Source organism: Aythya fuligula, chromosome 11 (assembly GCF_009819795.1).
Source record: "Aythya fuligula isolate bAytFul2 chromosome 11, bAytFul2.pri, whole genome shotgun sequence".
Classification (NCBI taxonomy): Eukaryota; Metazoa; Chordata; class Aves; order Anseriformes; family Anatidae; genus Aythya; species Aythya fuligula.
In genome coordinates this window covers 7,342,106-7,403,820 of record NC_045569.1, presented here as the reverse complement: position 1 = coordinate 7,403,820, position 61,715 = coordinate 7,342,106, and the positions used below count along the sequence as shown (strand labels likewise).

At 41.1% G+C, this 61,715-nt stretch overlaps 4 protein-coding genes across 21 annotated transcripts in view; 1 reads left to right on the top strand and 3 right to left on the bottom strand.

Annotated features, from left to right (window-relative positions):
• Positions 1 to 6,157, bottom strand: part of RAB8B (RAB8B, member RAS oncogene family) — a 23,859-nt gene extending 17,702 nt beyond the window's left edge. Inside the window, exon 1 of the mRNA XM_032194939.1 lies at positions 5,979 to 6,157. Within this exon, the coding sequence (XP_032050830.1) occupies positions 5,979 to 6,102 (124 nt within the window). The 5' untranslated portion in view covers positions 6,103 to 6,157. The remainder of the gene's footprint in view (positions 1 to 5,978) is intronic.
• Positions 6,158 to 12,286: 6,129 nt separating this feature from the next.
• RPS27L (ribosomal protein S27 like) lies at positions 12,287 to 15,556 on the top strand. Its single transcript, XM_032195113.1, has 4 exons — positions 12,287 to 12,336; positions 12,464 to 12,572; positions 14,177 to 14,287; positions 15,368 to 15,556. Exons 1-4 carry the CDS (start codon positions 12,331 to 12,333, stop codon positions 15,394 to 15,396), a joined length of 255 nt encoding a protein of 84 aa, XP_032051004.1. The 5' UTR covers positions 12,287 to 12,330; the 3' UTR covers positions 15,397 to 15,556.
• A 3,767-nt stretch (positions 15,557 to 19,323) lies between these two features.
• On the bottom strand, positions 19,324 to 26,909 carry LACTB (lactamase beta). The gene is made up of 6 exons (XM_032195183.1): positions 26,655 to 26,909; positions 26,056 to 26,122; positions 23,590 to 23,780; positions 22,904 to 23,249; positions 21,169 to 21,334; positions 19,324 to 19,886 (listed from the first exon to the last, which is right to left on the bottom strand). Exons 1-6 carry the CDS (start codon positions 26,907 to 26,909, stop codon positions 19,343 to 19,345), a joined length of 1,569 nt encoding a protein of 522 aa, XP_032051074.1. The 3' UTR covers positions 19,324 to 19,342.
• Positions 26,910 to 38,791: 11,882 nt separating this feature from the next.
• TPM1 (tropomyosin 1) lies at positions 38,792 to 59,023 on the bottom strand. Of its 18 annotated transcripts, none has more exons than XM_032194508.1 (10): positions 58,768 to 59,013; positions 58,019 to 58,144; positions 57,714 to 57,839; positions 51,778 to 51,911; positions 50,515 to 50,632; positions 49,958 to 50,028; positions 49,058 to 49,133; positions 48,305 to 48,367; positions 47,967 to 48,036; positions 38,792 to 40,228 (listed from the first exon to the last, which is right to left on the bottom strand). In XM_032194508.1, the coding sequence occupies exons 1-10, from the start codon at positions 58,879 to 58,881 to the stop codon at positions 40,146 to 40,148; spliced, it is 981 nt and encodes a 326-aa protein (XP_032050399.1). In that variant the 5' UTR covers positions 58,882 to 59,013; the 3' UTR covers positions 38,792 to 40,145. The 18 variants fall into 18 exon arrangements, with proteins under 18 accessions (XP_032050399.1, XP_032050390.1, XP_032050387.1 ...); XM_032194493.1 differs by lacking the exons at positions 38,792 to 40,228; positions 58,019 to 58,144 and adding exons at positions 44,970 to 45,180; positions 46,612 to 46,690 and having other exon boundaries at positions 58,768 to 59,009; XM_032194499.1 differs by lacking the exons at positions 49,058 to 49,133; positions 57,714 to 57,839 and adding an exon at positions 49,627 to 49,702 and having other exon boundaries at positions 58,768 to 59,019.
• Between the last annotated feature and the right edge of the window lie 2,692 nt (positions 59,024 to 61,715).

Here is a 61,715-nt window from a genome sequence, read left to right as displayed (position 1 = left end):
ATACATACATGAGAATGCAACTAACATTCTGCATCAGTTTTGTTTGTTTGTTTTTTCCCTGCGGTGCCCGAAAGAGTAGGGTTTGTACAACAGCAGGCCAAGTAATACAGATCATCTTAAGCTTGCTTGACTGTTTGTTCTCCTGAGCAGAGGATAAGTCTTCTAAGCATGCAGTACTTCAGTTTTATTAGACTGTACATAGTTTAAAAGCGAAGTGTCACAGCTTACATGTCAGAGGAAAGCTCACTATAAACCACAAGATTAAACTGATATTAGATGCAATTGCTGGTCAAAAAATGTTAAAGAGGTACTAAATTACCTCCCACTGCAACACCAGCTGGAACAGGAAGTTGCTATCTCAAGTTTTGAGTTGCAAGTCAGGCAACTAAAAGCCTCTGGATCAACCCTGCTCATACAAAATCTTTATACAGAACAACTCTATTGAAGGCAGTATTATTCACAGTTCATTCACATTAGAAAAGGATCAGATCCATTTTATAGATCTACAGTCACCTTGATGAATCGGACATTCAAGATACCACAACATCTTATTAAAGGTGAAAAAACAGAATATTACTGGAAATCACGCTTGTTTGCAATTCAATCATAAAACATGAAATAAAGCATCATTACAAAAACTGCCTGTATTCTTCATCATGTTAGGAATTTCCATTAAATTCTGAAAGAAGTCAGAATTACTTCTAGTAAAGGATGCCCTCTTGCAGAAGGACTAGGAAGTCCCTGAAAAAACATTTCCCAAACAAAAGCTATGTGCCTTCAATACCTCTCTCGAAGCCTGTATCAAACAATACATTTGTTCCTATATTCCTTCCATGTTAGTCTGTATGCTTAACTTTGCATTCAAACCAAGTCACAAAAGCAGCTCTAAGTTGCCCTCCTGTCACTCGAATAACCAGATAACACATAACCAAGACAGAGCTCCATCTGCCCGGTAAGTACAGGCAGAGAACAGTTAGACATCTGCCACACTGTTTCACAGTAACATGCAGCAAGAACGCTGCAACAGTGTTTTTAATAAAAGCAAAATGATTCCACTCATATTGGCCTGTTGCAGAATACAAAAGGGCAAGCAGGGCAATCTCACTGGCAGATGAAAATAAAAGTCTAAGATGCTTTTTGTTACCAACTCGTTACTATCAGATTTACAGTCAGAAGAGACACAAATTTTAAGGTTTTTAACCTGTGGTATCTCTGACTGCAATGTTGTCTGCTCAACATCAGGCTAACATCTTGCTGATCACCCATCACCTACCTTGCAAACTGAATCATACTTTCAGTTTCACATTTACCTCCACAACGCTGTCTGCCCATATTCCACTACAAGCGCTTGACCTCCTCCTCACACGGTGTTGCAAGGATACCCAGCTATCAAGTCCTGGACATGCACTTCCATTTTGTAGAGCTAAATCACAGCACCAGCTGAGACGCACTAGTCTCACTCACTTCGATTCCCTTATTATAATTACTATTAATAAAGTACCACTGACAACTCCTTCCTGACTTATCCTTCTCTTTGCTTGTCTATCACTGATGTTTGTTTTCTTCCAGAGCTCCTACCATCTGAAGAAGCCTAAAAAGATATGGAGTGAAGATGGGAATACTGAAGCCTAATGGGGGTGAAGGGCACCACCACACACACAAACAAAAAAAAATAAACAAACAACAACAACAACAACAAAAATCACACCACCATGACCTCTCTCTTTTCAGTTACTTTTTGTCTATCACACATGTAACTGCAGGGAAGAGTAGAAATACTCAGAGACATAATTTGACTTGAGTACACTAGAACAATTTCCATTACACATTACAGACATGGAAATTTCATTGCAAAAGGGAAGTTGATAATTGTGCTTGTCAAAGGATTTTCATCAAAGTGTTATAAGGTCAGCATACACGTGCTTGATTGCTGGAGTAGTGTCCTATTTTGCAAGATGAAGGCTATGGAAAAGTTACTTCTGTAAAATCAACAAGTTGTTTCAACTCTCAGATACAGTACTATCTTGTGTGGGCAACTTCCTGTCAAATGCTCGTATTATCTTGGATTAAAAAATAAATACAACAAGTTTTGTTTCAGTGTCAGCAAGGCTTTGTACTAGTCAGAACAACTATCAGCTGAAGGTACAACTTCACGCTTAGAGAAAACTGCTCAAACAAGAAGTTGAAAGGAATGCAAACAATAAACCTTATTATTTAGAGTGATAAACCCAATTCAGATAGTACTACTTAAGTGGCAAGTTAAGATGCACAAAGACTTCCAAATCAATGCTTCTTTTTGTCATACACCCCACTGAAAATACTAACAAAATGCACGTGAGATACTTCAAGATAGATTTTCTGCTTTAGGAGCTGTTAAGTATGAAAATTAGCTGACACAATTGCATTTTACTTTCCATGTAGAACTGTGCAAAAGCAGAAGTTTCCACTCAGGAAGCAAGCTAAATAACATAACCTTACATAGCATATTTCCACTTTTTAAGTTTTATCCAGGGATTTGGCCAAACTCTTTTCAGTGGTTTGTGGGGACAAGACAAGGGACAATGGCCACAAAATAGAGCACAGGAAGTTCTGCACCAACATGCGAAAGAACTTCTTCATGGTAAGGGTGACAGCACTGGCACAGGCTGCCCAGGTAGGTTGTGGAGTCTACTTCTCTGGAGATATTCAAGACCCCTCTGGACACCTACCTGGGCAACCTGCTCTGGCATAGGAGGGTTGGACCCGATGACCTCTTGAGGTCCCTTCCAACCCCTACAATTCTATGATTCTGTGATCCCATGTTAACAGTGAAAAGCTGATCCCCACTAGGGAGCACAGCAGTGTCATGACTTGTCAACCATAACAGAAGTTTTCCTAATAATGTATATGAAAATTGTGAAGTTATTGAAGGCCAAGGACCTGCAAACCACAGACTTAAAGCAGATCTTTTAGAATAACCAAAAGGATCACCTAAGAGAGAGAGATAGCTGGTTCACTTCTCTTACTGGATGGCAAAGTTTGCTGATGACACCAGCTATTCCAGGTACTCAAAACAAAGACAGACACTCTTGAGCCATAAGGAACCTCAAAAGAAAGCAACCAGTAAATTATAGGTATATGTACATAGCTCTTATGTCCTATTCTTCATGCGACTGTTAGCCACAGGATAGGAGTATGGATTCCTTACTGTCTAAAGCAGTGCGGCCATCATTATAGCATAAACAGCCTTGAGCAGAGTAGCCTAGAGACCCTTTGAAAGGCTCCAAGCAACCTACAAGGACTGAGCCTTAAAATTGTGTGTACATGACACCAGAAGAGAAGGGAATCTGCAGAACACATTGTTCAGCACAACACAAGTATGCCATGCAACAAGACAGCAACCACAGTTCATTTCTACAGTATGAACACTGAGCCTAAGTAATTTGAGTATTCTACAGTAAGCCAATATTACTTTATTTCTATCCAGATGGAAAGAGGTTCCATTGCTCTGGTAACTGAAACTAACAAACAACAATAAGAGTGGGAAACAGTAAGAAAGGTATTTGGTGCTTAGACATTTTGCAGGCCCTTTTATCATGGCAATAAAGTTTGCTTTATTTTCTAGACAAACTTGCTTCAATATTCTTTCTCACATTTTATCACCATATAGTTAAGAAAAGCCTCTAAATGCTTCACCTTACCTCACCCACAAATACTATTTCAACAGATGATTAAACAAACAAACAAACAAACAATTGTCATCAGCCCACCTCACACATATGCTTTCTCAGGACTCTAGAGTTAAAGCAACTTCAGTCCTGTTAGGAGCAAGACAGGCACCTCTAAGAGCATATAATATAGTGGGTACTAATTAAAATCACCATGACTGAATACGCATCTTTACAGGAAGCATCATCATATTGTAGAACCCACTTCTGGGATTACTTATAGAAATAATGGCCTAGCAGTTTATACTTCAGGAAGATTCAGCATACCCAGTTCAGAACGCTAATGTGGAGACCTTAAAGCTTCAACTGGCAGGGGCACAATTGGGAAAAGCATCATATCCCTCTCTCCCCTGCACCACAGCTGCCAGTGCTTTACCCACCAAGGAATAAATTCAGAACTGTTAAAAACGGAATTCCCCTAAGCACAGCAGTTGTATTAGTTATGACTGTACAACTGACTAGCATGGACCAGCCAGCACGCACTCACTCTTTAAAAAGAAAAAGAGAAAGAGCATTTACAAGAACATACAAAGGAGATCTACATGACTGACCTGAAAGTAATACAACCAACATGGGGAACACTGAAAAAAATGAGTGCTTTTATTTAAGCATGTCAGCACTTTGTATGAGCAGTTTCACTGTTTCCTGCCTTGTCAACTTTCCTCTTTGTAGGTCCTTTGCTAAAAAGGAAAGGGATTGAAAGAAACACATTATAAGGATAGGAAAACACAACTGAAATTAAATCACAATCACTACCTATGGAATCATAAGTACACCTCAATTATCAACATCTTTCTTAAAATGAACAGTGTTGATAATAGGACCCTCGTAAAAGCAAACATAAAGGAAGGAAACAAGAGAACAAACCCCATATTACTGAATAAGTTAAAAAAAAAAACAAAAAAAAAAACAAAAACAAAACAAAACAAAACAAAACAAAACAGAATCATATTTGCAGTCCTTGAGACTTGAAAGTGAATCAAGTGAGACAGAAAAAGAAACATCAAGAGGCTAAGCAGTTCAAGTAATGACAAGATCACTGAAAGCAAGAGGCAGCCATTTATGCTAGCCATCTCTTTCTAAGTAAGAGTCATTTTATACTTTGTACAGAACCACTGCAGGCTTTTTTTGAAAACTATATTGCATTTATTAAGGTTTAAGCCTTTTAATCGACCACACGTACAGCAAAGTACCTTTTTTTTCAGTAAACTGCTACTCAGGCCCTGATTAGCTGGAATTATTAATACAGCACTTTGAAGATGGTTGCAAAGAGAAGGCAGAGAGAAAAGTAATTTTTTTGTTTGTTTGTTTTGGAAATGTAGAACTTCTGTTCTTGAAGCACTAGAAATGCCAGCCATATCTCACGTAGCCAGTCACATCTGCCTGAATGAAAGTTCACTTCTTCCCCACGCATCAGGTGCTCAGCGGAGTCAGACAGCGAGGATACAGCAGCACTCGGAACATGAACCAAGTGACACGTTGCTCTATCTCATCTTTAAATCAATTTCCTTATGACAAAGTCTACTCCTTCTCTTCGTGCTATTCTTCCAAGCCAGCCTGACTTTTGCTCTCTTAAATACCAGCAACCTCCCCTGCATTTTACCGCTTCATCCCCAAAACACCATACTTTGTTTTAAAGAGCAAACTGAACTACATTTGGTTACCCGGACACCTCAAGTTTTCCCGAACTGCAATTTCAACTGAGGACTGGCTCCGAAAACCCTTTTTAAATCGCGCCTCCGTGGAGCAGCAGGAAGAGCGCCGAGCCCCCCAGGAACACGCCGCGGCGGCCCGCTTTAGAAGCGCTCGGTGTCGCCGAAAGAAACCAGACAGCTTCTGACCGCTCTTCCCCACCGAACGCGAAACCCGACTCCATTTTTGGCGAGGAGGTGCCCCCCACGCAGCGGTCGAGGAGGCTGCGGGCCGGCGGCACCCCCGCGGCGCTGAGCGGGGCCGGCGCGGCCCCGGCCGTGTCCCCCCCCCCCCCCTCCCCCGTGCCCGCTCAGCCCGCCCGCGGCTCGGCCCCGCAGCAACAGTTCCTCACCCGCGGCCCGGCTGCTGCCATTTTCTGGCCGCCCGCACGGAAGCGCCGAGCGCAGGCCCTGCGAGGAGGGCGGCGGGACCGCGACGGAACGGGCACGGGCACGGCCCCGGCTCCCCGCAACGGCCGCCCCGGCCCCGCCGCCATCCCCATCCCCATCCCCGTCCCCGTCCCCATCCCCATCCCCATCCCCATCCCCATCCCACCGCCGCCGTGCGGGGGCCCCTCACCGATGGTGGAGATGAAGGTGGTGTTGAAGGCGTCCTCGGAGAAGCGGAAGAGCAGGCACGTCTTGCCCACGCCCGAGTCGCCGATGAGCAGCAGCTTGAACAGATAGTCGTACGTCTTCGCCATCTTCCCGCGGCGCCGCTCCGCTCCGCTCCGCTTCCCTCGGCTGGGCTGGGCTGGGCTGCGCTGGGCTGGGCTCGGCGCGGCTCGGCCGGGGCAGCCTCGGGAGGGGCGGGCAGCGCAGCGCGGCCCCGCCCCGCCCGGCGCCCGTGCAGGGCGGGCGGCGCCGGCGGCGCCGCGGGGGCCGGCGGGAGATGGAGTCCGGGCGCGGGGCGCTGCTGAGGCGCTGAGGCGGGGGAGCGCCGGGCGGCCTCATCCCGCAGGGCGCTGAGCTCTCTGCGAAACCATCCCGAGCTGTACATGGGGCCAGCGCGTCTGTGCAAGTGGCACAGCGGGTCCTGGCGTAACGCTGCGCTTCGCTCAAATGCCTCGACTATTTAGGTGTATTTGCGTCCTCTGCTTTAGCAAGTGAGGAAGAAGCTCGTTCAGATAAAAGGAAAAGTATTTTCACAAAGCCTCGCGTAGCACTGGAAGCGTGGCACCCTTTCTAGATGTGACTACAGCATTTGAATAAGCGCTTTTCCCCATTTTTTTTTTCCACTGACAGTTCTCTCAGTGTGAGGCAGCCTCATTATGTATTTATTACAATGTGTTTCTCACAGGGTGTCACAAGGCACTATAAAAATAAATAACATCACTGAAATGCTTTAAAATAGCAGCAAAGAGCTATTGCTTTAATTTAATTCAAAAACCGCAGCCTCCAGACAAGCTCTAAACACAAACACCTAACACTATAAATCCCCGTAACAGTTCTCACATCCCTGCCAGGGGCACCAAGGCAGAAGGGCAGTTTGCCCCACACCATTCCCTGCACGACTGGCACCATGGAGGCCCGATGTGCCAGTGCTCCAGCCCTGCTTCCAGGAGGCTCGGCCTCCCCCACACAGGCGGCTCGGCAGAGGCTGGGGAGCCAGGCCGGAGTGAGGTGTAAAATATCTCTGACTTTTTCATTAATTTGGCAAACGTATATGCTGAGTCTAGAAGCAAGCAGAATTAGCTTTAAATATTAAAATTCTCTCATACACACTCAGGTAGCCTCCATATTCCAAGCACCCAACCTAGAATTTGATGGGGTAAAGTAGGGCGGGCTATCCTAACAGCTGGCCATTGCTGTACTTACGCAAAGTGTTCTGAAGAGTCACTCCAAATAAATTACGTCAGTCATAATAAAACTTGGAAAAGCAAAAGCTAATAAATTCCTAATTATGAACCATTCAAAATCTTCCTTATTAAGTGCCTCAGTTTGGTGATGTTCCTGGCCCATATGTTTGTGATAACAAACCTTAAAAAATAATAATCCCATGACAGATCTGATGTAAAACTCTGTACAAGGTGAATTCAATTACAGCTTGGCATAACTGCTAATGTAACTTCCAGTTAACTGTATTGAAATCTAACTTTATAACAGAGATTCCATGTTGCAATTCAAGTAAAAATGTCACTCCTTGTTTAAGACCACTGGGAGACACAGATATCATCTGATAGGGCAGAACCAAGGCAGCAATACGAGAACTTTTTTTTACTGCATGATTTGGAGTTGGGCTGTTTACATGTTACGGTGGGCTGTTACTATACTTAACCCAAGATTTAAGTTTATAAATGATAATGACAACCTGGCACAGAGGCAGTCAAATCAAATTTATCAATTGTTTCAGACTAGCATGAATAATCAGATTATAGGAAACTGCAAATGAAAACCTAATCTCTGACACATTTCCATATATCTATATTTCCAGAGACGAATTGCTCATGAGTACTGTAATTAGGGCCATACTGGAGATTACTACATCGTATTTCAGCAATGAAGAGAGTAATTTTGGGGTTAATATTCGCTCCTGAGTTTTGTGGAACAAATAGGTTTCCATATGTCTCTGAAGCAATATGTTTGTGATCACCATCTGTTACTCAAGAGTAGTTTTATAGAAAAATAATGCAAATTACTTCCCTCTTTAATTACACTGGTGCTTTGCAATATTGTGTTCTGTTGTGATTTGGAAAAGTGCCAGTTTGCCAGATTCAAGGGACAGATGTTTATTTAACCATGAACTTTAAAATTGCATTAAAAAATGAGATATAAAATCTGAAAGTTTTTTTTTTTTGATTTGATAAGATGCACAAAAAAAATTTAACTGTACAATTGTACACCTTCCAGTACATGTATCTAAGCTTTTAGGCTCAATAGCCAATGCACTATACCTGTCCATGAAAATACTTTGAAATCTAATCTTTGTTAGAGCACTAAACTAGAAAAGACAACATTTGTATTATGCTGTATTGAAGTCAAATAGATCAGCTACAATTAAACTTTTTTTTTTTTTTTAATGACATGGAACAACCACTATGGGGAACACTGAGCATGTAGTAAGTAGAAAAAGGTTGACATTATACTTTAGCTTTTGGCACTATGAAAAAGTGTAAAACACCATAACAATGTTGACTAGATGTCGATGATAATGTTGATTTCGAGATTTCAAAAAAGCAAGATTTTAAAAACTTTTACAAGCACTAAGTAACAGCCATAACAGTTTTGCCAGAACATCACTATTGAAACTCATCCAGAAAACACCCACCAAGTCCCAACCAAGGAATGGCAGAATGCCATTAGTCACTGACGTGTATGTAAAGTGCATCTAGTAAAGCACTCAGTTTAAGAAAGGCATCAAAATGAATAGCAAAATATATTTACTCCTGCTATTCATATACAATAAATACAATCTTTACCTATACCTTAAAAAAAAAAAAAAAAGCAAACAAACAAAAAGCAAAACAGAAAATACTTGTATCTATTTAACCAACACACACATTTTAGGAGAGTGCCAGATTACAAACTTGCTCCTTCATTCCTACTCTCATTTTACTGTCTCAAATGATACACTAACTTTCAAAAATCATTTTTCCTCTCTGCTTAAAGGTGAGACCAGCTAGGTACAAAGAGAACTGGATGAAAATTTTCCTCTATTCAATCTCTTCTGTTCAATGCATATAAAATTATAGGAAATTCTAGATCTTAATTGTGTAAGTACAAGGTTTCAAAAAACAAAAGTTTGAAACATCGGTAGAACTAAGATCCTGGCACTAATTAGAATCTACAGGTTCAAGTCCTACAAAAGATAAGCTTATGAGGCAGTCCTTCCCAGAATGCCACGTAACTACAAATCATTAACATGAACTTTGCTCCTTAGCTATGGGACTCTGATAGTTAATATGATAATATTTTTGAAATATACTTTTAACAACCGTGGTTTTGGCAGATGTCCCTGCAATTTATTACCATTCGATGACTATCACATGACATTCCTTTACAAAAATGTCACTTATTCCCCAGTTACAGTAAATATGCCTCTCTCTGCAGGTAGATACTTCTGTGCTCATCCTACACTTTGCTTAGTGCATTTGACATGTTGTTATGTTCCACTTTTAAGATGTGGTTTTAACAAGGTTGGTTTAATTTTGGGGGTCTTCAGAAAGAACAGTACTTTACACTAGTGATCTAAATGTTTGACTTTTCCACATTTATATGTTGCAGAACTGTAGATAGCAGAGGTTAAATCAAGTCATTACCTAGAGTATGCTCTGTAAGACTCTTATCTGTAAGTTCCATCAATTTTAATGTTTGCCATTAAGATAATGCTAAACGTGGACCTTCTTCAAATTCCAACTACCACAGCATAAGCATATTTAAACCGACTATGTACACCATGGATTATAACATTAATTTATAACTAATTAAAAGTTATTATACTTAATTCTGCAGTACAGGCAAAACTGCAGGCAGTCTGCATTCCAAATCAAACATACCACTTGAAGTGAACCTTGTTTTGGGTGCAACTTAGACCTGGTTAGTGTGTGGAAATCTAAATGGTCTTAACGATACTACTACAGAGAGAGCAATCCACATTTTATTACACTAGACAAACCACTAGAAGCATTATTCAAGTGATTATTTTTTTTCACAAATCCATCAATATTCACTTCCTCAGTGACCACAGCCAGTTTAAAAAATGTTTTGTAGTAAAAACACAAAAAAGCTTGTATTTTTGCAGCATCAGAGGGCAAATCACAATGAACCACAAGATGCCGCTGCAGAAGGCCACAAATAGAACAGAACAGGGTGGCATGGGTGCGAACAGGTGCTCCAGTGCTACCTCCCTGACACAAGGAAGGCCTCTAGGCACAGCCCAGCAGAAGAACACCACAAGGCACGTCATCAGAGTCATTCCCTTGGACCTGAATCTCTCTCTATCTATGTAGGCCATGCCATTGTGGTACAAACCCACCAGAGATGGACTGCATTACTCTCCTGGTTAACTTGCAACCTAAACTTAGTGCTGTGTTTCTGTTTTCCAAACAGTATACTTTAATAGTACTTATATATATATACATATATATATAAAGCTTTTTATCATAACACCCAAGGTAATGTGTTATAACTGAGTCATTTAGCAGGTCACTCTGAACTACAAACAGCTATGAAAAGGAAATGAATCTCCCAGTAAAACCAAAATAGAGAACCAAACAGAGGGATGTGTCCAAAACACATCCTGTTTTCAGATCATCCTGTGTGCCCCTCCTTCCACAGAAACCAACCTTTCATGTGAACTGTGAATCTAAAGTTGTCCTCAAGCACTACAGGGTCCTTGCATGACAGACATTTAAGGAGGGAGAGCTAGGAGGAAGAGGTGCAGGAGAACCACACTTCAGAAGTTCTACTTTTTTTTGTTGGTGGTGCTTTATATGTGGTGAAGTTATTTTGTTAACCAAAGAAAATTGTAATTCTCCTTCAGACTCTAACTCAACCTCCCTTCTCCGGCTGTGCTGTTAACTGGGTTAGGCTCCTAGCTTCACAGGACAGCGTGCACAGGACAGCATGAGTCACAGCCTTTCATATTGAAGTCCCCATGATAAAGCAAAACAGTCTTGTGAAATACTTACCTGTGTCATCATCACTCAGGAGCGTAACAAGAAAACGCTAACGTAACATTAGTGTTACAAGACCATAGTTGTGATGGTGACACTGGGAGCCAATGAAATGTATTGAAGCGCTACAACGCATGGCTCTATTCTTGCAGAATAACGCAGGGCTTGGAGCATGGAAGGAGGTACTCTGAAAGTGTACAGCAGCAGCACTGGAGAGGCCATGCCAGCTTTGAGAATACTGTTGTGAGAAAGGTATGCCTCCACGAAATTCACAGCTTCACTTGTTCACATGGCAAACTTTTAAAACAAATTTTGTTAAATGTGTGAGTTCTCTTCAAAAGGGATGTGGCTCTACATGCTGCCTGTTGTATGTTTTCAGAAGACTTTTCACACCAAGCAATTTTTACAAGGTCTATTTCTGCCACTTACTGGGCTTCTAATGAATTACAATTTTAAATGTTCAGGATTTGATTCAATTAAGTCCAGCAGTCTTTACAGATTATATCTATGATTGTTTTTACTGACACGTGGGAAAAAAAATGACTCAACCTTTTAGTAACAGAATTTATGAAAAAATGTTTCTGCATTCCCACTGTGATTTATTCATTTCTCATATGTTCTCCAAATGCAGTTAGCACAGAAATTCCTCTGTATTTTTCTTTTTGACTGGGGTGGGAAACTGCAAAAGAATATGCAGGTTCAAGTAACACATCATTTAGCACACTAAATGACAATTTAGCATCACAGTGCATTTAGTCAACATCTAAAATAAAAGCATATGGGACTTCTGGATTTTATTTATTACCTAAAAAGTAGAATTAAGAGCTTTATCTCTTCACCAACAAAGGTATGAATATGCCTTGCAAAAAGAGAACTACCTGAACGCTGATGTTGTTTCTAGCACCTATATTCGACTATATAAAAACCCTCTTTCAGAATTTCTAGCAACTACACGTGACTACATAAGAATGCTATTTTAGAAGTATGTTTTCCCTCTGAGCCACAGTCATCTGTAAAAGGGAAAATGAGCAGGTTTGTCGATGAGACCCGGCACCGTATTGCGGCTTTTGCCTTCCTCCCTGCTTCCTCGGGTTCCAGCTGAATCCCAAGGCGCTGCTGCCTGGGGGAAAGCAGCACACCCGTCCCCGGGAGCCCGTGGGAGCCCCTCGCCCGGAGCTCCCTTTTCAGCGCCTCCCGGGCCGGCGGCGGCCCACCCCCGTCACGGCGGCCGCCCCGCGCCCCGCCCGCCGCCGCCAACCACCGACCAGGGGCCAAGAGCGCCCGGAGGAAGCGCGGCGGGGAAGGGGCGGCGCGGCCATGCCCGTGAGTGGTGCCCCAGGCCCGGGGAGCGGGGGGTGGTCGGGTCCCGGTCCCCGCGCTCGGGCCCCCGCTAAGGGCGGCGGGGAGCGGGGACTGACCGCAGGTGCGTTTCTGCCCTTGCCCTCCGCAGCTGGCCAAGGACCTGGTGCATCCCTCCTTGGAGGACGAGAAGAGGAAGCACAAGAAGAAGCGGCTGGTGCAGAGCCCCAACTCCTACTTCATGGACGTCAAGTGCCCAGGTAAAGGGCTGCGTGGCGGGCAGGAGGACGGACACGCATTTTCTTGGGGCACTGTGCCACCGCAGAGGGGAGGCTTGTTCTCTAAACGTGGTGTACGTGTTCCGTAGGGGGAAAAAATGTACTTTTCTTTCTTGAGAACTCTTTTAGTCCACACGTTTAAAAAAATTAACTGAAGCGATCCGTTTATCTACTTTTCTAGAGATCTAAAATAGGAAAAACAACATAGTCCTTAATGAAAACCTGGCATGGGGAAGGGGCGGGGGACAACCCCTCAGATCTGCAGCTCTGAGAAGTGAGATGACGTGGGTGGTTTAAATCATCCATGGCCCGAGTTTCAAATAAAAGCAATGTTTGTTTTCTTCCTTTTGTAAGTTGGTTGGTTCCAGAACAGCCAGAAAGACACTTCACAAGGACACATACAGCTGTAGTGTACACATACAGCAATACTAAGGTACAGAAATCAGAAGTTGTACCTTACCTCCTAGACAGCACTACAACATTAGAAAGTGGTAACAGTAAGAAAACAACAGAGAAATGCATACACAGATTGACTTACAGTAGCAGTCATCTTGACTAGAAGGAATTTTTCTCTATTCTTTTTTTCTTACTATCCTATTCTTAATAGTTTAGATTTCTAAGTAGCTCTCAGACATTGCTTTCCATCTAAAAGTGAGGTAAAGTCATTAAAACTGTTTGCAAATAAACTGTTTACTTAAAATAAAAAACCTCTCATCAAGGAGCTTTCTGAGGACCTTCCTTGTGACACGTATACTTTTATCCTATCTTTCTGGGCCATACATGCTGAAAATGGAATCTGTGCTCACCCTCATCTATTTTCTATATCTGCATCTGGATTAAATCCATTACAAATTGTCTCTCCTATTCCTCCTAATTAAAAATACTTTCAAGGGCAAATAATGAAGGACATAAAAATTCTTTTGCATAAGAAGTTTATGAGATCGATCTCATGTTTTCCAAAAGTTGTAGAATTTAGAAGTTAAAGTTTTCCTGACGCTCGTTTTGAATCTGGAATGCACTGAAGTTATTATTCTATGCACGTCTTTTGGCACTAGCCTTACATAAACATGGCACTAGCCTTACACAGTACGACTGAGCATGTGCCTTATGTGCACTAATTATTAAACAGAAAGCAAACAGTTTTGAGTAGCAGTGCTCACATTCACAGCTGACAAACTTGATCAACGCTCAGCAATGTTCTAGTACAACAAATAATTATTTCTTTATCTAGAAGATTCTTTTGATCAGCACAGAAGGCTAGTCTAGGATGAAGATAAGGTATCCAGCTCCTGCTTTTTAGACAACACCTACTGCAGGTAAATTGAGGCTTGTCAGCCCTAAGGCTCCCTTGATGATTTTCACATGGGGAGGTGTAACAGTTTCATTCAGTTAACTAATTTGCTTTTCTACGCATATCAATAAAACATATAAGAGTTTCAGACTACAGTAACAACGTTTTACTCGGTATGCTTTGTAACAAAATACTAAATTGAAACAAGTATATTTAGAGTATCTGGTTCAATTACACATACATTTTAAAACATGCTAGAACACTCAGTGGAAAGTTTAATAATGCTGTTTTCCAGGGTGCTACAAGATCACCACTGTATTCAGCCATGCTCAGACAGTAGTTCTGTGTGTAGGCTGCTCAACCATCCTGTGTCAGCCTACTGGGGGAAAGGCTAGGCTCACAGAAGGTAAGGGGTACTGTTTAAGCAATCCCAATATTCCAGTTAATACTGTGCGTTTATGTAGTGATAGTCTGCAAATCTTTTAGCTTTGATTTGTGGAAACTGATACCGGAAAGCTTATTTTTCAAGATGTTTTGTTTAACTAGTAAAAACATTGTTACTGGGCCCTAGCTTGCAAGTTTTTCTGCACTTTTTTTTTTTTTTTTAATGGCTACACAGTTAAATATGCGAGGGAACTTGGCAGCTAGATTTTGATCAAGCACACTTGATATTTGATGCTTGGATTTGTATCTTCTTTCAGGCTAACACTAGGCTAAAGGTTATTTATTTCTGAACTAATTTTAAAGGGTTAAAAAAGTTACCATTAAAGGAGTAGGGTACTTGGGCTAGGTTAACATGATTCCATGCCTCTGCTAGTCAGTGGTGGCTTGCTTGTTTATTTTTAAATAGAGGTGCTGTAATGCAGTTCCCTGGTTCAGATTACTTAATTGAAATTTATATAAATTTTAAGGGAACAAATAACTACAGTTAATTACATGCATATAACTCGTTATAACACTGATGTCTTGAACCATAATCCAACAGCTAGGATATATGAAAAGCACTGGAAACACTTAAGGGTTTCAAGAAATTTGAAGAATGAATCCAGACTTCATTCACCTTACATTTAAAGGACAAAATTTAGTATACATATTATATATAGTACTGCTTGTACTGCGTAATACTATACAGCAGTAGTTTATATGAGGATAGGATACCTGAAATGAGGCTGTTGAGCAATTGAAAAGGTACCAACACTCCTAGCTGCTGTTTCAGTTTAGGATTTGTACCACTAAGGGATAGAACAGTACACTAGAATTTTAAAAGACATCTCAAAAAAAGTAGTACACCTGAGCCTTAGCATAAAATGAATTCAAGATGACCATGTTGGGTTAGAGTAGACTCGATGTGCTAGCTAGTTACCTCTTATGGTACACAAAGTTTAAATTTACTATGCAAGTTCCCAACTTCAGTTGGGTGAACAATTTTTCAATGTCATCCAGCAATTTAAGACTATTCATATTTCTACTTTTCATTTCTTTGCAGGCTGCTCCTTTAGAAGAAAGCAACACTAAGTATTCTTTTCAGCGTAGGGCTTTGGATCTGTGTTCCTGAAAGCCTTAGCTGTTTAAGAAAATGTCTGTTAATATAACAATGTAATTATGATTGATTTTGTAAAAATGACATGGTACTGGTGACTGATGAGCTGGAATCTTTTTCAATAAACAGTTTGAAGTGCAAGTTTGCGGACAACTGAGCTTTATTTCTATAGTTTTAAACAGTGCATTATAATTGGGTGTTGTCATTTAATATAAAAATTAATATAAAAATCTGAACCTTGGACTTGCTGCATCCTTCCCTACATTAATAATCAGCAGTGTTTACCATATGGTGACAGACTGCTGTAAGAGTACATTTGGTACATTTTATCACTGTAGCAGCTCTGATTGCATGGATTACAAAGGCTAGACAGATTTAAGAAGGACACGCAGCTTATTTCCTTTCACCAATGATTTAGCCCCTTTACCATGTTGTAGAATGTGGTGATAGTTAATCTCAAATACGAAATTACTCACTTATGTTCAGATGTTTTTCTGGAATGCATGGCTTTCCCTTCCTCTATTCTGGTCTAGAAATTGCACTCTATACTGAGATTCCTACACATACACACACAAAAAAAAAGAAAGTGTTTTGCAAAATACTGAAAGCATTCAGAATAAAGAAAGCATATGGCATACAAGCAACAGTAAGTCAACAAACTACGCTAACAGCTGTGAATGACTAAGACAGCAAAACCACGCTTATTTTCAGTATTAAGGTTGGAAATAATTACCTTTTTGCAATAAGGAAGCAGGTTTTTAGTTAGCTCTTAAAAATCAATCCCTGTCTAAATGGATATTCAAAAATTTAAATTTCTTTTTAAAACCATGATAAACCCATCAAGCATGCCACCTTATATTTATCTTGTTTTACTACATGAAGTCTTGAGTTACGTGTCAACAACATCTTTCAGAACATCACCTGCCATGGTGGCCTTATTGTTGAGAATCTCTAATCAACTTGTGTTAGTTTCATAAAGAAGTGGTAAGTTTCTAGTCAATTAAAAAAAAATGATATTGTAATTCAGTGCATTTGCAACATGTTTTATTTCAGTTAATTCACATAGCGAACACTGATAATTACCAATGCAAAAAGTAGGTGTTTGATACAGAAATAGATGCACCAATTTTGTACACATGCCTTTAAAAGAAGTACACTTTTATGTCAGCACCACACTGTTTTCACAACAAAAGTTAATTTAAGAGCATGTGAGTCACCTAAGTTGCTCTTAATTTACCAGTTTCCCCCATTTCTTGCTAGTTTATCAAATAACTGGTTTCAGATCTAAGATGACAGTAGCAATATTAAATCACTTGTGACCTGACTACACGTGCTAACAGCCAAACTGATTTCTAGTCACACGTACCTGCTTTCTCTTCCCACCCTGACCCCAACATATAAGAACTTAAGATTTATGATGAAGTACCACATCAGAGAAAGTTACTGACCCATTTTGCTACAGGTGTTAGAAGATGAAATGTAGACTCCATAACATTTCCAGTACTGTAGATACGATAATAGGCTTTTAAAGCCTTAAGTTACAGGAGATTAAAACAATGTGGTCTTCGCATATAAGAAGTTGGTGGCTAAACATATTCTATGATGGGAACAAGAGACTGTTAGTATCTTAGTGTTACAAGTATCTTAAAACACTTCTTAGCGTTACCCACTTTCTTACATACTTCAAACATTTGCATTCATTACTGTTCAGTCATATGTAGACAAGCATAATAATAGACCTATACCTTCTACACGCTTATTTTTTGTCTAAACCCAGTCACAATGGTCAGTAAGTGAACTTTGTTGCTTCTGAAGTACACAAAGCTTTTGAGAATAACTACTACTTGCAAAATAAATGCATCATACAAGAAAAGTCTGCTAAAGTACAATGGATCTTGGAGTAGCAGCATTACTTTTCAGAGTTTCTATATTTAAAATATTGTGTTTGGTCAACTTCTGTTCAGGTGTTCTTGAACATGGAAACTCAGAACTACTTACTCTTGTTCCCTGTGTAAAATGGGCAATGACTTCTGCTGCTGCACATTTACACAGCTAGTTGGTGCTGAAGACTGGAAAAAAATGCTGCCATTGAAGATGAGTATCTCCAGTATTGAACTCTCAAACAATATTAAAGATTCAAATGGGAGTAATTGAATACATTGCATCACCAAAGGCAATTTTGTTGAGAAAGGTTTACCTAGCCTGTCTTTACTGATTTGATATTCTTAAGATACCAAGACAACCAATAATTCATAAATACAAAAGTAAAATTTTGGTGGGAAAAAAAACAAATAGTTCGGGTGTACCTTTTTACTGTTTTAAGGTACAAGAACAATTAAAATTTTGAAGAGCCCTATTGTCAATTAAAAATGCAGGTAGAGCACTGACACCTCAAAATAATACATTTCTTGGTTTGTCTGTCTTAGCCAAAAAAAAAAAAAAAAAAAATCACAGGCCTACAGGGAACAGAGCTGACAACCTGGTGTTTCATCAAATAGCAGGCATCAACTACAAAGTTAATGCCAAAGCATAGTCATACCTGCATCTTTCCCAAGCTACCTTATTTCAACTGTTATCCAAGACATCTGTCTCCTTCTATTCAGCAAAGCAGAGCTGCTAAATGGTGCAGAGATGTAAGTACTCAAACCTTTTCTGAACAATGCTTTGTTTTGTCTCAACCTGGAAATAATGTCTGATGTAACCACAAGGGAAGTAGAATAAGCAACAAAAGCCTTGGTGATTATGGAGATCTTCCATGCCATTATGGAATATATAAAATTAATATAATCAGCTATTACTGTATCTCAAAAAAAAAAAAAAAAAAAAAAGTTAGATAATACTTATCTGGAAGTCTACAACAACTTCTTGTTCAGCTTTGTACAAAAGTAACTCCTTGAGGCAGGTCTTCAAAATGGAGAAAAGGATGGTTTGGGGAAAAAAAAAATTACAAAATCTCAAAAAAAAAAATCTTCAAGACTTCTACTACTGGCTTCAAGACTGGGCTTTAAATTTTACTGATTTTAGTTCCTTATTCCTGTATCTGAAGGAATATCTATGTTCCAGAACATAGTGCCATTTCCAGCTATTAGCCACCATTTCTACTACCGAAGTTAGCATGTGTATCATCCAGTAACAATGGGACTGACAGCTCATCATATTGTGCTATTTGGGCATATTCAACTGTGAAATAATACCCTTATTTCCACGGTACAATAATCTCATGTTCTCTGTGTAATAAAAATGGAAGTGAGAACATCCAAATAACAAATGATTTACACATATTATTCTAGGCTCATTTCCTAATTCTTTGCAATCTATAATTCCGACAAAAGCGTACTTCTGGTACTTCTTCATTCTGGAGGTAGCTTTGTTTTTTGCTTTTCAGACAAATAAGAAAAGCTGTATGTAAAAGTACAAAAGTCAACAGTAAAACCATTTTGAAGCAATGGTGAACAGGTCTGGCAGACCTGAACTTTGAAAATAACAAATTCAGTCTTTACGTGCCCAAATCAAGATGTGCAAGTTGTTCAAAAGTTTTAACATTTAAGGTAGATAATTTTTTGTTTTATTCAGTACAAGAAACAAATCCTTTTTTTGTTTTCTTTTTCTTTTTTAATCTTTGTTAAGTACTTAAGTAGATGAGGAAAGAAAACCTGCTACTGAAGTGATAATTTACACAGGTAATGCAGGAAGTCAAATTTGACTGTTACATTTTTCTTTTCTATCGGTTAGGAACTTCCCTGAGAGATGAATTCCAGCTACGCTTAAGTTCTGTTAGTGCTGCCACACTTAAGTGTACTGTTGATACTTTTTCCTCATGTATTCTTACATATCTCAGAATCTAATTTGATCTCCTTCTCCATTTTCTATGTTTCAGTACAGTGAGTTCAGTTACACATCTCTTTTTTTTTTTTTTTTTTTTTAATCTATGTATTGTGCCCGTTTTTCTTTATCAAATTCCCTTGCAATCTTTAAGGCAGTGCTGTTGAGGGAAACTGACTGCATATTACAAATAATACTAACAATTACTCCTCTAGGTGGTGCCACTAGTGCAGTGTCTATGGCTTTGGAGTCCAGATCTTCAGGAAGAATCAGGAGGACGCTACTTGCCCCCACTGCACCACCTGTATGAGATGCATAGTGTCTCTGCTGTCTGCAAAATCCATATTGTTGCTTTTTCTCTACTACAGCCCAAGCCATTGCATATTTACCATCCCTGTCCCATGACACTTCAGTTTTTGGCACTGGGGTCCACATCATTGCGACTGTGTCTGGTTTGAGGTACCCAGGAAGAAGTTTGCCACCACTGTTTTTAAATTGTCCAACTTGGTAACTGTACAACATGGCATTTCCAAATTTCAGAAGGTCACCTACTGATGACAGAAAGCCTCCACCAGCCCATTTGTAAGAGTTGTCCACATATGGTGCGTTTACCAGACGTCCTTTTTTGTTGTAAACGTAACACCTAGAATTCAAGAAAACTCGTCATCTCAGATACTATGTAATACAACCTTAAAAGGGCATACTGAGCATGTATTAACTTTCTCTCATGAAACTTTGTCTTTAAAACATTTTCCTTAAGTGTATTTCATTTGTAGGAAGATTAACAAAAAATTCAGATGGGAAAAACAAAAATTAAGCTTAGAAGCTTAGTTTCAATGTAAGTACTAATCCTTCTACTTCTTATTAGGTTACGCAAAGAGTGAAAGCAATATACAAGAGACAGGATAGAAACCTGTAGATCAGCCAGCACAGGACTTCTCTCAAATCTCTTTATTACGTTTAAAGTGTTTCAAGGAAGAGGAATCCTATTACTACACTGTGCTTATCACACACAAAACTGAAACTTCAGCAAGTTTTATATGGACTGTTCTGAAGCAGTAGTTTCCATTTGTGATTGATTTCTCCCCTCACCCAATTACAGTTACTATATATAACTGAACATTCGGAAACATTTTTGCAAAACCTTTCATTAAAATGCAAATTGGAAAATTACCAACTATAAATGCAGAATGAACAGCGAAAGAGGAGTACAGAACCTCTGAAAATTTGCAAGCAAAATTAATACCAGCTCAAAGCATTTTAGAATACAGCAGTAAAACTATCCCTAAAAGATTACCAACTGCTGTTGCATATTTAAAGCATCGCTTTTACAACAGTTAACGACATTGAAATGTAAGTACTATAAACCTTGTAATACAATATGTTCATTACCACTCCTACTTCATAAGAGCACTTTAAAATCCAAACTTTTATGAAGTTTGAACCTCATTTTGATTTTTTTTGTCTATAACCTGCTTTTGTGATTGTTAGAAACTTCCTCCAGCACCAAAATTTAACAAATCAGGTGAGTCAACAAATCACAGTGGCTCAGTAAAATAAGGCTCAAGACAGATGAGAAACTCAATCCTTATTACTCCACTTTCATCTATTTACACTTACCTGCTTAATTGTAACCAAACTAAACGCAAACTTCCAAGTCACCTCTGCCAGTTCCCTGCCCCATATATACCCTTATAATAGGAAAAACTTATTTCCCATCCCATAATTTCACATTAATTGCAGAACCAATACCATAATGCAGAAATAAAATCAGTTAGTTACATGACTAACTTTGAAATAACACGAGCCACTTCTTTAAGGGCCCAACCAAAAAGAAATTGCACGTTCTTAATTCAGTTTGCTCAAAGATAGAAAGAACAATGATCACTGTAAGAAGAGCAGAGTAAAAATTCATCCTTGTTTACCTTGCTCTGTTATATATCATTGCTTCATTGTCATCTAGTACAGTTGACAGCATATCCAAGTCACGAAACATTTTTAGCATATAATCTGTAAATTTTTGTCCCGAAACTCTCTCCACAACAGCACTTAAGAGGGTGAAGCCATACGTTGAATACAAGAACTGACTACCTTAAAGAAAAAGGGAAAAAAGTTTAGTTTCATCGTGCTTATGTTTTATACCATAGGCATCCTATTTAAGTAATCACACGTGCAAATAAAGCTATGTATAGCAATAAACAATCAATTTAAAGACCCCACCCCCAATTTTAATTGCATGTAAAGCACTTGGTTATGATACTGGGTCCTAGAAACTGCTGTATGGCAGCAGACAGACGCTTGCTAAGTGCAGGTAGCTCTGAGAGCAGCGCTAAATGTTTTCCAGGATTCTGCATGTACCACCAGGTTTCATGCTAAGATATAAAGACTGACATTTAACATTCTTTACATGCAATTTGCCATATTAGTTCTAACAATGATACCTGTATTTGGAGAGCTGAAACCATGAAATTACTTAAGAGATGCTGACCTACCTAACTTGTTAGCATCTGTACCATAAAGACAGAAAGACAACACTATATTCAGTCAAGGTTTTCCAAGGCCTTACTCATATTTATCACTATGAAAGTTCTAGGTTTCTAGTTCTAGAATATCCTGGAATATTATATAAACAGTAACGTGTATTATTTTAGATGATGTATCCTGTTTTTAATCTAAACTGGTGGTAACACCTTTTATCAAATATCTATATATCAAGCAACAGTTTTCATCAAAGTGTCCAGAGTCAAGACAGATCCCTTACCTGATATGATTCCTAGAACCCTCAAGATGGTACGTGTTAGCTTCTCAGCCTTCCAATCCCTCGCCCCATAAATACACATTATTAACTGTTTATCAGCAATGGGTATCATTTGCCTATTAACCTAACTCATTTAGAACTTACACCTGAAACTCTTCTAAGTCCTCTCTACAATTGAATTATATAATTCCAGTAACAACAAACCTTGGTAGTTCTATGACTCCATGGTATTTCAATATAATTATTTAGCTCTGATCTGTTGCCTCAATAATGTTGCTTTTGGTTCACATCTAGAAGGTCTCCAGAACATGAACACGGCAAGCTGGTGGCTGCTTACAAAATACTTTGTAGATATAAAGTGGTTAGAATATACTTTGAAATTGTATTTTCATAGCACTTAACTGCATTACTCAGAGCTCCTAAGAGTTTTATTTCTACCTGAGGTCCCACCTTTGCACTATCTTGGACTCTTTGTATTACCTTTTACTTTTTAGGACTAACCTACATCATTTTTTGAACCTGCTTGCTACTGGAATTACACCATTAGAAACATAACCATATAAGCATAATTTTTTAAGTCAGCATATTGTTTAAGATACCTCTACAAGATAGATATCCAAATTGAACTAGTGAAGTCCTGATCAGTTCAGTCATCAAAAAAGTCGTCGGTAGAAGGACAATAACATGACTATACAGTTTGTACAGATCAGCCCAAATACTTCTCCACTGAGCTTTTATCAGGACACAGGAAAAAAAAATAACCAGTGTTTTTGTGTGTTTTGATTTAGTTCTACTTATTGGACCCTACTAGCCTCACTGCATATAAAACAATTTGAAACAAACAAACAAACAAAAAACATCACCACAAAAGTATATTTTGGTCTAAAGGAGTAGTAACTCACCTGGTTTGAAGAATAAAGGATCATTTTTAAATATTTTCAGCGATTCGATGACACTTTCAAATTTTTCCTTCAAATAATACTCTTCTTGCTCAAATTCCTTGTCTCTCTTGCCAGGTTTTGAATTTCGGCTTTTTACTTCACCTTCGTGTTCTTTCTTTGGTTTGACAGAATCAGTTTTTTCAATGCCTTTACCATCCTTCTCTTTTTGTTCTTTATCCTGATTGGGTTTTGTTAATTTCAATGCTCTGTTTGCCTTTTCCTTTTCTTCCTTTACTTTTGCAATATCTTTTTCATAGTGACGAATCCCACTCAGGTGTGAAACTAACAGTCTTGTAGTAATAGTGACCTAGGTAGAATGAACAACATGAGCTCTGTGATTAAACACACAATGCAAACTGATTCACCAGAAAGTAAAACTCAACATGAGGAAGGGACAGAGACATAAGAGCTTTTAAGCATCATGTATTAAAAGGAGTTAAAATAAATAAATAAATATATGCACACCACACACTATAAAACTGAAGATCCAAATTTCCAGCATTTCTTTTTCAAGCAACAAATATCAGTACTTGTCTGTATGATTTCTGATGTTTTACAGGAAGAGATAATACAGCACTTGTACACATATGGCTGTGCAATCACAGGAACAAAATCCAAACAAGTGTTAACAATAAACAACTACGCACCTTTTCACCCTCGTAGACCTTTTCTGGAAATTCAGGGACGTATTTCTGCACTGGAGCATCTAGGTCCAGTTTCCCCTCTTCCCACAATTTAGCAATGGCCATCATGGTAAGACACTTGCTAATACTAGCAATTCGCATGATCGTCTCTGGCTTACATAAAACACGATTCTCTACATCAGCATAACCCAAACCTTTAAGACATAAAGACATAAACTTTTAATACATAAAAACAGTGGTAAATATTTTTACACAGAGACATGCTGAATTATTTGCAAATTACTAGATTTACTGGCTCCTCAAAATATATTTCTTCTAGCTGAACTGAGAAATGAAGCATTAGAAGCATGCTCCTGCTTCAATTAAATGAATAACAGTATTTAGTAGGATAGGTTAATCAGAGCCCATGGTATTAACCAGCATCAACCCAAATTAATGATTAAGCACACAAAACAAACTTAACCCTAAACAAGACTGAAGATTAAGCCAAAATTTTTACTCCTGAGGTCAAATATTTAATGTAGAAAAACTAAAGACAACAAAACATGGATTGTAAAATAATTCTCCAACAGTCCTACATACTCTTTTATTTCTCTAATTAAAGATTAAAAACAACTAAAAGGTCCTATTTTATCAATATAGAAATTAAGAAACTACTCAAAAACCTTGCAACAATTACATAAGCTGTAAAGATTCACAAAACAGTCTGTTTCACCACCTTCTAGCCTGACTTCAATGAAAAGACAATTTCAGAATCCCCATATCAGTGTTTTCCCTATATAACCAACGTAAGTCTGGTGGCACTAACTGGAATTAATGAAGCATTACCAGACCCCCAAAGTAGTCTTCATTTTGAGCTGGGTTTGAAGAAAACGTGCAAGTGATGTTTCAGCAGAAAAAGCTATGAAGTACAGTGATGATACACTTGCAGGTTTCAGTACAAGCACATTTGTAAAACCTGCAAGCAATGCATTGTCTGGCTATATAACACAATAGTCTAATAGTAAACTACTTGGCAACAAAACTTGCCAAAATACAAGAAATAAAATCAATTATATCAGTTGCCTAAGACATTTTCTTTCTTTCCTTTTATGTGAAATTACTACTTGAGCTTTTGCATTGTATCTGTGAATGTAAATGCCATACTGCTAAGGAAAACACTTTCTGAAACTCAAATCACTCTCACCAATTTAGCAAGAAAACAGGTTTGATACCAGTCACAACATACGTTTGACTTATACCCGATTCTGTTTTACCCCCCATGAAGCAGGGAGAAGGAAAACAAAATGAGCTAGAAACCTACTAAAGCAATGTGATCCACATCCCAGCTGCCTTTCTCAAGGCAGTGCCTTTTTCTGTATCCACACACAGCACTGTACAGAAACCTCCATCATGGCTTATACTTCCCCACGTAGTTGCCTTGCTATGGGATATGGCAGTCAGGGTGATAAACCACAACCCAGGCACAAGTTCCCTCAAGCACCTTCCTGAATGTCAAGGAAGAGATCCCACAGGAGTCTTAGAAAAACCTCTGCTTTCATTACACGTAAGCTGAGACAAGAAAAAGCTATCCTATTTGAAAGCTATTGTAATTGAGTTTGTAGTACAATTGTCTTTATCAGGCCACATTACAACAGGCACCAGAAATTCTGCTACTCACTTCTGTCACAATAAGAGAAATGGAGAACAATAATCAGCTTTACACTTATAAAAATAGTAATTAAAACACTATCAGAATAAAGTTAAAAACTTACAGAGATTTTTTTTTCAAATTCTTTACCACCTTCATGAAATACATTTGTATTTACTACCATTACCTTATTTGTCCAAAAAAAGAAAAAAAAATACAACAGATTATGAAAATATTTCTAAAAACACTGTATTTTTTATAATGAATATCAAATATCTACGATGAGCAAAACTGCAGACTATTTAAAACTAACCTGTATAACCAGAACAATCACTTGCAAATTCTGAAAGGATGACAGCTGTTAAATCTCAGTACCTTCCTAGTAACAATCTACACCTCAGCCAAGAAATAGGAGAGAGATCACCAACTGCAAGTTATTATTACTTTGACTATCAAATAAGTTCCTAGGAAGAAACCAGGTTTTTAACCTCCCATCACACTTCCAGCAGACTACACTACAGGTGTATGCCTAGAGTACGTGTACAGTCAAAGACTGATCTGACAAATTAATGAAAGAAACATTCTTAAACATAACCACTGATATACACTAGCATACTCGTGAAGTTGGTATGTTACTGACTCCTAGATGTTAACAGCATTTACCAAGGAAAGTACCACTTCACGCTCCCTAGGCACCTGTCTCTGACCACTTCCCTGAAACAAGACATCAAGTGGATGAAATCCTGGCCTGGATGGTGTGTCTGAATTGGTCACCATTTCCTGGGAAATGGTGACCAATTCAGGTTGTGGAAACACAACCGGTAGTCCCACATACTGACCTTCTGACCAGACCTCCTTGCCATCTACAGAGACTCCAACCAGTATACCTGGGATTCCTGCTTCATCCTGTCAAAAAAGAAAAAAAAGAGTGAAAACAAAGAATCTCTATACTTTTTAAACACCTCCCAAGCTCTAAAGATGCAAAAGCATCTACTATTACAAACATGATTGCATATTTTTGCAACGTTATAATTTAAATTCTATTAAGTATTAGACAGTCCAAACAGGCATAAATTGCTTTCACAAAGCAAAGACTTCAATTCAGCAGCTCTGAAAAATACGTTTATCAGCGTAATAACAACTTAATGAAAATAACTTACTTCATAATTTAACGAACTTAACGAGCAGGACGCACAAAACTCAGAGGAGAGTCCACAGGCAGGCCGTGCCCAGCAGCACCTCCTGAGTGCACGCAGTCCTTCCAGGGGCTGCGGTTCCCTCCTCAGCAGGGCAGCTCCTCCAGAGCGCCCCCCCCGCAGCCCCCACGGCCCCCTCCGCTTCTCGCTCTCCTCAGGAACCGCTCTCCGGCGCCCGGCCCCCTGGCGGCCATCTTACCGCCCCTGCCCCTCCTCGGCCCGCCCTGCGCGACCCCCAGCACCTTGATCCTCCGCAGCAGGTCTCGGCTCCTCTCGATGGCCGCGCCGAAGCCCCGAGGGGACGACGCCGGCATCGCCTCTTCCTCCTCCTGCCCGACGCCGGCCTCGCAGCCCGCCGGCACCTTCACCCCCAGGGCCAGCCCCAGCGCCAGCCCCCAGCCCCATGGCCGTCCCCCGGCGCCGCCGCCCCCTCGCCGGGCCGCCGCCAGCCGCCCGGGGGCCGCCGCCCGCCGCAGGGCCCGCGCCAGCCCGTACATGGCGGCGCCTCCCCGGCCCGGCCCGCCCCGGCCCCGGCGGCTCCAGCCGCTCCCGAGCGCTCGCTCGGCCGCGCTCCGAACGCGTCGAGCCCCGGCGGGGCCGCCTCGCCCGCCCTGCCCCTCAGGGCCGCTCCCCAGCCCGGCCCCGCCGCCGGACTAGGGCAGGAAAGCGGGCGGAGAAAGGGCGGGAGGAGGGCGGCCCCGCTGCCCGCCTCAGAGAGCCGCCAGGTCCCCCTCAGCCTCCTCTTGGCCAGGCTGGGCAGACCAGGGGTCCTCGGCCCCTCCTCACAGGAAGTAACGCCGAGATAAAACGTTTTACTGCTAGATGAGCAATTTAATCTAAGTTAATAAGAAATTACCAACAAACGTAGATTTTCCAAATGCCAGGTTTAGAGTCAAGTTTCAGCCTACGACAGTGCTAACAGCATTGAGAGCTGGGCTCACTGAAGGTTTTCGATGTAGTTGCTCAAAGACCGGAGAGACATGCCAAGTGCCCTCCAAACTACACTTCTAAAGTATTTCAGACAAGCTTCCTCTAAACTTGCTCCATACTGGTTGCCAATAAACTTTTAATAGCTGTCTTTCTAATGATCTGAATGTTGTCTTAATAGCAAATTGGACCGAATGGTGACCAAATCATAATATTATTTATTACTCACGAAAGCAGGAGGATTTTCATTGTATCAGCAGCTTGTGATTGATATACTGTACATACCAGCTAGATGCAAGCCCCGTCCAATAACCAGGCCTCTTATGAGCTTTGCCAAGTGGATGAGTCTGCAGATTTGGGATCCTCAGAGGAGCCCTTCATTCGCAATTAAGGGGAGTTTAAGTGCCTAGTGCAAAGGCAAATCCAGAACCACTCAACAGTGTTTGTGGAATTGTTAGTCCGCATCTCTAACCGGGTCATCAAAACATCTCTGTTAGCATGAAGATACTCAGTTATACACCTTCCTATACAACAGTGCTGTGAAATTACTAATTACAGCAGATGATGTTAGGTTCCCTCCTTCAATTTCATTTCAGTCTTTTTTTTTTAATCACTTATTACTGCTCTTTACAATAGCAGACCACCTAGACCAAGAGTCAAAAGCAATAGGGAAGGACAGTGAGGGACTGATTTATACAATATAGTCCCAAATGCCCAAGATGTTATATGATATTGTCCATGACGTGTAGAAAATCCTTAGGCTTATACTGAAAGTAACTGGGTCCCTGACATACTTCGGAAAATGCAGAGGTGTACAAACAGCTGAGAAATGATCAGAGTGACCTTTGTTTTCAGCTGTTCAAAGTGAGTCGTTTTAAGAGAATGCCTTTAACTAGACTGTTATAAGACCTTAAACCTTGCAAATACAAACTAGATTGACCAGAATTACCATTACCTAGCAATGCAGAAAGGTCCTTGTGCTGCAAACCCAGCATCTAGTTTGACGGATTGTGCATTGCTTTGCCATTTCTCTCATGGAGCTTTTCTGGAGTATCAAGACAGTAACAGACACATATACCCGCTACAGGATTGTTGAACAACAGCTAACAATCTTTAATAGGACCACTCCCTGAATGTTATAAATGTTGACAACGAATAAAAGTGCTTATAAATGGAAAAAAAAAAATGAAAAAAAGGAGTTGTAAGCAAAAGTGGGTAACCTGTCCTTCTAGAACTCTGCATATGCTATAAGAAATTTCTGAGATGCTAACCTAAGGCATATGATGTCCTTCTTCATGTCTGCTGATCTCAAAAAAATGCAGAATGTTGCAAGAAGTCAGGCTAAATAGCTTTCATGTATGAAGTCAAATGTACACCAGATAATCCAGACTTCACTGCAGGCATTTATTCTCATTATTGTTTCTCAGTAAAATGCAGTTGTTTATCATGGTACAAATTCATACTCATATGGTCCAAGATGCTGTATTTGCTTTCTAGTAAGTCATTTTTGCTGCACTGAACTGTCCCAGATAGCATTTTGCAGCAGGATGATTCTCTTAATTCTTAATTAACCTGCTTAGCAGGAAAACTTTGACACCACACTTTTGAATATGCCTAAGCCAGAAATAGATCTTGTCATTATTCTGATTGCTTTAGTGCAGAGTTTTGCATTAAATCCAGAAGCACAAGATGGCCTGCCCGTATCTGTTGTATCTTGGTAATGTTTTAAGGTGTTGATAAGTCTCTACACTCACTAATAGAAATAGAAGTTTTTCATTAATCTCCTGAGACTAAGTTTTGTAAAGACTTAAACGATTAACTTCTAGATCTAAAAACGTTGAATCACATGGAAAATAGCAGGCAAAAGCTAAAATTGTCAAAAAATTAATCTGCATTTGTGTCCAATAAAAAGAAGAAAAACAGGAAAGCAGCAATTTAAAAAAGTCATCTATATATACGTACAGAGATATAGGTGAAGTTGATGTTGATGGAAAATACATGTACAGAGTAAAGGGATAATGATTCCCTTGATCATACAATGTTTCTAAAGATTATATTAAAAAAATCTAACTTTGTAAAGATGACAAATAAGAGGAACATTAGGTATAGACAGAAATCAAGCTCTGATTTCTCTCTATTTCAGAAGCATTTTCATTTATTTGAGAACCAAGACAATTTTTATTTCCCTCTGTTTTGACACATTCATACAGCAGATGGCAGTAAGAAACTTTATTAGTTTAACCACCTAGCAAAAGGGACAGTTCCACTACAGTTGGATCTCTCGTGGTTGTCACGGTCTTACAGAACAGAGTTGCTCTTATAGAGTCCTCACCCATTTACATTATTTGCTCGCTCTTGGTCAGTAAGCAGTTCTCGGGATATTATTTGTTTACAAAGTAAAGTAACACCTGCCTGATTACAGTACATGTACCATTACCTTAACACTAAAACAGTTAGACCCAGCCAAAAACCAGGCATCTCTTCCTGAACACATATGTAAATAGGTGTGTACTTACAGTTTGATGCTAAGATTAAAGTCTTCTCTGAGCTTTTTTTTTTTATTGAACTAAGATAATGAGTTGGTGAATTCTCCAACAACTTAGCCCACAAACATTAATCAGGAACAAATCTTGAAACATTCAAAAGATGTCTGAAGCAAGAGAAAAAATAGCATTAAAAACATGGGGTTTTTAGACACAGAGACCAATGTGCTTATCTTCAGCTGTGTTTGAACTATGATTCAGACATTTATCTTTATTCCTTGAGGAGTTCAGTTAGTAGCACTGATCCTGCTATCATCAGACCAGCAGCACAGCTCTGCCATACCCAATGTCCCCATCACAAACAGACAAAGCAGCAGCAGTGGTGGTCCCCAAGCCCAACCAGGAGCCCGGTGACTGGTCCTGACTTCTAAGCAGCAGCTCATACACCTGGACTCATACACAGTACTACAGGTTGGCCAATGCTTTTTGTTGTTGTTTGCTTTTTACACACACCATAAAAGATATGTAACTCTCCTTAATGTACTCAATTTTTCTGTGTGCTGAGGATGTGTCACTTGGGAATTATTTACTTTCAATAAAATAGAAAACGAAAGTTTTATAGTGCCACATTGCTACTTCCTTTGTTTTATGAGTTGCATGCAGTCTGACAGAGATCCTAAAAACAGGATGGAGCCTGGGAAATACTTCGCATGTCAGGGAAAGGAATGCTGAAAAGGCTGTGCTGGAATTACAGACCATCCAAAGGGCACACACATTTCTTTTTCTTTCTTTTTAGCAGAAACATTAGTTTTGAAGCTCCAGTTTCTCAGGGGTGATTTCCTCATACTTGTAATTCAAAGCCTGCTTTAAACCTCTTGGGACTCAGAGGAAAAAAAATTGTCATCCACTGAAAATAAGCAATGAAGGAACATTTGGGAAAAATATCTGTGTAAAAAAAAAAAAAAACAACAATGACAACAGCAACAACAACAACAAAAAACAACACAAGAAACCACATAGAATTGTTTCCTGTTTTTCCTGAAGTTCTCCTCCAGAGAGGGATAATTTCATCCCTGAGAATGACTTCACATTTATCATTAAATATTCAGTTGCTGTGTATAATCTTTTAACCCTCTCCAGCTTCTCTCTCCACTCTGTGGGTAGACATACAATATACCATGGAAACATTGTCTTTCATGACCACTGTCCACATGAATGCAATAGGTACCAGACAGCATCACTGCCTTCAACTTTTCCAGACATACCTTTTCAAACTGAAATAGGTTGCTTTAAAAACAAAACAAAACAAAAAACACCCACAGAAGGTATAAAACACCTGAAGAATTAAGCATATTAACCCTAAAGTATAATTCTGATGCTCAAAATGCCCAAATAAACAATTATAAAGTACATGCACTTAGGAAAGCTTTCCAGCTTGCTCTAAAAGGATCTCCTCACAATTGGGTAATAAGTACTTCTCCACTCCTCCACAAAATAAAAACCTCAATAAAATGAACAAGTCCCAGACAACTATGCATGAAGAAGCGTGGCAGTGAGAACTGTGACTGCCTTACATTGCCTGACTTACTGGGGAGAGCAGCTGACCATTCAGTCATGCTCAAGTGCCACGGTCGAGTGCCACCTCCACAGCACATATCTACAAGTAAGGAAGAACAGGCACAATTCCTCTGTCAAACAGAGCAACAGGAGGAAAAAATGTTTCCAAATCTACATGAATTATCACACACATCCCTGTGTGAACAACACAGTCCTGACTTGCATTTACTATCTTTATCTGTCCTTCTAGATGGAAGAGTTGGTTTTTCTCAGTATCTGTTCTAGCAATTTTTCCAAACCCTCCCTTATTTGAAGATACAGCATGTCTTTTTACCTGCACCTATTGTCACAAGCAAATGCTGCTCTGCAGTTCACACAAAACACTCATCTAGCTATATGTGCATGCTGGCTTCTATCCCATTTTCCACACATTCACTGCTATGACTATCAATTTTTGTGTGGTTTCACCTACCTGTGCTGCAATTATACCTTCATTTTGCTCTTTGCTCTGCAGACATCTCCTGTGCCACTAAAAACACTCTTCGTGAGAACTGAGCACAGATAACTCAAACTGCATAGGCTAGTCAAAAACAGGAAAAAGCCTCTTATCAAATTAGTAACATCTAAGATATTTGGGTGGAGGCATTTGGCACTGGCCTTGCATATTCTTATGGGAACAAGTCCATGCATACCATACAGACTCCATTCTTTTACTTCATATCATTGTTCCCAAGCTGAGACATGTTTTGAAAGAGCTTCTCTGTAGATCTGTAAATGCACAATTATTAAATGCTACACAGATCAGTGAGAAGGTATTTTATTCTACTCCTTTCTAAACACGTAAGATAACTGTACATCAAGTCAATTGTTTTTGCACAGATTTGTGCTGCATCAGGATCACTGCAAAAACTCAAATAGGTATTTTTGTACCTCCTTCTGCATGCAGAGCTATGCAAAACAGCTAAGACCATTTTAGAAACTTCACTATTGAGGGAAGACAACTACCTGGGATGACTGACTTCTGCAGTAAGCACCAAGTGGGGGATAGTTTGTCCCTCCTGCCACTTGGAAAAACCAATCAACTGCTTGAGTTGGAAATACTATCATTTATTTTCTTTGACTGTGAACCAAACCAGAACATGCCATCAGCACAGAACAGTTCCCTGTTTTAGGTGCTATATATACCATCTGGCATACAGCAGTGTATGCCATGTACACCTGCACACACACATACTTAACTTACAGTTATACTTCAAAGTGTGATTAACAATAAAAAAAGAACAGTTTTACTACCTGTACCCTCATCTTAATGTCTGCCACTCAGCTGGATTTGTTTCATGCCATTGTCTCTGGCAACAATAATCTTGTAGTGGGAAGGTTTCAAGATATTGACGAAAGCATCAGAAGAGGATCAAGCTTAGTACCGAGGCTGAAGGGGAAGCTGTGCTCTACTTAATAACATTTTTTTTCCAAGTGGTGTAATGAGAGCTAACAAGCTTCTACATGACTTGGTGCCTGTCAAGTTTAAACAACAGGTGTGAGTAAAAAACATTTCATATATGGATAGCTGCTGTTTTTGTAAATTCTCAAACAGGAAAACAAAACAGAAACTAAGGGAAATCCCCACTTCATCTGAGAAATATATTAGTAACTGAAACAAAGGGACACACTTAAGTTTTGCTATTGAACTGAAGTACAGAGAGTAATTCTTTCATTATTGCCTCAAAGGCAAAACAGACACGGGGAAAAGAGGAACTGGGACAACAAATGTCAGAGCTTACTGGGTTTACTGTATTTTAAATAGGGATTCTGAAACCTTTCACCTTTAATACAGCATCTGGGCATCCTACTGAGACCAGCATAAACTGCTACATGCTTAGCACATTTGAGTATCAGTCTCTTTCTGTAGAAACTGAAATACAGCATTGCAATCCTAGCTGGGGACAACTGTTTATTTTTTAAACCTACACACTAAATGGTCACAGCAGCTAATGACCCAGCAGTTTTGAATCTAGAGAGAACTTCCTACTGTGCAATGACTCTGTAAAGCTCAATCCTACAAGAGTGAGACTTTGCTCTAATGGAACTGTTTGATTAAGGGTTAGTCAAATGGGTAGGCCTTAGTTGTATATATACGCCATGTGTGTGTATGGACACAGTTGTATAAGCACTTGTCTGGTTTGGTAAAGGGAACTTCTTTGAAACAACTGAGCTAAAATGGCACAACCCCCTGTATCATATAATCAGCTAGGTTGGAAGAGACCTCCAAGATCACCAAGTCCAGCCTCTGACCTAACATTAACAAGTCCTCCACTAAACCATATCCCTAAGCTCTACACCTAAACATCTTTTAAAGACCTCCAGGGATGGTGACTCCACCACTTCCCTGGGCAGCCTGTTCCAATGCCTCACAACCCTTTCAGTAAAGAAGTTCTTCCTAACATCCAACCTGAACCTCCCCTGGCACAACTTCAGCCCATTCCCCCTCGTCCTGTCACCAGGCACGTGGGAGAACAGACCAACCCCCACCTCGCTACAGCCTCCTTTAAGGTACCTGTAGAGAGCGATAAGGTCGCCCGAGCCTCCTCTTCTCCAGGCTGAACAAGCCCAGCTCCCTCAGCCGCTCCTCGTAGGACTTGTTCTCCAGGCCCCTCACCAGCTTCGTCGCCCTTCTCTGGACTCGCTCAAGCACCTCCATGTCCTTCTTGTAGCGAGGGGCCCAAAACTGAACACAGTACTCGAGGTGCGGCCTCACCAGAGCCGAGTACAGGGGGACGATCACCTCCCTAGCCCTGCTGGCCACACTGCTTCTTATACAAGCCAGGATGCCGTTGGCCTTCTTGGCCACCTGAGCACACTGCTGGCTCATATTCAGCCGACTATCCACCAATACTCCCAGGTCTTTCTCTGCCTGGCAGCTTTCCAACCACTCCTCTCCCAGCCTGTAGCTCTGCTTGGGGTTATTGCGCCCCAGGTGCAGGACCCGGCACTTGGCCTTGTTGAACTTCATGCAGTTGACCTCAGCCCATCGGTGCAGCCTATCCAGATCCTCCTGCAGAGCCTTCCTACCCTCGAGCAGATCGACACACGCACCTAACTTGGTGTCATCTGCAAACTTACTGAGGGTGCACTCGATGCCCTCGTCCAGATCATTGATGAAGATATTAAAGAGGACCGGCCCCAGCACCGAGCCCTGGGGGACGCCACTAGTGACTGGCCTCCAACTGGACTTGGCTCCATTCACCACGACTCTTTGGGCCCGGCTATCCAGCCAGTTTCTAACCCAACGAAGCGTGCGCCAGTCCAAGCCACAAGCAGCCAGTTTCTTGAGGAGAATGCTGTGGGAAACGGTGTCAAAAGCCTTGCTGAAGTCAAGGTAGACCACATCCACAGAGTGATTGTACAAACTATCTGCGCTCAATTTAAACTTGGATTTTATAGTTTCTCCTTATTTCAATCCAAATCGTTAATAGCAAATAATTGACAAAAATAATGGATTCAGAATAAACCCTTCCAACTGATCCTTTTGCTAGCTGTGGAATTCCTAATGTCTGCAATAGTAAAACTGATAGGGAAGCAGAGGGAGGACTCAGTAACTTAATTGCTCAAAATAGCAACATTTGCTCCTACTCCTCCAGATACAAAGACATACAGGCCTGTGTGCTTTTTATTGTTAACCTACAACAATAACAGTTAGTTTCAGAGCAGAGCACCTCCCATGGATTAACAACCCATTTGGGTCCCCTAGGCTGTATCTTGTACCTACAAACCTTTCCATTAATTCATTAATCTCCAGGAAATGCTCCACACTCAGACACATCTGTGTGCAAGTAATAAAAGCACACACACACATTTGCTAAATGCTGAAAAGCAGCAACTAAGGACAGCATTTTTATTTTTTTTTTTTCCCCCTGAGGCATCACTATTTCCTTGTTAAAATAATTGATCATGAAGTCCTAACTTACAGAAACTTAACCTAGATTTTGCTGATGTAGCAGGAATCACTGTCAGAAAAGATTTTGTACTTACTTGTATGGGAAGAGTTCCTACATATTGTGCTTTAAAACTAGATGAGGAGTAACAAAGAACGTAACATTCTCATGCCACCTTCCTCCATGTCAGGGGAATGTGGTAGGTGCAGGAACAAGAGGGTGCTATTGGAACAGGACAAGGCACAACTACATGGCAGCACTTGGATGGGAGGATTCACTCTTCCATAAATCAGCTTCGTGCTGTCCACCTTCCCGACTGGCCTTTGACCCCTTGTGCACAATTCTGTCTTATCATTCCCCTGTTAGCTGCTTTCTCGTCTAGTTCACTTTCTATTTTATTTTTTATTTTTTTGTAGATAGCCTGCATAAATTACATCATCCCTTTATCCTATTTTATACTGTGCATGTGTACAATACTTTCCTTTTTACAATAAACAATCACAGAATCCTGTATGTTGGAAAAGACCCTTAAGATCATGAAGTCTGCTCAATCTTTTTAAAGGAGATGCTGTTTAACCTGTATGTAGCCATCCCTCAAACCATCCAAGAGAGGGAAAAAAAACAGTACTGAGGTGCCCTGAAAGGCCAAAATATTCATATCCAAAAAACTATGTGATGTGCCTTCAGTTCATCACACTGCTAGTCAAGAAATAGCAACTGTGAAGAAAAGTATTTTCTGTGCATCTAAGATTTCTGTCTGCTTCTGTCTCACATGGTTTCTGCGCTCATATAAATTAACTGGGATATCTAGTTGCTCACTGAGTTCCCCTCATTATTAGAGGTGCCCTGCATTTATTCCATTAAAAAAAATATGCAACAGTTTTCTCTACATCTCAGACTTGCCAGTTTGTAAACTATGGAGGTTTGCAACTGAAGCCAAGAAACTTAAACAAACTTGTCTGAATTTTTCCATACCATAGTCTTGGAAAGCACACAACCCACCATGAAGAAAGAACATTACACAGCTTTCCTCCGCTAAAAGGAACTATTCCTGTATACATTAAATATATATTTAAAGCACTATTTTTTTCAACAACTTTGCCCCTTTTGCTGTAATTCCCACATAATCTTTCACTTATGCTCGTTTTATTATTAAACAAGCCAGAAACATGGAAAAAAATAAGCACCTAAAAAAAGTATTTTCCCAAGGGCTGACCCAGGTAGAATTTTTTTCCCCCTTTTTTCCTTTTTTCTTTTAACTTCATAGCTGGCTAATTACTTTCTCATTTTGCTGCCACTAGTAAGATATTGCAGCAGTCATAAGACAGCCTAGCAAAACATATTCCAAGAACACTGACAGTATAGTGAAGTTTGCCAATTTAATCCCGATTTTGAACACCATCAGTGATGGCAGAAATCTGTCAGTATGCACAATTGCATAATACCTTTTACAGACTCAGATTTCTCAGTCAGGTGCTAGAGCTCTGACAGACAGAGCTCTATAGGTGCAGGCTACTGTTTTAACTTCACTTTTTAAAGACAAGGGCTTAGATGTCACTCTTACCTCTGTCTCTCCTCCTGTTTAACAACTCACATTTTTGTGAAAGTAAGGAACCATTAAGTAAGTTAGAAACAGAATGCCTGTGAGCGTCCTGCTGGAAGGAAAGGCACACCCTACAGCAGGCCTTGCTTTTTCCTACATATCAAAGAAATCCCAAGAGGGAAGCCAAGAGAACTCAAATGCATCAGTATCTGCAAAAAAAAAAACAACCAACTTCACTGCATGTTTAAAATCAACCACAGGACATGAAACTGCAAGAAGGCAGGTTCTGCCAGTTTCAGTGCTCTCAGTGCTGCTTATTTAATTGGAAGAAAACTCACAAAACAACCAAGACAATTACAGAGCATGGCTGCACAACAATGGTAGATTTCAGTCTCTCAAATATGTTTCCGCATTGAAGAAAAGGGCGAGTAACACGCCAAATCAAGACACGCACACTGGGGAGTGCTGAATGAGGCAGGGTTTTGCCATTTAAACAAATTTTGGAGTTAACATTTCTAACAAATTACCTTCAAGAGAAATTCCTATTTGTTTGGCATAGAGTTAAATCAAGAACCTGACTTATGTATTTTACAAGCCAGCACTTTCTAGTTTCACAAGTTCTGTCTGATCAGACGTTGCAGGCAAACAATCCACAATGGCTAGTGGCTTATGAGGTATGGTGGAAACGGATTTTTCATATTCCAGCAAATACATCTATGTATCCATTTATGTGCCTGTTGGTAGTCAGCCAAAAACACCACTCAGGGTGATTCACCTTCATATTCCCTCAGCTCTCCTTGGAAACAGAGAGCTTTTATTCGCTTGTTACAATGGTTTATGCCATTACCTACAACAATACGCTTTGGGGAAGTCTATTCTAGAAACATTTTTTTAGATTCATTTCTGTCTCCTTGTTTGCACATTCTTGCCCTTTTAATGGGACATGATCTCACTAAGACATTAAAACCACAGCCTACCCCCACCCTTGCACACAGTAAGAGGTGATTTCAGGCTTCCTAAACCACAGAACAGTTTGTGGTCTCCTAGAAAGCAAACAATTTTAAGCAGCAGTCTGACCTTACTCAGGCACATGGTTTAGGTCCCACACATGGACCATAGGACCATAAAAGCAATCCAGTGGAGCAGGCAGTACACTTTGCTCTGGAAGACTCACGGCCAATAGCCATGAACTCCTCTGATCAGCTCTCAGCTCTACCTAGCATAGCACTTCCCACTGCAAACAGCCCTGCTGTGCCACAAGGCTGGAACTCTTAAAGCCCAGTTATCTGACACCTTATCTTTGTACTACGGAACAAGAAAGATTAGTTTAACTTACCTCTGCATATCTTATATTTGGAGCTTTACACTGTCAGCCTCCAGTAAAAGCTTAAGATACTGCCAGGGCTTTGGAACACGTATTTTGCTTTCCAAAATCACTTACATGAAAATGTGAAGCCGCAGATCTCCTTTCCATTCAGGATGACTTGGTAGCAGCTAATGAATCATGCAGAGGTGTGCCAAGTTGCAAAGTTCTCCCTTTCATAGCACAATCAAAACAAAAACTAAGGCCAAAGAGACTCAGATCAGTAGATCCTCCCTTTCTGACTCCCTTTTAACCTGACACCATCATGTAATACTTCATCCTTTTACCACTACACAAGCTCCTGATAAAGTCACCTGGTTTCAGTTGCTTGCTAAGGAGATTCGTTGATGATCTGGAGGGCTACCTCTACCTGCCTCTTACCAAGCTCCTTGCTGCTAGAAGGATGGACAGCATCAGCTTTCAGCAACACACTACAGGAAAAGAAGGGATGAGAATTATTTCTGAAGTTTCTCATTGTCATACCTTGTAAATCAAATAAAAATGCCTAGACATGCTGAAATCAGCAACCAGTAGAAACAAGTTAAGTGAAAGGATCTCTCATGAAGTTGGCACATCATTTTGAAAAGTTTATCACCATTGTCAAAGTAAATTAATACATATTAACAGTTAAGATGAACAAGTACAGGGTAGCATTTCGAAGAACGCAGCTGTTAGGGCTCACTTCCCAACAGAAGCCAATGAAGTCACACAGTGCTTCTACTGAAAACAGTTTTGATCGACAAGTATTAATTTTTGAAATTCTTGTCTTCCCTTGAGTGGTGGTTGCTGTCTGCACCCATCTGGGAGTACAATCAGGTGACAGGGATAGATTCCTGCAGTACAGTTCTCAAATGGCCCTTTTAAGCAGCTGCAAGTCCATGCAAGTCCAAACCACTGCATTTGTTTGTGTTTTTATACTTTTATACATTAACCTGATAGCAAAGGAGAAACCGAAAGCCAATGTGGTAATGATGCATCTCAATGACACCCAGCACACGTGTGCATATTTTACACAGCAATACACAGACAGGTAACTAATATGATGAAAAACAAATCACAGTAGAGTAAAATTTAAAAAATGTCCTAAAATGTGCATTTTATTCCATATCATTATACAATGTTTACATACAGGTATACTTTTAAAACTGCTCAAAAGAAAGTGTGAAAAATAAAGTGAGGCGAATATCGATTTATAAATTCCACCCCCTCCCCAAGCTCCACACAAATAAAATACATTTTAAAACAATCTCTTCCAAATTAGTTTTCTCCTGAATTTATTGAATCTTTCATTTCAACATGAAAAATACAATTGAACGAATACTCAAGGTGAAATGTTGACCTACACTTCTGTAATGAGTCAGAAGTACATAATTTAAAACCTTCACAACCCTTTGCTTTTTGCTGCTGCTTACATAACCTTTATTTTATTGAATTAGAAGGCACAGAAAGTCCAAATCCTCACAGATTAGTAAAATTCTGATAAAAATAAATTACTATGCTTGACTACTCCTGACTTATCTGGTATCACACAAAAGACTTTAGTAAAACCTTTTGTTGAAAATAGCACCATTTCCACTTAATCTCTTTTGAATATGTATCATCATTCTTGTTAAAAGTTGTGGTGGCACTTGAGGTGGGACACTTTCAGACAGCCAGGGTCCTTCAAAAGATTAAGCACATCAAATTACTGAACTCTCTACAAAGTGTAGGTAACATTTTCTTGGGAAATGGCACAATTAAACCGTAACGTATTAGCTTAACCTGCATATGGCTTGCCCATTTTGGTGTTTCCCTGACCCCTGCCTGATAATTTAGCTGATGTTCTTGTGACTGTGGTGAAACTAAAATAACGACATGTTTATGGGGCTTCGCGGCAAGCAGGTGTAAAAATAATATAACAAATAATGTGGTTGCTGCTAAGAAGGTTTTCACATGTTGTTTAACTCCAGTAAAGTTTGATCCAGCATCTGATGCATATTAAGGTTTTCTTCTTTGGCATGCGCCACTTTCTCTGTTGTGGGATTAGAAAATCAAAACATGAATAGTAGTTCTTCAGAGGCACTGATTCTCAGAATATGAAGGCATGCAATGATCATTTCTAATCAAGGGTTTATAAGGTAAGAAATGTGCATGCTCATAAATACTGATATCTCCAGACAACACATCCAGATATAATTCCAAATTAATAGAACAAATGGCAAGCAATGCAAGTTTAGAACTGTTTGCAGGTACATTTGTTTATAAAATGCACTGCCAGAGATTAGGTTCTTGTGTGTTCTAGAAGTTCTTTGCTATAGGAAACTGAGACAGTGAATGGATTTAATTTTTTTTAATTAGGGCAAAAAGAAAATGATTGAGTTCTTTGCAGACCCGTAAGTAAGGTTAATTTATTTCAGAACTTGCAAAGAACAAACAAGAAATTAAAACCAATCTCCCCTTCAGTCAAGTGACTTTTAAGAAATGTGTTTCTTCTAAAACCTAAAAAAAGTTAGTAGTTTTATGTTGCATGCACATTTTTATAGGACTGTCATTTTAACACACTTATATGATACAATAAATAAGCACAATGTTTTAGAACTGCGTCATACCAGAATCCAATAACAGTAACTTCATACTAATGCAAGCATACCTTTAAACTGACCAGGTATTTTCAGGTAGAGCTCTCATTCCTAGCATTTTTTTTTTTCTTTATATTTTTTTAATATATTTTTTTTTTGAAATTAAATACAAGCCCATTTCATAGTAATGCAAAATTTATGCATTGAAGTCTCCAGATAACAAAACAGCTGTAAGTATACTTTGTGTTGGTTCTGAAACATGAATCCTGGTGAACAATTTTCTCTCATCCACTTTCTAGTAAAACTCCCAGGGCCAACTCATGACATCAACAAAGCAGCAGGTCTCTCCAGAAGAAAGGCTGCTACTTTCTGGACACTTAGCTAAGTGCTGTTACGTGTTTACTGAAGTGGAAAGCTATTGCACAGCCAAAGTAAGAGCACACTGCTCCTCTGAAGGAGGTGTGAATACAGATACACGAAAGCCTCCTCAGAAGAAGCATTTGTGTATTTTTCCAAAATAAGATTAGAATTTAATCCATTAATATACTGCAGAATCAACAATCTGAAAAATCAACGTCTATGTTTCTTGCTTATTTCTACATTTACTGATTCATTCTTGAGGAACTTTCAGAATAAGCAGTTTTTAAATAAGTTAACAACATAGTCACAACAAAGTTTAATCCTCATTCAATGCCAGCTTTAGTTCATTAGTTAGGCGACTGTTTTGCTCAAGTTGCTGGTAGAGTTGGTCTGTACAGGCAGCAAGCAGGTTAGAAGGAAAAAGAGGCAGAATGAAGACAGATTAGACAGAGAAAACAGATAAGTAAGTTAATAAAGAAACTGGTCACACCACAGACAGTTCAGTAACAGAAACGTTTTACCTTTGTTTCCTAGAACTCTGGTAATTAATAGCTACTCCAAGGAACAGCTACTACAATCTGCAAAGGACTTGCTAAAACTCCAATGCAGAGAACAGCTGTGAGACAGGCAAATGGGAATACAAATGGAAGAACAGCAGCTATATTCCTAGAAGAATGAAGTCCTGCTTTAACCTTCATGAACAATGCATGAAAGATTTGTTTTATGAGTGCCAATTTTCTTTGTGCATTTTTCACAATGTGGTGGAACGTCATCTGTCAGCTGCCAGAAAGCAACTGTGTCATAACCAGTCTAACCAACAGCAGGAGAGATGCTGAGAGCATGAACTGCCTGCCCCTAGGTTTGACTCTCACTGTATAACTTTACTGAGGAATCTGACAGCCCAAATGGTATTTTTGATGGGTAAACATATTGTTATCACTGATATTAACACACTACAATATCTGTAAATTGTCCAGTGGTACTTTATAAAAAGACAACCCCAAAACAATTGGTGAAAATGAAATGGAAGCGTGAAAATCTGCACAGCTTGAATACAGCAAATTGACAGGATGGTTCACTTCCATGGTCAAACAGAACACCCACAGCTATGATGCAACAGTGAATTTAGTGTGTTCTGCAGAAAGAAGAAGTTCTCTGATGGTCTTTGATGATTATTTTTTCTCTAATTGTCTATATTGGACTCAATAGTCTAGATTCAAACAGTACTCCTGACCTCTTGATCCCAGATTATTCCACTACAGGAAAAGACTGGTTCTTTCCACAAGATTCTTAACAGCTTTCACAAAAATCCTCTTCCCCTGTGGGACTTGGACATAACAGCCCACAGCAATAGCAAAGCTTTTTTTCTTTTTCTTTTTTTTTTTTTTAAAAGCAGTGAGTTACTCCATACAACACATTTGCACCGAGTGACAGCTCCTGACAACTTCTCCCCACAGCCTAAACTCCAACAGCCAGCTCAGTAAAAGCAGGACACGTTTCACAATTCTGTTCTTGGTCCAGAAACAATTGTTTTTTTTGTCTCTACTATGAGGATAACATTTGACACTAAGACACACATGGAAAAAACATTGAGACATCATCATAATAAAAATTCTACTTTGTTTGGCAAAATGTATTTAGTTGTTATTCAAATACAACAACAGAATTTGAATCACAAACTTTATGCTTACCTTCATCACAGAGAATTAATCTCTTGGTTTGAGGCAGAAACTTCCAGTGTTTCTCAACAACCACAATGAGACTAAAACCCCAGGTCAAGTGTGGAAACGTTGTGAGTGTAAAGTCAGCTCTTGACTACCTGTACACAAGTCTGGCGAGGTTGTGATTTATCATGCAGATAGAGCCAAAGGTCCTGGCTCCGTACATGGCCACTTTGGGCCAAGCAGTGTGTTTGACTTCTGGTGCACAACCCCTGAAGCTCAACCTCAGCGGAGCTACCCTTGCACATCGCGTATCCCAGGCAAATGAAATGTCAGAGCCATCTTTGAACTTCTGTCAACCACTCATGTATGCTACTACCTACACATGGCCAGACCTTGTTGGATGTACAGCCTGATGTACAGGTCATATCCAAGGGTGACAGCGTGCTGAAGTACAGTGCACTGAGAAACCTGAACAGCTCCGTGGAGTTAACATCAGTGCAGCACAGCCAGCTACACATTCTGTGGGCGGCTACCTGGATATATGCACTTTGCTACCCATTTCTAATCCTCTGTCCAGACACTCATCACCCCCCAGTGCAGGTGACTGATGATGCATGTTTGAACAGAAGTTTTTAATTAAATACTGACATTCAGAACAACTGTGAATTTTCCACTTTTTTTTTCCTTTTTTTAATATTACTAGGTTTCTACATTGGGTTTTTCTTTTGCTATTTCTTCAGAAGCAACAGTATTGCAAAGAAAAAACATATAATAAAAGAAGTAAAAGACAATAAAAGAATTCAACAGATTAAGGGGTTGGAGTTGCTGTAGCACAACATACACTGGTTAACCTGCTAAATGGCAGGACCATGTTCCCCACGACATTTGCATGTGTGAAGTTAACCACATTCGCTTCAGTCATTTTACAAATACTCATCCAATTGTAATTAACCTTCACACTAAACATTTTACTTTTCAGTTGCAATACACCAAGTGTATTCACTTACTGTATCTTAACTGATAAGTACTAAGGTATTGAACTCAAATAACTGTACAACCTGTGATTGCTGATAGGTATCCCAAGAAAGCCACATTTACAAGATAAGCTAGAACTCAGCTGTGCTACGTTTGGAGATTACTTAGCCACTGCAACTTAGGAACTTTAGCAATATATGTAGTAATAGGTGTAATCAGAAATCAATTCAGTTTAAACTGATTCACCTGAACATGAACTGAAAAATAACTTAATTGTGAAGAAAATGAAATTAAAATAAGTAAGTTAAATTTCCTAGTGGCAAATAGCTACAAAAAAAAAAAAAAAAAGGTGTCACTATTTAATGCTTCATACTCAACTAGGCACTACCAAATCAACTGAAAGTCAACGTTTAAGCTTTCAAACCTGAAATCAGTGTAGCATTGTAGCAGAATCATCACATTATTACATTAATAATGAGAAGTTTTCTGTTCCAATTTTAAGACATTTCTCATGAGTCTAAAATTTAAACTCACAAATCTGAGCTAAGTACAAGAGTGGAAATCTACTGAAATCTCTGCTGAATTTTCAATCACATCCTGCCACTCAAGAACAGTCTAATGAAAAAGTAAGCACACAGTATCTTCACTGACCAATCAAGGTGCAAAAGAGGGGAAAACTTTTTGCAAAGTATTTTGAATTTTTGATACTGCCCCTTTAAATCTCTCAGAATTAAGCTGAATAACATATTGACATAAAAACAGGAAATCTTCAGCATCAAGCTAGGAGAAAATTTTGGGCTTTAAAGTGAAAAATCTAGTGTCAAAGGCTTAACTGCTTTCAGCTATGCTCCCACGACCAAGTGACCTTAAGGCAGTAATGTTTTTGTAGATTTTGGCCCAACAATAACAACTGAAACATTTCACATTAAATTTGTTGTTTTATCTGCATCATAGTTTGGAAAAGAGTGAGACCATAACTGGTCAGTATTAACCCCAGAATATCAAGAATGTTATCCTTATCCCATAGACTCCTGCCGCTGGCTTTGTATTGTCAACAGGCAGGTAAAATTGTTTGTAGAAGAAAAATGGAAGCATCAGCAAAAATTAAATCCCTAATGGCCAAAAAAGTATATTATTTTTTATTAATAACTGAAGTGGCTCTTTAAATAAATAAAAGGCAAGGGGATAGCAAAAGGGATACAGCTGGGATGTTTATTTTACATTGAGAGATGTAGAGTTTCTGTACAATAGAGCACAAAAAGCATATTCCGAGACAGGTGCTAGAAGGATAGAGTCAAGTATGCTAGAAGACAGGACAGTGAACCATGAAACATCCAAAATCTTGGCAAGATGTTTTATCCAACCTGATGAAGATGTCTTTGGAGAAGTGAAGCAAAGAAAATTATCTGCATGAAAAGAAAAAGTGAGATAAGATAGGAAATAAAAAAGCGCAGGAAAAAAAAAGTCCAAAAAAGCAGCACACAACAGAATCCAGCATGCCAGGATGACTACTAGTGAAATGCCACACCATGCTGGGATTGGAATGCTACAGCAATTTCCTCATGTACCAGTACTACATTTTAAAGCCTGTTTTCTATCTGGAAATATCCCAAATGGACGAAATACTGTAATCTCTGTATACAGAGGAGGAAAAAAAAAAGAATCTATTTGTTTGATAAGCCACTGACTAAACTGATGTGCTGGTACATCACAATCAAAGCATACAAAGCAATCAATATTAGACCCCTAATAAGTTGTGGAAGAAAAGGAGGAAAGCAACGTAGAAATGTGGGGATTAAAAAAAAAAAAACCACCAAGGAAAAAATATTTAAATTATGGGTGCACACAAAATACATGTTAAGCCCTGCTCAGAGCTAATGTCTTGCTGGAAGTGCTAGCTTCCAAAAGTTCTAGGACTGGACATCACACCTTACAAGCACTTGAGAAAGCCACAACTCTTCCCATGTCAGTTCTACAGGGGTTCATGCAAATGAAATGTTATGAGCATGGGAAGGTGGATTTAGCACAGCTGACCTCTGTTCAGAGTTTTACATCAATGCAGGAAGAGTCAGTGTGTATGAATCACTGCATGGACTAGTCGCACCTTACAACCGATCGTTTTGTTTTTCTCCCACCTAAAATGATTTTTCTTTCTCTCCTTATAACTAAAGTTGTTTTTACCACACTTTTGCTATTTATAAATTAAATTACTACTACCCTCCACAAAATATGCAGAAATAACCTACACTTCAACTGTCACTTTCATGGGTCTAAATCATAAAGTGTTCCTATTTTTCACACTTGTAACTTAATGCTTACAGCAGAAAATTTCTGAGCAGTCTAGGATATTTAAGACACACACATTCCACTATTATTAACAGAGCTAAGTCTAAATTCCTTTGAAACTCTTCTAAGAGCTTTACCAGAGCAAAACACACCCAATGCAACATGTATACTGAGATTATCATCTTTTGGCAAATTCAAAATGATGGGCCTGATAGGAAATACATGAACAGAGGTGAACTGAAAGGATAAGTGCAGAGCTACAAAGGGCAACTGCAAGACATAAGGATTGCAGATACATACTGAAAGAGTAAACGCAAGCTCATTAGCTCATTGATTAGCTTACAAAATCACCATGAGTATTTACCAGGCTAGGCACAACACTCACCCACACTTTGCCACGGTAAAGAAATTGTTCATGGTATTTTGTACACCTAGTCTCGCTAAAGAAATGCGTCTCCCGCTACAGAGGGAGTATGATTTCACAAAGCCGGAACCGCGCAATCAATGAGGGCAGGGAAGCAGGTGCAGGCACAAGCTGGGAAGACATTTACATGGAAGTCATATCGTTGAGAGCGTGGTCGAGCTCCTCACTGATGGCTTTGTACTTCAGTTTCTGAGCATATAGCTCATCTAACATTCCCCCCAGGGAAAGAAGAGGTGCACGAGGAAATGGAGTGTGATCGTGGGATGGAAGATGAAGGCAATGGCATGTGATACCATCCAGAAGCAGCAGAAAAGGGTAAGAATGCACAGGAAGAATTGTTGCAGCAGACAGGACAACGAAAAAAGAAAATAAAAGATTAGGGAAGAGTAAAAAAAAAAAAAAAAACAACTGTAAGTAGTTTCATATGACAAGTTCATTAACTGCACTGCCAGTGGGACAACCTGTGATATAAACAAGATGAAGGAAACAAAGTGTATATGGGAAGCTAAATCTGTTTCCCTGCCCTAAATTTTTGTTCTAATGCACATTAGGAGGGCACACAGGAGTTACAGAAGTCAGTACCAGGGACAGGAGATCTGAAAATGGGTCTCAAGAAATATGTTAATTTTTCCTTTTATTTTTAGAAAAACACACACACTCACAAAACAACAACAAAAAAACATGTTTTGGTTTGGGTGATCTGTCAAGCACTTTTTAACAGAGAATTTTTGTTCTAAGAACTTAGCTTTTCTTTTCTGCTTCCTGAGTCAGCGACCATAAACTTGCAGCAGTTCCCCAGCTATATTTTGTACCCTTTACACCTAAGTCTGACATGCCAAGCAATCGAGCTTATTAAATCCTAGACTATGTAACACATCTAAGTAGTGAACTCCATACAACTTTTTATTACCAAGCACTGCTGAATTATTTTCTCTGGAGGGAGAAAGCACATTCTACTGCAGATCTGAAAGATTTAACAAAACCTTAAAACAAACTCCATGAATTTAAATAAGCTGTCCTCCCAAGTATATATACAATCCAAAAGATTTACTGAAAACCAGCAACTGTTCTATGTCACAAAATGCCTGCCCTGATCACAATAATAAATTACGTCAGCCTGTTACATTCTTAACTACTAGAAACCTAACTCTTCACCACCTTTATAATAAGCTAATGCTACTTATCTAATCATTTACCCTATACATTTATAAAACTCCAAGTAGACAAGTGTAAAGCAGAAAATGAAAGGAGTCTTGAGAACATCAGAGAAAAGAAACAGGCAAGAGCAAAACACTGTTCACCTGAAACATTTAAGTCATCAATATATTTCAATTAGATTTTTTTTTTTTTTTAAAGAACTTTTTAAACAAACCATATTTATATAAGCAGGACAAGTTAGGCAAGTAGAATTGTGTACTAGATAAAACCAGGAGAATAAAAGATCTGTATTTCTTTAGTAAATAAGGAAAACAAAGACCATACCTTCTAGGTCATCAATGCTCTTCTCCAGCTTGGTTACTGACCTCTCAGCAAATTCAGCACGGGTCTCAGCCTGAAGTCAAGACCAGTACAAACGATTGTAGGGAATACATATTACTTACAAATAGAAGAACAGCAATTCATATGAGGGAAAAAAGGACAATGAGAGGAATAAGACTAAAAATGATTAAAATAACAAGGCAATGCTCCTTTTTAGGAATGACATCCAACACTATACCCCAAAATGACATGTTCATCCTTAAAGAATCAAAGTAGTTTTTATATTAAAAGAATCAAAATTTTAGTCAAAGATCTGTTATAAAGAACAGCTCTAGTTTTACCTCCTTCAGTTTGTCAGTCAGGACTTTAATCTCCTCCTCATATTTGTCTTCTTTCTGTGAGTACTGTAATTAGAAAGAAGATCACTGATATTAGATCAAGCATTCTATGTGTATAAAAAATACCACTCTTCTAATAGATCAACTGTGTAAAAGAAATTAATGCGGGTATAACTGAATTCCTCTTACCAGACTGTGGTCATATACAACTTACTTCAAGAGAAAAATTTCCCTGAGTTGTATTCTAGCAGGGTACAGCAAAAACTCTGAGTAGAAATTAGTATTAAAGATGAATGGCATTTGGACAAATTAAAGATTAGCACACAAATGCCATTTTGAGTCATATTATATAAAGAATACTAAACTATGTTAGACTATTTAGCAGTAGATATGTTCAAATAATACTAATCTATGTGGAACCTAAAGGAATACAAAGTTCTGATAATAGCCAGATATGAACTGAGTATTAAGTCCAAATGCTTCACTAACAAATCACAGAATTGTAGGGGTTGGAAGAGACCTCAAGAGATCATCGGGTCCAACCCCTCTGCCAAAACCAGGTTCCCTAGAGCTGGCTGCCCAGGTAGGCATCCAGATGGGCCTTAAGTATCTACAGAGAAGGAGACTCCACAACCTCCCTGGGCAGCCTGTAAATTGTCCTGCTGAAATACTGCAAAGCGATCATAAAAAAAGATGGCAAAGGCCAATCTAGGGGATAGCATAATGAGCACATTCTCACACAAGTCTCTAGCCTACCTTCTCAGCCTGAGCCTCCAGCGACTTCAGGTTGTTGGTCACAGTTTTCAACTCCTCTTCAAGCTCAGCACATTTGCTGTTATTTCGGAAGGAAGGCAGGAAAGGGGTGGATGGAAGATTCAGTCAAGCAAAGGAAACAGGAGAAAAAAAAAAGGGGGAAAAGATAGAGAAAAATGAAAACAATTACAGAGCAAAAGAACGGCCTCAAAAGCAGCTGAATCTATCACAGACTGAAAGCAACATTTTACAATGCCAAATTCCATTTTAAGTGTGCATTAAGATGACAACCAGACACAAATTATCTACAGCCTTTGGCTTACACAGAAATATTTACAAAGCATTTACACGTGAGATAGTTCAGCTTCTTTTTGGCTGCATAAGAGATCAGTTTTAAAGGCAAAAATGAACAAATAAACAAAAAAGAGACCAAAGAAAAACACCAAAGCAAGATGCAAAGGGAGTAAAGAGCACAGTGAGGATCTATTTGTTACTGAGTGAGCTAACTGGCTATGGAAGCTGAAAGACTTGGGTTGCAGTTAAACCTAAAAACTGTTTATTAGTATCAGTACCTTATCCTCTGCAGCCATTAATGCTTTCAAGGTTTGATCCATTATTCTTAACTGTTCTTCCAGCTGTCGGACTTGGCTGTTAGTGAACACATGAAATGCACAAAAGCCATTCACAAAATCAGTGTGCAGGTACAGCATGCAGTGACAAAACACACGCGCACACACATACAAACACATTTACTTTGGTGCTGACCATTTATTTCAACCATTAGAGTAAATGAGCAAAACATAGCTTTGAGCTGAACGCAGGGTGTACTGCCAGTGTTTCATGCTGTTACAGTTACTGTCTTGTGGCACCTCACAGGCATCTCAGGGACAGTCGAACACTTACCTTTCTGATAGTTCAGCACGTTCCTCAGCTCGCTCCAGGTCACTCTCAATGATCACAAGCTTACGAGCTACCTACAGGCAAAAGCAAGTGACATTCATGGATAACCCATTGCTGCAGCCAACAACATCTGTCCGTAGAATCCACAAAGCACGCAGTTGGACCTCTTCCCATTTTCTGGTTAACATGTGGGTTTCATCATGCGGTATCTTCAGCATTAACTTGGGTCTTTCTTACCTGACCTTTTTCAAGATCTCTTTTTTCAATTCATTGAAAGGCAGCTTTAAAATATTTTTTCTCCCTGCGAGAGGGTCCTTAAGAAACCAGGGAATACTCTCAACTGTTTTAGCACAAAGATCTGAGTACAGATCTCCTGCTACCTTGTCCCTGAAGGCATCCAGGTGCCTGTTTTTGTTTCTGCAGCTGCAAACAGTGGTGTTTGCAATCTTTTGCACTTTAATCAGGAAAAAAAAAAAAAAAAAACAAGAACAAAAATAAAAAGGAATTACAATAACAGCTTAAATGTCTTAGAAACAGATGATCTGTGCCCAAAAACTAACCTCTTCATACTTGCGGTCGGCCTCTTCAGCAATGTGCTTAGCTTCTTTAAGCTGGATCTCTTGGATTTCCATCTTCTCTTCATCCTTCTGGGCTCTATTTTCAATAACTTTCATTCCTCTGAAAGACATGAAAAACAGGAAATGTAAGGTTCAAGGTTTGCCAGTTCATCTCCAGTTCTACTACTATTGGAGTGTGACTTTCAGACAGATGCATTAAGATGAATGAAGCATATCAGATATTTGACTTATCACACCAGAGGTCTAGTCCTGTATATCCATACTTCGAAGTTTAGAGCAAAAGCAGCATGATTTAGGAAGAAAAAGTTTCTTTAGCTCTTTCTACACTTTAGCTCTACAAAGAAACTCAATCACTTCACTACCCTTTTTTATTTAAAATTCCAGGATAAAATGTTCTCGAGAAAGGTAAATAAGGGATCTTGCTTCTAAAGACCTAATATGACTGAAGATATCCACATTTCTACACTCACTGTGAGTTAGCACGCTCCAAACCCTGCAGGATCGACAGACATCATGTTTATGGAAAAACAGATGCAGACTCCCATGAGCTTTTCTACATCGGAGTCCTAAAGCACTGAAGTTCACCATGCTCTGCACAAGCAAATTTTAACACCTCCATAACAGGAAATATTGTGTTACCCCTTCCATACGTGTTTGACACAAATTTTCTTAACTATTTCACAATGCACAGTATGTATTTTCTTTTCAACAGGCTGTGCTGTTAGCAAGGTAGAAACAAATATCCAGAATACTTGGGATTCCTTCCCAAAAGGAATTATCACAGCTATAAAATATAGTTTGCATTAGTGAAAGATGGGCACTACCTAACTCTTATTAGGAACATCTGGAAATCCCAGCCTAAATATGACAGAATTAGTGGGATCTCTCTCTGCTTTTCTCACCTACATGTATAAATCCTAACAACAGGAGAATCAAAGCCTCTTCCAGCACTTTGCTATTTCCCTGTGGGATTTTCTACCCACAATGAAATTAAGAATCACACAGCAGCACTAGAATAATGTTATCTTTACATCTGAGACACGAACAAGAATTCAAGCCCATACATTTCAGACATCCTTACAGACAAACTGTGACCGAAGTCCATGTGACTGAAGTCCAAAGACAGAGTGGATTACATGTGTGCGGAGACATAGGAGTGGTTTAATTTATTTCCCTAGCCCACACCCTGTCAACTACCACCTTCGTCATAAGGGTAATCCAGCTAGTAGGAGTGGATCCACCCACCTTTCACTCTCATCTGCAGCCTTCTCAGCCTCCTCAAGCTTCTGCAGGGCAGTAGCCAAGCGCTCCTGAGCCCGATCCAACTCTTCCTCAACCAGCTGGATGCGTCTGTTCAGAGAAGCTACTTCGCTCTCAGCCTAAACACAGAAAGAACAGAAATTAGTTCATGATAAGACACACATCACCTTTTTCAAAAGGTTACACCACGTACCTGCTAGTGCCATTTAAGAGCACTTTGTAATTTCTGACTTCATCCACTAAAAAGCCCACGTAGAGATGTATATGCCCTCATTGAATTATGAAGTTATTGCTTCCTTTACACAAGGCACATTAAGGACCGTACAATGTGTACTAGAAAGAACAGGACTAGAAGAATTATGCATTGTTTCCTGAATACATTACCTTTGGTTCTTTGCAGACATGAACCAATTGCCTTTCTTCCCTTTTAGGAGATCAGCACAAACTATCGTGACCCTTCCACATTAGCCCAAATCCTTTACCTATGCCCTTTTGCCATATTTTGCAGTAAGTATTGCCCCAATGTTTCCTTGAATTCCATAAAAAGAGCTCAAAGTAAACACGCAAAAATACACCTGGATCAATATCTGCAATGAGATAGCTCCTACAGAGATGGGATGAGAACATTTAGAGTGCTTGAATACTCACAAGTTTTGCTTATAGGCAACCTATTTAAGAGCTGACAAAGAAGGCACCAGCAAAGGTTACATTTTGTAAGGACCCAGGTACAGGCAACAATTGCTTAAAATACTATTTTTCCCCTCCAAACTGTCATCCTCAGATTTCCCCTAGATTTGCCTCTCTTCCATTACCTATTTGCTTAATGTTATGTACAACACATCTGCCTCCTATCATGACAAGTTTTTACTTCTAATATATTCAAACCCACACTTGCAGAATAATTTCTGTAACAGCCTTCCCATAATAACCTCGTTATTAAACTCAATTTCTTTCAAAATAAACAAAACATACAAAATCACCATTATTCCAAGAAGAACACTTCCAAGAACAGCAGTTACTCTTAACTAGTACTGCAAATATTCTTGCCATACGTGAGGGCAAACAAATTTTAATTTCCAGCGGGGGGAAACAAAAAAAAGGGAAAGCTATCACACCAAAAGTACCAGTGCTTTTTCTTCAACTAAAAATTTAAGAACTGCTGTTTGTTGCTTTTACTACTCTGAGGTAGTTCGATACAGCTGGCCACAGCCTGAATTTTGTTGTGAGTAACACAAGAACTTATACAACAGCCAAGTGAACAGCATCTGACATAACAGTAACACTGCTACTTGAAACACTGGAAGTAACACTAACATCTGAGAAGTAAATCTGTATTTGAACATTGAGTGTTGGCAGTGAGTACACTGTACCAGGAGTAGAAGAAACTAGATCCTTACGATTCCACATTAGCCCCTCTCAAAAATCTTCACCTAGCTATGTAATCAACAGTGGGACTCCAAACCTGCAATTTGCCAACTTTGAATAGCAAAAAATTGAACTTTTTGAGAAACAAAGCAGCTTTGGGAGTGGTGGAAATACATGTTCTTTCAGAAACATCACCCTTGGGAAATCTGTAATGCTACAAGTTAATTATTATCATGTCAAGACTCCTCATCCCGATAAGAGCGTACAATATGCTTAGAAAACAGAGGGCGACTAAAGTTCAAGTTTTTACTTCCTGCTCCACCACCAGCAACTCAATGAGGTTTCACCAACGTTGCAGCCTTATATGGCCCAAGTCACTCGGCGGAGTAGGACTTCTGCCTTATATGGTGAGGAAGGAAAAACCCCAGTGACATTAGGGGCACTCCCACGATGAACAGGCAAACACAGCCTTCTGCATTTTTGACGCTGCATATTTTCACAATGAGAGATGCCATGGATAGGTTACAACTGAGTGTTAATTATTACTGCCGTAGGAAAGACTGTTTTCCAGCTAATCATATAATTGAAAAAGGAAAACTGCATTATGAAAATGCAGTTACTAACAGCCCCACGAGATGCACACACACAACCAAAGGGACTCTCTAAAAGCAATGCCTCCTTGTCACAGACTCCAAACCTTTAACAATCTGGTTTAACAATCAAAAGTTGTAAACTGCAAAATGCTTTGGCCACTGCTGTAGCTTTTTCATTGTTTGCGTATCTGTACCTTGCACAGGAAGAGAAAAAAAAAAAACAACCTTGAGCTGGTCACATGCTATACGTATAAGGCAATACACTAAGGGAAGGGTCAAGTTCACACCTCAGCTTGCCTGCTGCAACGTTCTCAAAGCTTCCCTCCTCAATCATGCAGCAAAAATTAAAAAAAATCCGTGCCTGGCTGGCATTAGGGAAGAGGCACAGGTCTTTGTGCGCCTGGGAGTTCAGTTTTCTGGGTTTATTCACCAAAGCGCTGATCCCCTCCAAACAAATATGTAAGTACCAGGCAAACACGCTCTGCAGAATTCCACATTATCTCCAGGAAACAGACAAACATTACCCTTTTGGATGGTAACTCTAAGCCTTGCCCTGTGGCCAAGCTCTAATGGCATGACTTAACCAACAGGCTGTAATCGCTCCTCCAGTGCTCTTCCTTCTGCCACCAAAGGTATCACCAAAACTTCCCATTTTTAGTGACCCTGTAACTAACCTTAATATCTTCGTTTAGAACTGTGTGTGTTGTTGAAGGTGGGAAAATGGGTGGCCTTTACTCATAGGAAATAAAAGCTTAGAACACAAATGCAATTGTTTTTAAAACAGAAACCCTTAGAAGACAAGTTACCGACTGTGACATGATCTCTCAAAAAAAAAACAAAACAAACAAACAAAAAAAAAAAAAACAAGCACTAGGTATGTGAAATGACTTGCAAGAATGAAGCAGCCACCCACCCGTAAGGAGCCATACTGAGCTCCTTTGGAAGGCCAGCTCAAAGGGATCAGAAGGCTTACTACTGCTACATACCTTGTAAGTTTGCTGCCCAGAACGTGCAGCAAGCCCCACATTAGATGCAAATACAATAATTACCCCTTTTACACTGCGATAAGCTATGTGTGTAAAAAAAAATAATCTTATTTTGCATCACTTTCAAGCAACCAGCAGACGCTGCCAAAAATGACACTCTACGTTTTATAGAAAGAAAAAAATGAGTTACAGCTGCTAGGAGTTCCCAAGGTCAGTGGCAAGGCAAACAACAGCACTATCAGTTTTTTGCCACAACTACCACCCACAACCACATCTCCCTGCTACACAAATCCGTGCTGCTTACACCTGACCTTGTCCCTGCCTAAAACCGTGCAGACCACTCCCTTCCACTCTCAGCTACTGCTTTTGCTGTGCTAAACATACTGCAGATGCTCTGGTGCAGATGCACAGTGACAGGGGCCAGCTAATCACATCGCCGGCGTGTTTCCACACGCTGTGGCTAAGTGCTCAGCTGCTGCCATCTCTGCTTTGCTCCCAGGTCTTTGAGCCCTTAGCAGCCAGGGCGCTTACCTCCCGGGGAATGAAGCTGGACGGGACGCGCAGCCAACGAGCAGCTGCAAAAACCCACAAGCCTGCTCGGCACCTAGCGTGGACCACCCGATCTCACGTCTCTCCCCAAATCCGTTCTCCCTCGACATCTCGCTCCCCTCGGGCGCTGCAGCCTCCCCCGCCCAGCCGCAGGTGCCCATTTTGTCGGCGGCGAGGCCGGGCTGGGGGGGGGGGAGGACGCTCACCCCCCCGACCCCTACCTCCTCCCGCAGGGCCCGCTCCTGGTCCACCTCCCGCTGCAGCCGCCCCGCCCGCTCCTCGGCGGCGTCCGCCTGCTCCTGCAGGCTCCGGATCTTCCTCCGCACGGCCTCCAGCGAGCTCATCGCCGCCATGCCCGCGCCCGGCCTCGCCTCGCCTCACCGCGCCGCCTCCCTCCCCGCAGCCTCCGCCCCAGCCCCGGAAGTCTCCCGGTGCGCAGCGCAGTGCAGCGAGCACCGGGGCGGGGCTGGGGGCGGCGGGGCCCCGCGCCGAGGCCGGGGCCGGGGCCGGGGCTGAGGCCGGCGCGGCGAAGGCTCCGCGTCCAGGTGGGCGCCCCGGGGCTGCGCGGGGCGGCGGCGCCCCCTGGCGGTGCGGGGCTCGCCCCGCTGCCTTCCCCCTGCCCGGCCTCGGCGCCGGGGCCTCGCCGCCCGCCCGGTGCTGCGCGGGATGCGGCGGCTCCGCAGGAGGCAGGCCGGGGAGGCGGCCTCGGCCCCCGCTGTTTGCGCTGCAGGCAGCCGGCGCTCCCTCCCCTGCCCCGTCTTTTCGCTCTCTTTCCAAGCTTGTGGAGCAAATACTGGGCCAGCTGCCGTGGCAGCCGAAGAAGCAAGACATCCTTCAACTGCCAGGCGTATTCCACGCATAGCATTAAACACGGCGTTCATCTCGATGAAAACGAGCCAGACGCTCTACCTACCCTCCGCCCGAGGGGTGACTGCAAACACAATTGCCCTCAACTAGCTTCCAAACGCTGTTTTCCAGCGAAGGCAAATAGCGCTGGGATTGGCTGGGGAGATGTTCCTTTCCAACAGGGAATCTAGTAGCATTTCTCTCGCCTTCATCCTAGGCGAGCTATTTCCAAATAGTCTGCATACTTTTCCTTATAAGGAATATCTCCCCTGGATCTATATGCGGTTCCTTTGAACAAGTTAAATAAACGTCCTGCTAGGAAGCTGCCTCTCATCTATGCAGCCATACACAGAAGAAGAAAGACATCTGATCCCCATTACACGCAAAATCCCTCTCCCCCATTCCTATGCACACTTATGTTTGTCGAGTTCTCTGTCAAAGCTACGCAACTTAATTGCTGTACTGAAATTAAACCTTTCTTTGTGGTCTCTTTTTAAAAGTAAAATAGCATAAAAGCATGTTGCCTTTCATGCAAAGTTGGTTTGAGTAACATTTCCCTTTCTAAAAGTATCCTTCCACCACTTTGCTTGCTTCATCTGCGGCAACTCGTCTTCTTATTATGGCTTTGAGGTTAATTTTAAAAGCTGTGTTATAGGAAAAGGATGGTCATCGCTTTGGGAGTACTGTGCTTTCGCCTAATCCTGTAATTCAGACCCAAGATGTTCTCTGAGAGAAACTGGATTGTACAGCAGCAGCCATAGTGATCTGGACCTTAGCTGCAGAAAGAGTAAACTTGCACAGTTCCGTGCATGTAATACGTTAAATGCATGTCAGGGGAAGACAGGTGGGTGGGATGAGGGCCTGGGAGGGGCACGCGCTCTTGCACTATTACCATATAAAGTGCTGAGCTATATATATCCCCCAGCTTGCTCCCAGGATCCCTGTCCTCCGAACTGCAAACCTTGCAAGTATCATCTTCCAGGGAGTTTTCGCTCAAGCAGGACTGAACTTTTCCTTGACAAGTAAAACCATCTCATGGATTTCCAATAAGAAAAGCTAGGAGAAGACCTTTTATCTCAGGGATCAGTGAGTGAGCCAACCAGTATCCAGCACCAGCTCTAATGCATGTGCGCCTAGGAACAGCTCTCTTGCAGGCAGAACTAGCAGCCCTTGCTCTTCTGCATCTGTGGGATCTATATGATGTGCTCTTCTTGGCTGTCCCTCTCCCAGATCTAGCGGCTATTAGCTCTCAGATTCTGTTCCTCTTACTACCAAGGTAACGTCGTTCGATCCCGAGCCATTTTCCCCAACATCTGAATTGACAATCCACAGCACATGGAACAGCAAATACACATGAAAAGCACGTGCTGAGTGAGCAGAAACCCAACCAAATGCCTCTGAGAGTGTGCAAACCTCATGCAAGGAGGCAGTGCTGTGACTCCCACCTCCCTGTCCAGGAGGTGCCTGGACCCTGCCTTCAGCAAGGCTTCGGAGCGCTGCCTGGGAGTCCTGGCCAGCCTGTGCAGCGGGGGTGTGTGGTCTCTGTATTGGGGTGGTGGTGAAAGGGATAGGGGTAACTTACATCTGTGGCCTTTTTGTCAGCCAGTTCCAACTTTTCCTGTGCATCTTTAAGGGACTCGGAGTATTTGTCGAGCTCATCCTCAGTGCCCTTCAACTTCTTTTGCAGAGCCACCAGCTCGTCCTCCAGCTGTGATTCGGGTGGAAAGTGGTGGAGAGGGGAGGGCGGGCAGGAAAAGGTGCAGCAGGCAACGTGATCGTGCAAAGGGAGAAGTGCGAGTGCAGAAGAGACAGAAAAAGACAGACGGACAGAGAGAGAGAGAAGGAGAGACAGTTAGATTCTCTTTGCTTACGGCAAGGGCACAATACCTTGGCAGCATTCTCCTCTGCGGAGAGGAGGCTATCCTCAGACTTGTGTAGCTCTTCCAGCACTTGGTCCCTCGTATCCTCCGTCACATGCAATTGCTTTTCCAATTGCACAATGTCATCCTCTAACTAGGTGCACAAGAGGAAATACAATGCACAAAGACATTTTTCCCTGGGCTCTGAAAAGGGGGAAGGTCATTTAAAAATCCCTCTCCTCTCCTCTGGCCTCCTTCAGGATCTCCAAGAAACTTACAACCACCATGCCCCCCTCCCCCAAACTAATAAAGCCCCATGTGTGAAGGAGGGGGTTTGGAGTGGCCCAGGAAAATGACGGACACACCTGGAGATGGAGGGAGCAGCCGAAACAAGTCTGCTAGGTGGTATGGGGTGGGGGGGGACACACAAACCCAGCTTTAACGTCTCCTTCACCACGTTGCAGCACGTCTGTCCCTCGCTAACCCACTGCTCGAGGCAGCGGCTCTCAGCCAAGCCACTGTGACAAAAGCACAGAGGCCACGCAGCTGTCCCAGGGTGCGGGAACACCACCTCCTTCCTGCTGGGCCCCCAGAAACCTCCAGCCACGGGGAAAATCCCTCTTTAAGAGGGCTTCATTAGTTCAACCAGTTCTGCAGGGAAGGAGATGGGGGGCGGGAGAGGGGTCAGCAAGGTACTTATAAAAAAGGAATCAGAGAGAAACGGTCTGGAAAAACTTGTGCCCCGGTGCCAGCCGCGCCAGGACCCTCGGTGCAGACCTGCTTGCTCCTCTCCTCCGCTGCCTTCTTGTCCGCTTCGGCTTGCTCGGCTCTGTCCAAGGCATTCTCCTTGTCCAGTTTAAGCATCTGCATCTTCTTCTTGATGGCATCCATGGTGGCGGTGGGCTAGGGCGCGTCCCCGCGCGAAGTGAACCCGAAAGGAAAGCTGGAGCAGCACCGGGACGGCTGGGAGCCGAGCGGGAGCCCGAGGCCGAGCAGTGCCAGACGCGGCCCCGCGGAGCTGCCGACGGGCGGCGGGGCCGGGCGGTGCGGGCCGGGGCGGCGACGGAGTGCGAGCAGCGGGCAGGGAGCGCCTCCCAGATATGTACTTTCCCAGGGGGCCGACTGCATTCCTCAAGACATCCAATACTTTTTTGGAAAGGGCTTTTTTTTTTTTCCCCTCCCTCCTTCCTTCCCTCCCTCCCTCCCCCGCCCGTCCCTACCCCTTTCCCCCGGCCGGGTGGGAGGCTGGCCGCTCCCACTCGCTGCCGCCTGCCCCTTGGCCCTGGATGTGTCTATATTTGGGGCGAGGGAAGGCGGGGAGCCGTCCCTTCCCTTTCTAAATAGGCAGCACGGGCCGCTTCCAGGCTGCTCCTGGCAGGGAATGGAAAAAAAAAAAAAAAAAAAAAAAAAAAAAAGGGAAAAAGAAAGAGCAGCAGCTCGGGGGCCGGGGGGAGAGCCGGCTGCCGGGGGCCGGGCCCCGCTGGGTGCCGGCGGTGGGGCCGGGGCTGGTTTGCGCTCAGCGGCGCAGGAAGGGGCAGAGGGCGAGGCCCCTGGGCTGGGGCACGGCGGGGGCCCGGCTGCCCGCCCGGGGAAGGCAGAGCTGCAACGACGGGGCCCACGGAAAGATGGGACGGGGAAAGCGGCCAGTGAGGCTGCTACGGCTCGCACCCTGCGCCTGCCACACCAGCGAGAGATCAAGGCAGCAAAGAGAGGCTCGAGCAACCCAGAGAACAATTAATGAAACCTATAATTAAGTAGAAACCTATTTTTTCTTGTGGCAAGTCTCTGTCTCATTAGCACAGCGAGCAAGACACAACACGCTCTGTCACCACTACGCACGCTCCTTCCCATAGTGCAGAAAATACACAGCCGTGCACGAGCCCCACGGGATGGGGTTGCACAAAGGGAAAATTAAGCAGCCTCTTTGTCTGAGCTCTGTACTTGCACCAGAAAATTCCTCCCTTGTTCTGTCACCGATCTGCTGAGCCGACGTAACTTCGCGGCAGGAGAGGATGTCCAATGGCTGCTGGCCTGCTGTACTTGCCAGGGCAAATAAGGGCTGTGAGCTGCGAAGCAGGCTTGGAGGCCAGCTCCCTACAGCCTCCACAAGTCATGCCATAAAGCTTCAGCTCACCCGCAACAAGACAGTTAAGGCCCGAGTTCAGACCAGAGGCTGGTTCTCTCTGCTCCTGAGAAGGCCAGAATCTGGATCCAGCTGTGAGCCACACCAAGTTCGGAGCAGCTCACACCAGGCTTGGGGCTCAGCGTGTCACTGCTCAAGAGGGCGTAATGCCAAAGCAGCAGCTTTCCCTATGCCTACCTAAAAATGATTTCTTACCGCATTCCCTTTTAATAACCTTTTAATAACCTTTTAATAGTAATAGTAAAATAACAGCAATAACAGTAAAAAATAGGAAGCAAAATCTTTCTAGAGAGTGAATTCCTCTCTTTTCTAGACAAGAATGTGTATTAATCCATATCTTTTGGTTTGGAAAACCATCTATGTAAAAGCATCTAAAAAAAACAGCAGTGCACTGCCGTTGACTATTTTAAAATGCCAGACAATAAAGTATTTAAAAAGTTTGCAGATTTGCAGCTAACTCGTAAGCACAGATTTTCTTCGCGCTTATCATGCTTTCACTAGATAGCCACTTAGCCTTTCTTAAGTATAGTGAATATTTAAGAGACATCTGGTTACACATTGTTCAACAACTTGACTGTATGCATCAGTATTTTTTGTTCCTAATTGAGGAGAACTAATTCCTCTGCCACAAAAAATTCCTTTAAAAGCGTATTGTGGCTGGGAATTCAGTGAGGTAGCTCTTTTGCCTTTGGGTGAAGCACAGGTCTTGCGAAATTAAACAAACAGTATCCTGTCTGGCTAATTTGGGAGTGGTGCTGATAGGCTCTTAAAGAATTCCTGTGCAGACCCATTTTTCTAAAAGAATGTTAATGATGACATGGGAGCCTCTGGGAAACATGAGAAAGTATGATATGGAGAAAAGGAAAGGAACCAAAAGCTTTTTAAAAAAGACACCTGGAAGATGCCACTGCTTTCACAGAAAAATAATAATAATAATAATAAAAAAAAAATCCTGAGATCCCATGTGCATGAAAACGTCCAAATGATAAGCTTTCTTTAAATCAAAGACTGCATCCATGGGGCTGAACTGGCTGATGTTGTTTTTATTTTTTTTCCTTTCTCTGGTAGAGAGAATACAGAATGTATAGAACCATGTAAATGTGCCTACTTTACCTTTAATTAACAATTTATTGCCTGGAAATTTCCAGCTGGCTAAAAAAGATAGGCTTGGAAAGCAAGCAGCTTGTAGAGTCACTCCCTTTTTAATTGGTATGTGAAGAAAGACTGTATACAAATTAACTTTGTATTCTGAAAAAAGAAGGCAGCACAAACTCTGTTGCTCTGACATAACACTAATTCTGCAATGTTACTTGTTATTCCCCCTGCACCCCCTACCACCACAGGGACCGTCTCACCTCTCTCCTTGACAAATGGTGCTGGAACTCCCTAGCAGCAGTTTTACTTAATTCTGGGGAATACCTACTGTACTGGTTTTGAATTCTGCTATTTTAAGCAGGCTCTTCAGAAAACCAAGCCAGCCAACACAAAGAACTGGTAAAGTGTATTTTTTTTAAAAAAGAAACATCACTGCTTCTCCTGCAAGTATGCGATGTGGCACTTCAGGCTTACTGACAAGATGATA

Coding starts and splice junctions, on each gene's coding strand:
- RPS27L (XM_032195113.1), top strand. Junction 12,573..14,176: donor CATGGACGTCAAGTGCCCAG/GTAAAGGGCTGC, acceptor GCTGTTTTCCAG/GGTGCTACAAGATCACCACT. Junction 14,288..15,367: donor AAAGGCTAGGCTCACAGAAG/GTAAGGGGTACT, acceptor ATTTCTTTGCAG/GCTGCTCCTTTAGAAGAAAG.
- LACTB (XM_032195183.1), bottom strand. CDS start 26,909: ATGTACGGGCTGGCGCGGGCCCTGCGGCGGGCGGCGGCCCCCGGGCGG. Junction 26,123..26,654: donor ACCTGCTGCGGAGGATCAAG/GTGCTGGGGGTC, acceptor CTTTTTTGACAG/GATGAAGCAGGAATCCCAGG. Junction 19,887..21,168: donor ATGATATATAACAGAGCAAG/GTAAACAAGGAT, acceptor CTTGAATTCTAG/GTGTTACGTTTACAACAAAA.
- TPM1 (XM_032194508.1), bottom strand. CDS start 58,881: ATGGATGCCATCAAGAAGAAGATGCAGATGCTTAAACTGGACAAGGAG. Junction 50,633..51,777: donor GCTGCAGATGAGAGTGAAAG/GTGGGTGGATCC, acceptor CATGTCTTTCAG/AGGAATGAAAGTTATTGAAA. Junction 40,229..47,966: donor GAGCATTGATGACCTAGAAG/GTATGGTCTTTG, acceptor ATCCCACAACAG/AGAAAGTGGCGCATGCCAAA.